Source organism: Lontra canadensis, unplaced genomic scaffold (genome assembly GCF_010015895.1).
Source record: "Lontra canadensis isolate GAN:19392208 unplaced genomic scaffold, GSC_riverotter_1.0 scaffold12, whole genome shotgun sequence".
In the NCBI taxonomy this organism is placed as follows: domain Eukaryota; kingdom Metazoa; phylum Chordata; class Mammalia; order Carnivora; family Mustelidae; genus Lontra; species Lontra canadensis.
In genome coordinates, this window is record NW_022631006.1 from 20273388 (window position 1) to 20344523 (window position 71136).

Consider the following 71136-nt stretch of genomic DNA (forward strand, 5'->3'; position numbering starts at 1 on the left):
GGCCAACGTTTTTTTTTTCATTCTTTTTTTTTTAATTGGTTTTAAAGATTTTATTTATTTATTTGTCTGAGAGAGAGAGAGAGAGCATGAGCAGGGGGAGAAGTGGCAAGTAGGGGGGAAGCAGGCTCTCTCCTGAGCAGGAGTCATTCTTTTTTTAAAATATATTTTGTAAGATTTTTTTTTATTTATTTGAGAGAGAGACAGAGAAAGAGAGTAGCAGGGAGGGGCAGAGGGAGAAGCAGGGAGCCCTGCTAGGGGCTCCATCCCAGGACCCTGGGATCGTGCATGACCTGAGCCAAAGGCTGATGCTCAACCGACTGAGCCACCCGGGTTCCCCTGTTTTTTCATTCTTTTTTTGGACTTTCTTTCCTTATCCTGTGTCTGCAGCACAGTGCTGAACACATAGTAATAGCTATAGCTTGTTGAGCATCTGTTATGTACCAAAGCACTCTACTAGGGTGACTTGTATAGTGTATCGCAATTTCTACTCCCCAGCAACCACGTGAAGAGGGTACTATAATTATTTCCACCTGACAGTTACTATAACTAAGTTCAAAGAAATTAATTTACTATTCCCAAATTACCGGTAGGTGTCAATGCTGGGATTTGAATCCCCATTTGTCTGACTCCGAAGCCCTGTTCTGATCCTGTTATTCTGGCTTCTTAACTGATTCACAGCATTATGTCTGGCCATCTAATTAAATCCCCAAGGAATCCTGGCTCCTTTTTCAATGGCCCCTGGGTGTGAATGGAGAGGTGTTTGCAGGGGTGGAGGGAGGTGTCTTGATAACTTGAGGATGCTGGCTAGAATGGAAAGGGAGGGCGCTAATCAAGACCCCTTGACCTCTGCAGCTTTTATTTCCCCAAACCAAAATACTTGGCACATAGTTGATGCACAATAAATATTTATTTAATTTAATTTATTATTTTAAAATGACTTATTTTGTTATTTAATATAGGAATATCACTGATTCCCTGTACCCTATGGTACTTGGCTTTACACTGTTTTGCATTATTGTCCTCCTCAATAATAACACAATAATAATAACACAATAATGTGTTAATTGTACCTCCTCAAAAGACTACAAAACAACAAGAGATCAGCAAAGTGATATCAGCAACACACACCAAGGATTATACATAGAGTGGAATTTGTCCCAAGATTGCAAGATTAGTTCAGCATATAAAATCAATTAGTATAATACCAATTAGCAGTAAAATAAAGGACAAATCATATATCATCTCAAAGGAGACACAAAAAAAGCATTTGGCAAAATCCAACATGTTTTCATGATAAAAACACTCAATAAACTACGAATAGAAAGGAACTTCCTCAACTGATAGAAGACATCTACAAAAACACCACAGCTAATGTCATACTTAATAGTAAAAGACTGAAAGCTTTTCCCCTGGGATCAGATAAGCCAAAGACATTCATGTTTGTCACTTCTATGCAACATTGTACTGGATTTTCAGGGCAGTTAGGCAAGAAAAAGAAATAAAAGGTATACAGATTAGAAAGGAAGAAGTAAGACTATGTTTATTTGCAAATGACAGATTTTGAATGTAGAAAAGCCTAATGAATCCTCAAAAAAGGGGGAGGGGAACCCCTATGAGATTAATAAATGAATTAAGCAGGATTGTAGAATACAAGATCAATGTACAAAAATCAGTTGTATTTCAGTATACAAGCAATGAACAATTTAAAAATAAAATTAAGGAAACAGTTTTATTTGCAGTAGAACCAAAAAGAATAAAATACTTAAGAATAAATTTTGACAGATATGCAAGATGTCTACACTGAAAACTCTATGATATTATTCAAAGAGTTTAAAGAAGGGGCACCTGGGTGGTTCAGTGGGTTAAGCCTCTGCCTTCAGCTTGGGTCATGATCTCAGGGTCCTGGGGTCGAGCCCCACATCGGGCTCTCTGCTCTGCGGGGAGCCTGCTTCCCCTTCTTTCTCTGCCTACCTCCCCTTCTTTCTCTGCCTGCCTCTCTGCCTGCTTGTGATCTCTCTGTCAAATAAATAAATAAAACCTTAAAAAAAAAGAGTTTAAAGAAAATAATACATGGAAAGACATCCCATGTTCATGAACTGGAAGGCTTACTATTATTAAGAAGGTAATACTCCCTAATTGATTTATAGATTCAGTACAATAGCAATTAAAGCTTCATATGGCTTTTTTTTTTTTTTTTTTTAGAAATTGGCAATAGATCCTTAAATTCACATGGAAATGCAAGGAACCAAGAACATCCACATGATCTTGAAAAATAAGAATAAACTCCGAGGTGTCAGACTTCCCAATTTCGAAAGTTACTGTACAGCCACAGTTATCAAGACAGTATGGTACTGGCATAAAGTATAGACATATAGAGGAAAGAAACAGAATTGAGAGTCTGGAAATAAGCCCTCACACATTTGGTAAATTGATTTTCAATAAGTCTGCCAAGACTATTCAATGGGGGAAAGAATGGTCTTTTCAACAAATGGCGGTGGGATCACTGGATATTCACACACAAAAGCATGAATTTAAACAACTAAAATCTTAAAAAAAAAAAAAAAAGCATGGGAAACATGTTTAAACAAAAACTTATACACAAATGTTCATAATAGTCCCCAAATGGAAACAACCCAAATGTCCATCAACTAATGAAAAGATAAACAAAAGGTGGTATATCCATACAATGGAATATTACCCATCCACAAAAAGGAATGCAGTACTAATACATGCTACTAAATGGATGAATCTAGAAAACATTAAATGAAAGAAGTCAGTTACAAGAGAAAATATAGTATATGATTCATAGTCCATAAATGAAATGTCCAGAATAGGAAATCTATTAGAGATGGAAAGTGGATTGGTGGTTACTTGGGCTAGGGAGGGCTTGGGGAGAAATGGAGAGTGACTGCTAAAAGATATGGGATTTCTTTTTGGGGTGATGAAAAATGCTCTAAAATTGTGATGATGGTTACAAAACTCTGGAAATATTTTTAAAACTATGAGTTTGTATACTTTATTTTATTTTTTAAAAAGACTTTATTTATTTGACAGATCACAAGTAGGCCGAGAGGCAGGCAGAGGGGGAGGGGGGAGCAGGCTCCCCGCTGAGCAGAGAGCCCAATTCAGGGCTTGATCCCAGGACCCTGGGATCATGACCTGAGCCAAAGGCAGAGGCTTTAACCCACTGAGCCACCCAGGCACCCCAAGTTTGTATACTTTAAATAGGCGCATTTTATGGTACATGGCAGGCAGTAGGAAAGGTAGACAGGAGATTATATCTCTTGGCTTCTTAATACTCCTATTATAGCTTGGGGCACATAGTATGTGCTCAATTAATAATGTAAATAGTTTCTTTTCAGAGAAGAAGTAATCATGATTTTGGTTAAACTTATTGGAGACATGTAGAAATAGCAAGAGATCCCCATTGCCAAGGAACCAAAAGAGATCAAATAAAACGATGTCCCCCAAACATAAGACTAAATTATTTCTTAGAAATCACATTTCAAAGATAATGGCACACACTCTTTTGTTTCAGTACCAAAGAAATGGAATACAGAAGGTCTCTGTCTTCAAGGAATATTTGAGCAATAAACATTTAAGCAAAAACTTCCTTTCTGCAGACAAGGAAAGTGGTAGACTGCTTTTCAGGGAACTACATTCTAAACCCAAAGCCACACTGAGATTCTTTTTTTCTCCTCCCTTCTGAGAGTTTACCTAGTCCAAGGCACAGTGAAGTTCATAGTCTATGACCCTGTCTCAGAGTGGATATAAGCTGGGGGAAATAGTTTCTCCCTGAAGTTAATAAGAATTTATGCCAGGGGCTTATACAGAGGTCAGTTTTGTAAGAGGGGTTAGGATTGAAAACTGATTCTACTCTGAAGCATCTGGGAATTTTTGATATTTTTCTCAAGCTGTGAAGTCCAGGATTGATCGTGACATTTATATTCTCCATGAAGTGTTTACATAGCCCTAGATAATGCTTGGGAGTCTATGAAACCTGTAATAGTCTCCATAACTGGTCTGATCTGCGGGGAGAGCTCAGAGTAGAGGTTCTCCTTCATTTCTCAGAGGTGAATTACATCTAGAACAGGTTTAGTGAACTACCACCCCCCCCACCAAGCCTTGGGAGAGAGAGCCTGACTGGCCCTAACATTACGGCGTTTCACGTTGCAGTTTGACTTTTTTTTTTTTTTTTAAACAAAGTAAACCAGTATTGGTCATTTCAGGCCAAGCTAGTCCCAAAAGAACAGCTTGATATTTATCTAAAGCATTGTTTCACGTGCGCTAACCCCTGCCAAGGAGTAAGTCAGGTCGGTGGTGCAAAGAGCATCTGAGAGCTGGAGAGATCCATTTGGCAGTCAATGGTTTAGCACAATGCACGCTCCCTCTCTCTCTCTCTCTCTCTCTCTCTCTCTCGCACTCTCTCTGGGTGAAGAGACAGTGATAACCCCACACATAGAGCCATTTCAAATGTCACTCAGACTCAAACAAACCATTTTCAAATGGGGATGATAACATTAAAGGAAGCAGCTTCTCTACACAGATTGAGTTCTGCTAAAACGTTGAATGTTTTATGAGTCCCTTTTCTGAGCTGACAGTGGCTGCTTCAGATGAGAGAGGCCAGACAGAAGTGCCCAGTGCAGAGGAAACCAGGGTAGGAAGAGAGATTAAGGAAATAAAGAAATAGTGCTGCAGGGGGGAGAGAGAGAAGGAAGTTGGCAGAGAGGGACAGGAAGTCCAGGACGTGCGGGAGCAGAAGTTCAGGGCTGAGGATCTATCCTCCGTTCCAGAAGATCTCACGGTGAATGTAGGAAGGGAAACCAAGCCAAGTGCAATGTGTCTGCCAATCTAATAGGTTTGAGACACCACAACAGACATCCTGGCTGTGTTGGCAGGCTCTTCGGCACCTTGGCCCAGACACGCAGGTACTTGTCTTTGAAAGGCAGGTGCAGGGTAATGGTGGCTGCGTGGGACTTGTCTCCTGCATCCAAGAGGACTTCTTGTCTGAGCCCTGGAATCCCTGATTGGTTGATCGCTTTGGCTGGCAAGGCTCCCCTCCCCCAACGGGTAGCATCTGGAAATGAGACAAGGGGCTTCCGTTGGTCCGGTACAATTCCTATCCAAGCAACAGACCATAGTCCCCTATCCAGGCATGCACGTTAGCCTTAACCCACAGGGCCAGTGTAGGGGCAAAAGATAAGGCCGTGTGCTGAGTGTAGGCAAGGATAGAAGTAGGAACTGAAAATGTGCCCCAAGGCCCATGCCAGCCCGCTGGACCACTTCCTGCAGGGTGATGCAATCGCTTCTGCGGCAGGTGGTGGTGGGAGTGGTAGCGACTGAGAGAGGCTGGAATTTACCTTGCTAGGCTGCCTCAGGCTTGGCCTTCCTGTTCTGGGGGCACAGGGGCCAGGGTGCTATTGATGGGGAAGGGGAGTGAATTCCATCTGTGGGGGAAGGACCGGATGTGCCTTTAAGGCAGTAGATATAGGGTACTGGGGCCCTGGCTTTCAAGGTATTACAGACTGGCCTCAGATTATTGTGCTGTTTCCTGCCTGTCTTTGGAGAAGGGACTTTAGTTTCCTTGAGTGTAAAATGGCACGGATTGCAACAGCTCCCTCTTGGATTCGTTCAGGATTAAATGAACTGCCTTTTGTCTAGTGTCTAGCATTCCATAGGTGCTCACCCAGTGAGAGTTGTTTGGGTTATAACTCAGGGACCTCTGGCGGAATTAGGATAAGAGGCTTGTGTTGACCCCAAAGTCCTAAGCCCCACCAAGCCAGCCTGTTTACACAAGGCATGTCCCTCTGAATCTGCAGGGATGAGGACACAAGTGTGGTGGAGGGCACCTGTTGATGGCAGAGCTGGGAATGGAGCTCAAATCTCCTTGCATCTTTCTACTCTACCTGAGGACAGGTGAGCCTTGGAAACAGGGAAGAAGTGGGGCCTCAGAAATTTCCAGGATAACTCTGTGTGAAAGAAGGCAGGACTGCTTCGGGGGAGGCTGAGGCTCCCTGGGAAATCTGTCTACCTTTAGCTTTTTCAGTTGCAGCACTCCCTGAAAGACCTTCCTCCTGTCCCCAGTTTCCCTTTGAGATGTGCATATGAGGGTTTGTGTTTGCAGGGGAGGGTGCAGATAGGCTCAAGGATTTCCCCAGGGATATTTGTACCTCCAGCCTCTGACGTGGAGCCTAGAACATGGTGGATGCTCAGTAGATGTGTGATGAACTCACACCTGGGGGATGGAGCCCCTCTATCATTGCCTGATAGTGACTTTCTCCCACTTCAGGATAGTAGGACTAAGGGCTTGGCTGGGAAAGAGATGATCCAACTCATCTTCTTGGTCCTGATCCTTTTGGGCACCAGATTCAAAACCCAGGAGGCTCTAGACCCAGAAAAGACTGCTTCCCAGCTCTTCCAGGTGGCAGGTTTCCTTGACAGCAATCAGCAGAACATTCTAGCCTCAGCTGAACATTTCTGAGGTTTCCCTGACAAGCCCAAGGAGTAGAATGTACTAATGTCCTAGTGTACCTTTGCCTAGGAAAATGGGGGTGTCCTGGGTGAAGTAGAGTAAAAAGAGAGTATTTTTTTTTAAAGATTCTATTTATTTGACAGAGAGATCACAAGTAGGCAGAGAGGCAGACAGAGAGAGAGGGAGAAGCAGGCTTCCCGCTGAGCAGAGAGCCTGATGCGGGGCTCGATCCCAGGACCCTGAGACCATGACCTGAGCCGAAGCCAGAGGCTTAACCCACTGAGCCACCCAGGTGCCCCAAAGGAGAGTATTTTGATTGGATTTCTTCATTCCTGGGCAAGATAAAGCCTACTTCTTTTCAGTGGGCTGGGGAGCAGTTTGGGGGTGGGGAGGGGAGCTGAGGACACTGCCCTGAGGGCCATGCTTGTAGCTTTCCTGTAAATGCATCTCCACAGATGTTCTGTCAGGCTCAGCCAGGAGGAGGGTGGTCTGAGGGTACCAAAGACCTGGCAGCATCACCTTTGTCTTCTAGGAGGAGGCTCAGCTGGTGAGGAGAGACTCAGGGAAGGCCAGCCATCCCTAGTGACAAACACAATGGAGAGAGGACATTTATGGAAATCCTCCACTGCAGGGTTTTTTTTTCCCACTCCCCAACATGACACTATTCATATTTTTAAAATCTGGAAGTGTATATTTATTCATTCACTGCAAACTGAAACTGAATGTGTGCTAAATGTCATAAATCATGGGATCCTGGACTTCACCTTATCTTTTAGGTTCCACTGAGCTTTCACATGGCAGCTTCACTCTGCCTCTTCCTTTCCACCCACGTCTGGGACTCTAAATGTTTTCTCTTTAGCACCTGCTTTTTCTCTTTGCATCCCACTGAACCAGAGATGGGCAAGAAGTGAGCTCATTGACTGGGAAATCAAGTCTCTCCACTTGCTTACCCAATTAGCAGAAACCAATCTGTCTATTCAAGTATATTCTCCTCTCTCTCTCTCTCTCTGTCTTTCTCTCTTTCACACACACACACACACACACACACACACACACACACATACACACACACACACACACACACACTGCAACTCAGAAGAGAGCAACTGTTCCTTTGCAGACAGATGGAATGATGCTTTGAGAGATAAATTCATTCTGTTAGAGCAATTCCAGCAAGAGAAGGACACTCAAATCTTCTGGGTCCCTGGTCCTTCTTATGGGTACGATCCCTCCTGGAGGGAGTTAAGAGGCAAGGGGGGTCAAGCACTATGGACTCCCCCACCAAGACCTCCACCATACCCATAAATCAGTTTCCAACTGAACCCCTCCCTGGGGGTTGAGTTACAAACCTCAGCAACCCCAGGGCAGTCTGCCTGGTAATTCCTATTATTCAGCTGTCAGCTGGTTTTTTAAAAACCTCCCTTCCCAGTGATCCAGTTACCAGAGTTTTAGAGCCCATTCCTTGTCTTAGAGAGAAATCCTATAGCCAGGTAAAACAATGGAGAAGGCCGCTGCCTGCTTTCTATAGGGAGCTGAGTTTTCTCTTCTGTTGAAAGCAGCCTCCCCTTAACTCTTTGCATCCCTCCCAGATAGTTGGCTGGCGCCTTGCAGAGCAACTTTGCCTTTCTCCAGGGACCCTCCTCCTACAGCCAGCATCAGTCAGCAGAGGAGAAAACAAACGGCCGCAAGGGGTGGGAAGAGAGAGAGAAAATTCTCCAAAATAGATTTCTGCGGCCTCAACTAGGGTGCCGCCATTGGTCAGTTGGTCTCAGGGTTCAGAGCCCAGATCTCCAGCCATGCAGGTCCTGATAGCCTGTACTAGAAGGGGAGGAACGGTACAGAGGGAGGGGTCTGCTTTGACAGTGATGAGAGGTGGGGAGTGAGGCTCCTGACCTCCCTGACCCCTTTATCCCAGACAGTCTTTTCTGGTCCCTGCAGCTCAGAAGGCTGGGCCCCTGCTGCTTGACCTTAGAGGCCAATAGCGCAGGAGGCCAGGCCACTAGGTGTCCTTCAGAACCAGCCTGAGAGAGAGGCTGGGAAGGCCTGGGAGAGAGGTCTTAGAAGAAATGTCACTAGAGGGTGTGACCTTCCTCCCAGCTATTCAGACCCACTAAGATGCCCCATACCCCTACATTGGTGATTTTTAACCCTTTATAGGGTCACGGGCCCCTTTGGGAAACTGTTGTAAGTAAGGTATGGAGTCACCCCTCAAAATGTTTGTGTGAGCCCATGTACAGTTCAGCCAGTTTCAGGGGTTCATAGCCCCTAAAACTGAAGCGACTCTGGTGAGTCTGGCAAGTACATGGATCCCAGGTAAAAATTCTGCTCTACCATCATCCTTGCCTTGTGGACCCATTTCTGCTGTGATGAAGGAGACAGAACAATGGCAGCTTGGAGTGGGGGTGGGGACTTGGGGGTGGAGATGTGGGGATGGAGAGGTGGGGATTGGGGTGGGTAAAGAAAATGAGTATGATAGCTGTCCTGTAGGGCCTGTGCTGCCTGAGAAGAGAGGTTCAGAGCTGCTCTTTCCTTCAGTTCCATTCTTGATCCTAGGTAATACCAATAGTCATCACCAGCTAGCTTGAGATATTGGCCAAGGAGGAAAGCCATTAGGAAGAGAAGGATGGTAAGAAGGTGGGGAAAGAGGTCTGTGCATGGTGAATGTGGTGAGGGCTCCCCAGTGCCCTGTAGGGAGACTGGGCTTGGTTTCCTCATTTCCCCACATGTGGCATGAATGTGAGGTCACCCTGACCTGGTGACACTCCCTCTTGGCCAAGTCTCCTGGTAAAATAATATACCTCCTTTCTGGACATCCGTCAACTCCTGGGGAACTGGGCTGCTGGCCAACCTTGACTCTCCCCTCTTTCCCTTTTCCCTCTTCTCTGGACTTTGGAGATAGCGTTTTCCTGCCCTACTAACCCCAGCCCTCTATATGCCTGGTTGGCTCTCTTTCAGGTGCACTTTGAGGGAGCTAAGGAAAGAATGGGTAGGGGAAAATGTGCAAGGAGACTTCAGGTTCCTCTGGGCTAAGAGCCCCAGGTCCACTTAACTTAAATCTGTCTGAGTTTACAACCAGAGAAAGCAGTTTGGTTGTCAGAGGAATGTCTGTCTCTACAATCCCTGGGGTCAGGCCCATCATTGACCACCTAGTCTGCTGCAGGGACTGGCTTGCTCTCATTGATTTCTGGCTTCTTTTATCTTTCCTAAAATGCAGCCTTGGTCAAGTCGCTCATCTTCTATAAAAATCTTTGCTGGCTCCCTTTTGCCTCCAGTACGGATTCTCCAGCCTGGCATTGCAGGGACACCTATGTATTCAGACCTGAATCCACCTGTCCATGCCCACCCTTCCCAAATCCTGGGGTGCACCCAAAGACCCCTCCTCCTGCCTGCCCTGCTCCTAAGACAGATTGTCCAGTTCAGCTCTTTATTCTGCTGCCCCTGGCCTGGGCTGCTTTATCTAGTCTTCCTTATTGAAAAATTCCCCCATCCTTCAAGGCCCAACTCAAAAGTGATCTCCCTGAAGCTCTCCCCAAAGGAATGGGTTCTCAATTTTTCTCCACCTTCCAGCGGTCATTGTTCCTAAGAATTAACACATTTCATGAGGCATTCGGCATTCCGTTATTTTCAAGTCTTCCTCCGGGAGGAAACTGTAAGCTCTCTGAGGACAGGCACCGGGTTTTGGGCTCCTAACCCAGTATCTGGCACAATGTAGGTATTCAGTAAATGTTTGTGAAATGGCCTGGAGACTCCCTTACTGATAGTACTCGATCTGCGGGACACATCTCTGGATGCTGCCATAAACAGGATGGGTGTCAGCTGCTCAAGCAGCCCCTGCATTTTTTATCTTTCCTCTCCTAAGCCAGATACTTATTCTGTAAGTGTCCACGTCCACTCAAGAAGAGGACATGAGATTCCCTTCGGATGTGTTTGATCTGAATGTCACTCAGTAACAGCGCCAGACGCACGTGTTCTTATGCTTCCTACAGATTTGCGCCTGGAGTTTATTTCTGACGCGCTAAGCAGGCGGGAGAGTGCTTTGCCACCAGGCCGGGATCCCCAAGGGCCCGCACCTTGCACTCGGTGGACGCCGCCAGCCGCGTCTAAATGCTTCCGGACTCCTCCTCCCCTCCCGTTCTGGACTCTGCGTAATTATTCAGTCCATTCCGGAGAAAGAGAAGACAAAAGTCACTTTGGCGCCCCCTCTCTCCCTTCTAATAGGACTCAGGGACTCTCGGCCGCTTCCCGAGCTTGCATTAGGAACAGAATCTGCGCGGACTATGGCGCTCCAATTGCGTTTCTGACGGGAGCCGGAATTTCGCTCGGCCCCTTGCAACGTTTCCAAGGGAAGGTTCGTACATTCGTGACCGTCCCTGGCAGCCGCCCAGCCCGGGACTTGGGGCTCCACTCGCCATTGGCCAGCCGTGGGCGTGACGCGCCGGAGGCGGGGCCTCATCAGCTGTTTGCGGGATGCCCCGAGCGGGCGTATTTTGGAAACAATACCGCGCGGGGCACAGTGGCCTCCTCCCGCGCCAGCCAGCCAGCTGCCGCCGCCGCCCCTGCCCGCGCCTCCCGCCACCCGCCTCAGTCCGGTGAGCGCGCGGGAGGCCGGGGACCGGGCGGAGTTGGATCGCAGCTCCTCGGAGAAGTGGGGAGAGGAGTCGTGCTGCGCATGGGGGCCCGGGAAGGGTTGGGCTGCGGGCGTCTGGGGTGACCATGAAGGACTGGAGCGCTGGGGTGCGGGAACGGGGTGCAGAACCCTCATATAGGTGCGCTGCTCCACCAGGGAACTTGGGGGTAGCAGCATTTCAGACAGCAAGGAGTTGGGTCCAGGTGGGCAGGGGAACCTGCGGTTCACTGCTGAGCAGACCTGGGCTCCCGAGAACGGCCGGGCCTCTGGATCTGACTTTGGGGTAGGACAGGGAGTTGTGGGGCGGCCAGCCTCCCTGCGGAGTCTGAAGGCTCCTCTCCTTAACAGCTGGGCTCTTTCCCTCCTTCCCAATTGCGTCTGGGCGCCAAGCCCCTGAGTGCTCGTCACGCTGGACCCTGGCGCGGAGCCCTGGCATCACGATTCGGAGGCTGAGACTCTCTCCTGGAGTCACCCAGGTCTGCTGTGTGTCGTGTGGGTGCGTGTGTATGCATGTATGTGTGCGTTCCCAGATTTTAACTCCTGTAGAGGTTCAGAGTGCCTGGCTCCTGTCTTCTCCTGGGAGGAGGAGTCTTAAGTTCAGCATCCTTGTTACAGCCGTCGGGGGCTGGAATGGCTCCAGCGGGCTTTGGTTCCCCTTGCTAGGAATAAAGCCTTCCCAGGCTGTGCTCTCAAGAAGTGTGCTCCTCCTACCAGTTTGGACATGACCTCCTCAGCTCAGGCAAAGAGGAGAAGAGGGTCTCCTTACCCTACCCCAGTTTACCCCTTTGACTTTGCCCAGGACCCCTTGGAAGGCTCCCACCTACAGAAGAGCCACCTGCAGTTCCTGTGGAGAATGGGTAGGGTCCCCAGGGCTTGCAGAGACACACCCTATGGCTACATTTCCCCCACAGTCCAGTCCAGTCCAGGCAAGGGCTGAACTTTGGGGCTTTGCTGGGAGGGGGAGGGGGAGGTGACAGGCTTCAAAGGAAAAACCAAGACAATGACTGCTGCTTGTGATTCGCTTTGGTGGGCCCCTTTTTAGGCTGGGATTGCCAGCTTGCAGAGAAGAGGCTGGAGGGCAGGAGGGGAGCCCCTGCCAGGTAACTGGCAAGACAGCACTTGGTCCTTTTAACCGGAAACTTCGTTTCCTGGTGCTGATGAGCTGAAGATCTCCTCCCCTCTTTTGGGAAACACTTTCCAAAGAACACCATGTGCCTGTTTTGCCATCCCAGCCAGCGTCTCCTCACTCACCAGGGAAGAGGGGAGAGATGGGATCAGAGATAGCTCACGGGCTTGTTGGGATGGAGAGAGGGTTGAAGCAAGCACCGCAGAGACAGCTCGAATTTAGGGAAGCCAAGATTCTGAATTTAAGTGAGATTCCTTTAAGTACTTTACCAACCCACAGACCATTTGGCTTGTTCTTCAAAGGCAAGGGACTGGGAGACAGAATTCCCATGGGCTCTCTAATTGAATCTGGCAATGACAAACAGTATCTCTATATCCTTAACCATTCAGGTAGCTGCTGCTTCTGTTGCCCCAGGGACCGTAACAGAGTGTGTGTGTGTGTGTGTGTGTGTGTGTGTGTGTATAGCTGTGTTGGGAGCTCAAGATGCTGGGTGGCTCCCAGTTCATGTTTCCAAAAGCCGTCAGGTGGAGCAAGAGGAACTTCTTTATCACCAAGAAACTCCTCTCGACAACCTGAGTAGTATAGAGGCAGTGAGTGAGGTCACAGAAAGAGGGCTGAATTTCACTTCCTTCTGTGAGGAAGGTTATACCAGTCTCAGGTTCAGTGCTGACAGGAATGGTAGGCTGTGGGGAAAGAAGATTGAAGTCATGGGCCCTAGTGAGTAGGCTGAGCTGGGGGAGGCTGGCCTCACTGCCTGGTGTTGGACCTCCCCTCTAGGCCAAGCTAATGCTGTGCTGGGAGGGCAGTGACTAACTTGGGTCTTTCTGCCCTCTCTCCCAGGACACACGCTTACCACACCGTGGAGCCTGTTTGTTGTGTTGAGCAAGCAGGGGGTGGAGTCCAGAGTAGATGGGCAGCTGGGCGGGGCTTAGTGGGTTTGGAGGGAACCCCAGCAGCCCTAGGATTGCTGGCTTTTGTTTTTTTGCTGCCCAGCCAGAGCTCAGCTCAGTCGGAGATGAGAGCTTGGGTGGTTACTCTTCAGGGAAGTGAGTGAGTGAGTATGTGTGTGTGTAGGGGGGGGGTGTTGTGAGCGTGGTGTGTACTGCCCGTCACAGCACCCTCTGCCCTCCCACAGCCACTCACAGGGTCTAGTCTTGTTGACATTTCCCCAGGTGTCCTGCATGCTTGGAGCAGTTGATCATACCCCTGCTATTGCTCAGAGTCAACAGCAGTTAGACTTCGTGACCTGAACCAGCCTGGGTCAGAAGAAAAGGCCCAGGCGGCAGGGGGGTGGGGGGGTGGCTCTGGGTGGGCCCAGGGCTGAGGTATGGCGCACCCTTGGACAGTGAGGCCATGGTAGTTCTTTATCACCGGTTGTCTGTCCTCAGTACCTGGCCCCGCTACCCCAGATAAGAAGGGGAAGCAGGAAAGAAGAAAGGGGAGGAGAATCCTTCAGGCTTGGCTCAGGGAGGAGCAGCATCCCAGAGGCCCGCCTTGCACCCTAACAGGGGAGATGGAGCCGCCTCAGTGTGTGGAGGAGCTGGAGGACGACGTGTTCCAGCCAGAGGATGGGGAGCCGGGGACCCAGCCTGGGAGCTTGCTCTCTGCTGACCTGTTTGCCCAGAGCCAGCTGGACTTCCCCCTTAGCCGTCTGCATCTCTTCCCTCTCACCCACTGCTGTGGCCCTGGGCTTCGACCCACCAGCCAGGAGGACAAGGCCACCCAGACCCTCAGTCCGGCCTCCCCGAGTCAGGGTGTCATGCTGCCTTGTGGGGTGACCGAAGAACCCCAGCGACTCTTTTATGGTGAGTGCTCTTAGCCTCAAGACTCCTCCCATAGAGACTGGGGGAAAAGAGGGGACTTCCCCTCCTCAGACCTGCACTTTGTTATTTCCTTCCCCAAATTGAACAACAGGGGCTATGGATTCCTCGACTCTTCTCACTCTGCTTCTCTGCTTGGTATTGCTTTTCACCTGTGCTCCTCGGGCACCAAGAAAGGCAAGTGGCGATGCCATCATTTCTGCCTTTTTGTCCCTTTCTGCAGGGATCTTTGGGGCCATGGTGTCTTTTGGGGTTGGAGAGAGGGTACCTAGCCTTGGGCTTGACATCTTTTTGTGTTCCTGGGAGTGATATGTCTTCCATACATTGGCCAATGTGGCCCCAGAGAAGGTTGGGGGATCTGTGACTCGCTGATGACACTGAAGGGAAAAACCCAGCCCTTTCTAGAAGGGAAGGTTCCTGAAGGCAGAAGGTGTCACTTGGGACTTTCTGTGCTTGGAAGGGGAACTAGAGAAAGAGGTTGGGCTTGCTGGGGCTCAATGCCAGCACGAGGACAGTTTGCAAGGCTCAATCAGACAAGACCCCTTCATTTGTGGGCTTAAGTGGTTTGTTTTATGAGTAATGTGCCCTCCTCTGGTGAAGGAACGGGGTCAGACACTCAGTCCACTTTCTTCTTTTAGCACAATAGCTTATGGAGAGAGGGGAAAGGTTTGGAGGCTGTCTTGCTAGGTCTGAGGGAGCCTATCAAGGAGACGCTGCAGTTATTCCCAAGGGAGCTGCCCAGTAATTCTTTGGGGAGGCGGGGAAGATGGATAGGTGCTGCAGGGAAGAGGGAACAGAGGGAGGAGGTGGGCGGGCACCCCTAGCGGCAGCTCACTTGCCAGCACTTGGTTAGGGCGCAGCACTGGTCTCGAGGTCTTGCGGTCTGGCCTGGGGCTCCTCCAGAGAGGAACTTGGTTATCCAGTGGGTCTGAGGAGTTTTCTCTCCCTAGTTTTAGCACCACTGCGCAGAGCTTCAGGACCTGGGACCAGCCAGGAGGAAAAAGTGAAGGCACATTTTGGTTTTCTCTTTCTCCTGCCTTGCTTTGCTCAACCCAGGACCTCTGGAAAGCTGCCTCCGGAGCTTTTCCTGAGAAGAGCTTCAACCTGCTACTGCATGAAAAATAAATTGTGGTCCAGCATAGTTTGGTAAATAAAGACAGAAGGCTGGCAGGCTCCCGCACACATAGTAGTCCTTTTGCCCTGGCCCTTCCTGGGAGTGGAGAAAGCTAGGACCTTTCCCTCCCTCTGAGCATCGGCTTTTAAATGCTTGGGCAGCAGGCAGGTCGGGCTGTCCACGTCTGGAAGTGTGTCTGATCAAGGCCTCAGGCCCCCCAGGCCTCAGCTAGGAGTGGTAGGCACGGGGTGGATGGTGCAGTTGTGGAGAACACTGAGATGTGGGCCCTCTGTCTTTGCAGGCAACGCTGGCTACCGGCTCCCTCTCCCTGCCAGCTTCCCTGCAGGCTTGCCCCTCGGGGACCAGCCTGCTGAAGGGCAGTGGCAGCATCGAGCAGAGGTACAGATTGCCCGAAAGCTTCAGTGCATTGCAGACCAGTTCCATCGGCTTCACATGCAGCAAGTAGGCATGGGGGCTTGGGGTGGGGTCAGGGGAGAGTCTGCTGGGGCTGGGGGTTAGGACCTGCTTCAGCAACTTGGTCTCTGCCAGGCCCCATGGAGATGGTGCCAGAGTTTTGGCCTTGGCCACTGTGAGTCCCATGAACCAGCTGGGCCCAATTGGCTGAGCACTCTTGCTATCTCTGAGCTCCAAGTTGGTTCTCTGCCCTCTCTGAGCTCAGGCTTCCTAAGAGCGGTTTGTCCAGTGGTTTGTCAGGAAGCGCTACCATCTCTCCTGGGGAAACGGGGTGGCTTTCTGCAGCCAGCCTTGTGTGACACGGTGTGTCTGCTTGAGGCCAGGTTGGGAGACTGTCCCTCGCAGACCCAAGGGGAAGATTTTCAGGCTGCTGCAGTGCAGACAGACAGTCGGACAGTCGGTTGGGGGGGGGGGGGGTGCCTGACTTGAGGTGCGGTGGGAACCGGGTAACCAAGGCCATGCAAGGCTGAGGGATGGGCCTGAATGGGGGAAAGTGGTGGAACCGGTTGTAACCTGACACTTTCCAGCTGGGGAGGCTGCTCCTCATTGTCTCTGTCTGGGAACGGGGACCTGGGACTCTGGAGAGCAGTACCTCGGAGAGTCTCTCCAGATTGGCGGCCAGGCGCTTGGCCGGCAGCCTGGCACTGGCCCCGCCGGGGTGGAGCATCGCGTGTCCGCCGAGCATGTGGCAGTCCATCAACAAAGGCGGCGGCTGGCAGGCTCGTGCTGGGGGAGCCCTCCGTGCCACGGCTGGAGGCTGCCCCACTCTGCAGCCAGCCGCTGTCTGGGCCAGCCTCTGGGCACTTAACCCTTCCTCTCTGGGCTGGCTTTCTGGATGGCTGCCAAGGCAGGGAGAGGGGCCCAAGGCTGAATCCGTGCTCGGACAACCACCACAGAAGCAAAGGCACGCCACCTGGAGAGGAACACAATCCCTGCCTCCGAGGCAGTCCTGGCTAGTGGGCTGTGTGTTTGTGTGTATGTGTCTAGAGTCAAGAGAATGAATAACTCATCACGATTGGGCAGACCCTGAGTTTAGATGGGTAACTTTAGGTGATCAGAGTGGGTTTGACTAAAAGGCCAAACCATTGCCAATGCCAAGGGAGAGAGAAGTTATCTTTTGGCCACCTGAGAACAGACCACTGGGGGTTACATATGGTTAGCGCCTTCTGCCAAGGAGTTCTGAGGGAAATCTGGGGCTAGACCTAGTCCTGGCTGGCTCTCCCAGTCCCTTAGTGATCTGGAAGAGAGGGGGGCCCTATGCTTAGGTGATAAGGCAGCCTAGCTTCCTCCGTTGGCCCCTCACTCCAGTCCCTAGTCCCTCCTTTGATTGTTTTCTGGAAACTTGGCTTCGAGTCTCCTCTTCATTCCATGTGTGGGCTCACTGATTCTGGATTTCCGTCTCTTGGCCTCCTCCCTCCCCCATTCACTCTAGCCTGGTTGTACAGGCCTATGGCTGAGACCAGCTCAAAGCTTCCAGTCCTCATGTTGGAGCTGCTGGAGGGCACAGTGGCTCTGGTTCTCCCAGATCCATCTAGAGGGCTGTCATTCCCAGTAGACCTGATCTCTCTCAACAGTTGTTTCCCAGAATATTCGTACATCCATTGGTGAGCCCTCTGTAGGCTTGGGAGCAGGCTGGGAAGACAGGACTAGAACATAGCCCAGCACCCTTTCTTGATGACTCAGTCCTGAATGGGAGGAGGCAGCCCTCATCTGAAGAGCTGACCTGCTCTTTCCTGCTTGGCACCATTTCCCCCAGTCCCGGGCTCCCTTTTTGAGGGTATCTATCTTTCAAGCTATCAGCTAGAGCTATCCCAGCCTGGGAGGAGGGGCAGAGCAGCAGCCAAAGGAGAAGCACAGAGAATCTCCCCTGTGGTGGTCTACACCTCACCCCTGCTGGCTCCTGAGTTCCCTGAGTCCCTGTGTCCCTTACCCTCCTGCCTGCTGTCTACTCCTGTCTCACAGTCTCAGGAGGCCTGTTGGCTAAGCCTTTCTAGCCCAGAGCCGGTTTTCCCAAATTTTCCATTACAGAGAACCAGGCTTTTTGTCTGTGGAATCCTCTTGCTTTTAACCCTGTCCTCCCCACTAACCCTGCTCACAGACCTTCTCCAGGAGCTCATGCTGCAGGAAGGGCTAGGATAATGGCCACAGGTCACTGGCACGCAGAGGAACTTTCAGCAGCTAGCTTTAAGAAGGGAGTCATTTTCTGACCCTGATTATGACATAAACCATAGTCTAATATTTCATATCTATAAAGTACTGTTGTGGCTCCTATATCCTTTTCTTTTCTTTTCCTAGTCCCTTCCTCTGCAGGCAGGGACACCGAGGTGCTAGGAAGAAAGTGGTTTAGGATTAAGTCTCTAGGCTTTGAGTCCAAAGTCCAAAAGCCCAGTTTTAAACACCAACTCTATCACCCACTAGCCGTCAGGAAGGCCCTTGACCTTGTGAACTCTACCTCCTTCTCTGTAAATTAGAGCTAACACCCCAGAACATGATTGTGAAGATTAAGTGAGAAAATACCACTGAAAGTTCCAGGTGTAACACAGTAGGGATTAATGTGGGTCTCCTATTCTCTGTTTGGAAGCCTGATCATCCCTCATATTTGTTCTTACCGGTTCACTGTGCATTTCCCACGCTTCCTGTGAGGCTGCTCCTTAGCAGCACTGCCTTGCCTGAGCTCCCCTCCACCTGCCCTGCACAGAGAAATCTGTGTCCAAGCTGTTCACTTGTGGGCCTTGGCCTTGTATATTTCTCCTTAAAGAAGGATGGTCATCCCCTGTCGTTAGAGGCCAAGTTTAGGGAGCCAGGAAACACACCCAAGAGCCAGTAAGGTGTTGAGAGGGCTTGGCTATTTCCTTTCTCCTCAGACCTGGGATGGTGTCCCAGGGCCAGACAATGGCCATTGGTCCCTGAGTGCTGTAGGGAGTGTGAGTGTCTGCTTTTGGTCCCTAGTTACGGACCTCAGTTACTCTTTTTCTCTGTCAGGGGAAAACTTCTTCCTAGGAGATATGGAGCCGAGGGGGTGGGGAGTACTGTGATGGGGTAGTGCATTGTAGGATGGCATTATGGCAAACCGAGTACACCAGCATGACCCCCAATTCAAAATGTTGCAGATACCACTGAATGTTGGACCTCAATTTTTTTGCCAACCACATACTTAGTGATCAGTTCAGGCTGGCTCCTCTGGATGGAAAGGCAAGAATTTGAAGGCAGAAGATCAATGTCAGTGAGGTGCTTTTTGTTGGCTCTGTGGGTCTCCAAAGCAGCAAGAGAGTCAGAGGCTGGATGCTTTGAGATAAAAGCCCCTCCCAACCTGGTCACACGCCCCATCTTTCCTTGACGGGGTTGGGAATGGAATGTTCCTCTCTTTTTTAAATATATACATTTTATTTGTTTATTTTAGAGAGAGAAAGAGTGGAGGGGCAGTGGTGGAGAGAGAGGGACAAGCAGACTCTGCTCTGGGTGCCAAGCCCAATGTAGGGCTCAGTCTCATGACCCGAGATCATGACCTGAGCCGAAATCAAGAGTCGGACACTCAACTGACTGAGCCACCCAGATGCCCCTGGAATGTTCTCCTCTTTGTTCCTCTGCAGCGGGTGACTTGTGGTGATCTGCTGATCACAGCCTACCTTCACTCAGGCTCTGTGAAGGCACCCTGGTATTTCTGTATCTGTCCAGCTTCTACAGTGAAGAGCAGGTGCAAGTTTGCTTCCTAACTGTGTTTCTAGGTTGCTCGGGTCAGAAGGTGTGGGTTCTAGTAGAAACTCCATTCCCCTTGCCATGGTCTCCTCCAACATGGGCCCAAGAATGGACAGTAGCTGCTATCCCCTCCTCTTAGAAATGTCCCTATCCCAATGGCACCATCTTGAAATTGATGGGGCAATGTTAAGAAGCCAAGAATCCTAAAAAAAAAAAAAAAAAAAAGCCACTGTAGACCATTGAGTGAGCAAAGCTACAAGAACATTGGAATTCTTTGAGTTGGAAATGACTTTTTCACTTGGACCAGGAGTAGCTTCATTCTGAATAGTCAGATTTGGAAATTCCCTGAGTAGTAATTAGACTTTCTGGAAAATGAAATCTGAGGAAAATGTTAGCCACTCAAGAAAAACTATTTTTTGTGGCAATATCACAGAAAGGATCCTCGACTTAAAGGCAGATCTGGGTTTAAATTTCCACCTCTGGTCACTTATGAGTTCTCTGTCTACAGGCAAATCATTTAACTTCTTTGAGCCTCGATTTCTAATAGTTACCTAGCAGAGCAGATATAAAAGCCCAGTGGAGATTATAACATATATAACTATTAAGGTGTGGGCAGCTTAACGCTTGGAGAAATGTGCCAAAAGATGATTTTAGGATTTTGCTTGGACCTGCCTTTATAGTTCTTAGGGAACTTGCTTGGAAGTTGTACCCAGAATGGTGTTTACATCTGCCAACAGCCTGGATCCTTTGTTTAGGGGGCCCTTGACTGCTTCCTGACCCTTTGGGCTCGCCTCCGTGTTGCTGAGTGGTTTTGGGGGCTCAGACTGTGGCTAATGAGGTTGTTCAGGCCCTAGAAGTGGCAGCCCTGGGCAGGAGCCCCAGAGATTCACCTCAGAGTGAGAAGGTCCCTGTGGGGCCAGCCTCTGTTCCAGCAGTGGGAGATCTACCTAGGAGGGTGCCTGGGGAAGAATGAGGCTGGGGGAGGGGCTGTGGAGGGCCGCTGTGCGTGAGAGCCAGGCCGGGGCTTGGGGGCCCTGTGTTTGCTCTGTGGCTGGCTCTGTTTATATCGCTCACTATATTTAGCTTCTGAGTCATCAGCGTGGCTGACTAGAGGCTGAGTTCCCCACACAACTTTGCACCTGACTACTCTCTCTTCCAGGAGAAGGGCCTTGTAGTTCCGGATAGTTCATTCCCTCCTCACCAAGCTAGGCCTTGGGGATGGGAGTGGGTTTTGTTTTTTTTTCCTTCTCCTTAGGGGAGAAGGGGGATGGTGATGGGAGGAGGAGTGAGAGAGGCACTAGAAAAGAAGGATGAAGAAAACCTTCTGGTTTGTCTTTTGATCGTGTTTGGTAACTGAGAGAGCATGTTCCATGACCAGAATGAGAACAGTCAGTATATGTGGTAGGGAGGACGGTCCAGCCTTCGTCCATGCTTAGCTTACCTTGTCCTGCCTAGGGAACTGGTCCCGGGCAGGACAAGAACAGCCAGCTGCCAAGGCCCCGGTTTGGGAGTCAGAGCTTTGGGGGCTCCTTTTCCACAGTCTTGGAGCCCCGCAGATCTGCCGCTCCTCAATCTCCTGTCTCCTTTACCTTCCACCAGAGCACACACACCAGGATTCCTTCTGAGTTCTGAAGAAGTTGTCCAGTAGCTCGATGGAGCAGTTGTCAGGCTGATGGAGCCAGAGCCATCCCTGTGGGAAGTTGGGGAAGGGCCCCAGGAGTTCTAGCCTCCAGAGGCTCTGGGGATATGTTTGGTGCACACAGCCCTGTCTCCCAGCCCCCAGTGGCTGGAGCCAGTGGCCTGCAGTTGCATTAGAGGAAACCCTCCTGTCTTCCACTGACACCCAGCCAGCCCTGAGCTACCCTTTCTTCCCTGAGAAAGAGATGGGTGTTACCATCATGGCAGCCAGTGGCCTCCAGGTCCTGTTAGCACTGCTGGCTGCCCTGAGGAAGCTCTTGGCCAGGGATATTTTTTTTTCCTTTTCCATTTTGCCACATCACTTGTTCCTCTAGCATCTGGGTCAGAAAGAAGCCTTCCAGGGGGCCACTGAACACAAGAGGCTGCCCTGTGAGTTTCAGAATCCATCGCTCAGCTTGGCAGCCTGGAATTCTAAGCCCAGCAGCCTCTAGCTGTCTTGGCCCATCTCAGAGTGAAAAGTCAGGGATTTCCCCAGGACTTCATAAGTCTGTTTAGAAGTTAGCACTCCTGGGGCAGGCGCTCTGAGGGAGAAGATGTTGAGGGAAGTGCTCAGCGAGGTTAAGTGGGGCACAGGTTTCCTTGTCCTCCCCACGGGAAGTGATCTGCTCTTCACCGTAACCAGACACATTGCTTTACATGGATGTCTCTCATTAGATCACCACAGTAATCTCGTGCCTCTGGATCCTGCTATCACCATTTTGTAGGACACTGAGGCACACAGAGGAGACAGCATGCCCAAGTTAGGCTCTAAGTGGCTATGCTAAGAGCCATGTGGATCTGACTGATCCTCAAACTGTGGTCTTCCCACAACCCGTCTCTGCTTCCAGGCACCCCCCGGAAGATAGGAGCATGAGGGAGCACCCACTCACTGCCCTGACCTGCCTCTATCTCCCATAAAAGTTACTTCTATGCTCTTGTTGTCTTCCGTTCAGACTGTAAGATAATTGAGGACAGTTGACATCTTGCTCCTCTTTGTATCCTTCGTGAGTCTTAGCTTGGGTCCTTGATAAAAGTGCTTATTTGGGTGCTTGATAAGAGCTTGCTGAATTGAACAAAAACATCTTCTCAACTTCTTTCAAGTGGAATTTTCCTGATGTCTCTCTTATCTCTGTGTTCCTGTTCTCCGTGGCGAGGCTTTCTCCCTCAGCCTCGGCCAGGGTGGGTTTGGACTATGATGGCTAAGGGAAAGAGGCGGGAAAACAACTCCCTGCAGAACAGGGGATAGGAAATTCTTCATTTCAAAGAAACCAAGTGTAGTTTCAGCACATGATCTGAAATTATAATTTCAGAGCAGTTTTTGCTTTATTTCTGTTTGATTTTCGGTTAGCTCTGCCTCTGGAAGGTTTATTTTTTTCTGGTCCACAGCATCCTTACTAAATAGTTAATGATCTGGAAACAATGTCTTTAAACATACTAGGGGAGTGGCACAGTGGCTATTCTCTTTGAAAAGTTAGAGCTACTTGCCATGATGTGAATGAACACACTGTAACACTTTGCTGGAAAAACCTAACTCTGGAGTCAGAAGTCAAAATAACCTCCCCCCATCTAATGTGCTGGGGGAATGTTTCCGAGCCTTTACCTCCCCATCTGTACAATGGGATCGACAGAACGTGTACTTCCTGTGTTCCCGATCTTTGTGAAGGGAAATAGGAAGATAGGAAGGTATGAAATATTATAAATTGCTGTCTTTTTTTGGTGAACTGGCAGGGTTCTTTTTAAGCCTGTCCACAGTGTAGGCTTGCTCTTTGCTCTAGTTCTTCGGGGGTGAATTAGCTTTCGCTGGAGCATCTGGAACACGGGTGACACACAAAAGCCCCCAGAGGGTGTGAATTGGATCCAAGGGGAGAGAGGCAGAGGGAGATTCTTATCCAGTGAAGGGAGGGAACACTCTTTGTGCTGAGGGTAGAGGCCACGTGGGATGAAACAGAGTTTGATTTGTGTAATCCAACCTTGTCAGACACCACAGCCAGCTCTTTAAAAAAAAAAAAAGAAAGAAAGAAAGAAAAGAAAAGAAAAAGAAGAAGAAAAAAAGCCTTTTACTAGTTGGGCCTCTCCCTAGGCAAGAGGCCAATCCTATCACATCAAGTACATCTTTGGACCTGGCCAGACATCAGTCGTTGTTGGCCTTAGACAAGTGGGTTATCTTGCAGGGCTGACTTTTCTGTAGTTGGCCCAGTGTACACTTGATGAGTACCTACTGTGTGCCCTTGCATGCTCCCCGTTACACAGGACGTGTGGCTATGTATTCAGTTGCCATGCCTTGTACACAGTAGGGGTGACTCGAGTCCTTGTTAGCTGGATCACCTTTGTGCCCTGACCATAGCAAGAAAGTGGGATGGAGATAGAAGAGCCTGAGGTCTCCAATGCCTGTCTATGCTCTCTTAACTCAAGAGGATACTCTTTTTTTTTTTAAAGATTTTATTTATTTGTTTGACAGAATCAGCGAGAGAGGGAACACAAGCAGGGGAAGTGGGAGAGGGAGAAGCAGCCCTCCCGCTGAGCAGGGAGCGCTACTCAGGGCTTGATCCCAACATCCCGAGGTCATGACCTGAGCTGAAGGCAGACGCTTAATGACTGAGGCACCCAGGCGCCCATGAAGAGGATATTCTTATCCACCATGTCGGATCCCATTCTCTTGGGGCATTCACCTCTATTTTTCCCCCTATGCCTTGGTCCTACCCTCTCAGCTCTCAGTTGGAGGCCTTCTGGTGTAACCTTCAATTCCCAGCAATTTCCTATCCCCTGTACCTCAGCCTCCTGATTCCGAAGGGATCTGTGCATTCCTAGAACCCCCACTTTTTGCATTCCTAGACTGTGCATTCCTAGAACCCCCACTTTTTGCAGGTTCCCAGACTTAGAAGGCTGCTCAAGCTGAGTCTAGGAGAGCTGGCCACTGCTCTGGGGGTTTGCACTCCCTGAGCTCAGGTTCTGTGCCCTGTGCTTTGCCAAGCACCTAAGCATCAGAGGCCAAGCCTACTCTTTCCTGCTTCTCTCCTCCTTCCCCGTTCCTCTGCACCTTCTGCTAGAAGCATCCATGTTCCGTGGCAATTGGGTGTCTTTGTGTACCTCATCCTTTTCACTGAATGTTGATTTCCTTCCTCCTTACTGTTTCTCTCATCGGCCTCCCTTCATGTCCTTTTTCTTTCCTTTCTGGTCAGGCCCTTTTGTTTAATTTTTTTTTTCAATATTGTATTTATTGTTGTTCCTCGTAATCAGGGCATTTGTTGATAGTTTTGGTATGAGGCAGCTTGGTTGAGGAAGAGGGCCTTTTGGGGGCTGCCCTGTGGCAAGAGAAGGCTGAATGGAATTTATGTGGCATCTGCTTGTGCCCAGAGCAGGGGCTCCTAAGGCTGAGGACCAGTTACCAGGCTGTGTGCTTGCTGGTCTCGTGGCTGCCGCACAGCCAGCTTGACTCCTGATGGGACAGCCTGGTCTCCCGGCACAGCCAGACCCTCCAGTAGGCTGGCTGGATTCAGCCATTGGAGCTTGGAGTTGTAATCCTGAGGGTAATTGTGGATGACAGACTTCACATCACAAACCTTAGGGTTGGGAAGCACCTCAGTGATTTCCAAATGCCTGTCTGTGGCCTGGCTGCCTCAGAACCACCTGGGCAGGGTTTACCTCGGGCTTGGCCAAGTCATCATTCTGATGGGAAGAGATTGAAAGAGACTGAGGAAAAAAAAAAAAAGACCCAGTCACGAAATGTTTTCCTCTAGGCTATAGGATCACAAGTGATTTTATTTTCTTCTCTCTCATTTCTTGTGTTTTCCAATTTTTCTACTGTTAACATGTATTACTTTGATGACTAAAATATACCATAAATGTTACTTCTGATTTTTAAAATGGCACCCTGGGGCACCTGGCTGTCTCAGTCAGTGGAGCGTGTGACGCTTGATCTCTGGATTGTGAGTTCGAGCCCCATTGTAGGTATAGAAATTACTTTAAAAAAATAAAACCTTAAAAATAAATAAACAGATAAAATTTTTAAATGTCACCCAGAGCATTTGTTCAACGTACAAATTCCTGGGCTGCTTCCCTGGAGATTCTGACACAGTTGGTCTGGGTGGAACCCTGGGACTCCATATTTATAATAGCATGTCAGCAGATTCTGTGACGTGGTCAGGTTTGGGAACAACTGATCTCATACCGTACCTGCATTTCTCCTATAAGGGAAGTGAGGACTCACAATCAGGATGGTGGGAAGCCCCTGCCTACAGCCAGGTCCTCTGATTGATGGCCCATGGAGCCTTCCTTGCTGATCCATGCACCACAAGGCCTGTCACAGACAGATGCATGGGGCTTGAGTCCTTCCCAATGGTGGGCCTGTGTGGCCTGCCTTTGTCTCCCAACAAGACCAGAAGTGGGATTGGCCCAGGCTGCAAATTATAGAATTATGATCTCCCTTCCTTGGCTATTGGGCTATTTTGATGCAATTTAGAGAAGGGGAGGAGAGAGGGTCTGCTTTGGCATAAAGAAAGGTGTATGGTGGCACTCAGAGAATAATGATAATGGATAAAGCCATTGCTCTAGGGCCAGGTTGGAATTCATCCAGTCCCTGCCACTTGGTAGCCTTGTAGCTGATTTATTGAACTCTTTCAATGTTCTCATCTGTAAAATGGGGATGATGGTATAGAACAATCTCATAGGGCTGTTGAGAATGGCCAAACGAGTTTAATATGTCTCCAAGTCACTTTGGGATCTTGTTAAAAATGCACATTCCGATTCAGTAGATCTTCATTTCTAGTAAGTTCCCAGGGGATGGCGAGGCTGCTGGTCCACGGACCCCACTTTGAGAAGCAAGGATGTAGAACACTCAGAACAGAGCCTGGCACACTCAGTGTTACTATTCTTGTATGATTGTGGTTGTTATTGTTGCTTGGTCTTTTCAAACAAGCACCTGAGAAGACATGGAATTCCAGCAGACGGGGACCAATCTTTTCCTGGATTTTCCGCCACATGACCTTTGCACCTGTCCTGGACAGCAGCTGGGGGTGGGAAGCAGGAGGAGGGGTGCCCTGCCCAGCTGCTGCAGGCAGGCCTGAGAGCCTTCAGGTTTTGCAGCTGAGTCCTTTTTCACGCTGCTTTACTCTAACCAGATTTTGTTAAGCCGACTGTGTTTCCTCTTTTTACTCATCTTTGTTTACAAAACACAAGGAAGCCATCAGTCTCCTGCCACAGTCTGCCAGGACTCCTCTGTGGCACACCCCGATTTCCCCTCCTGGCAGTGGCCTGGGCTCCAGCTTTCTGGGTGGTTTTCCAGCCTCCCTTCCTCAGGGGCCAGGGGCTCGCTGTTGCCCCAGACAGAGAGGGGCACTCTGTTCACCTGCCTCAGCAGGGCCCTGACGTCAGCCTCAGTTTGCAGGTCACCTCTCCCCGCTTAGTGGCCCAAGGCCAGCGGGGAATTGGGGGGGGGGGGGGGGGGGCAGGAACACAGAACCAGCACGGTTGCCTGGGGCAAAGTCCAGGAGGCCAACGCCAGCTGCCCCCACAAAGCTCTGAGGGTGCAGGCGACATGAGCTCATTTCATTCTGCCCCTGACTTAGCCTGTCCTCTTCATCAGAGAGGCAGGGGCCGGGGCAGTGGTTAAAGAGAGCACAAGGAGGGCCCGGCTCTGCTGTCAGTTCACCGGGAAGCTGCAGTGAGCCCGGTCCAGCCCGTGCTGGCTTCTTCCGGCACGCTGGATTTTTATTCCCCTATCCACTGAGGACCCCGTGGAGAGGGCCCCAATGCAGTCCTCCTACCCTGGCAGACAAAGAAAGAACAAAGACCGCCTCTTCCAGCACCCCAGTGCTCTCTTGTGGAGGGAGGAGGGGCTCCACTGGCCCCTGGGAAAGGGTACCTGTGTGGGCAGGGCCCCAGCCCCAGTCCTGTGAGCCCCTGACCCCTGACCTTTGCCCCCAGCTTCCCAGCCTGACAGTAGGACCTGGGATAACCTCCAGAGAGTAGTGTGCATTCTTTGTTTTTGTTTTGTTTTCAAGTATGTTCTTGCTTAACGTTTAATTGGCTCCAGTCAGTAGGAAAGTGCTCCAAGAGGGATTATTTATGGCTTACTGTCAAGAGCAGCTATAAAAAGGGCAGCAGCAAGCTGGAGATGCTGGGAAGGGAGAGAGGGCGGGCGCACAAGTGTGTGTGTGTGTGTGTGTGTGTGTCTCTGTGTATGCGCGTGTTTGCACTGGATGAAATCAGATTTTTGCTGCCTCAGCAGTGTGGTTTAAATTGAAGATTAACCCTTTGACCTTCACAGTGTCAAATCACTTGCAGATGGAGGCTCCCCCTCTTTCCCCCTTGTTCTCTGTGTTACTTTGGAGTTGGGGGAGTGAGGGGGGCACCTCTTCTCTTTCTTTCTGAAGAAAGTTTGTTGTTCATGCAGCTGAGGTTTGAGGGGCTCAGGAGCCAATCTGATTAAAAGCAGCACTTGGCTAAACTCTGGAAAATCCAGCAAGCAGGGGAAAAAGTTTAATCCTCTTGTGCACAGTGCATAAAGAGCCTGGTCTTTTCTTTTTAATGTTAAAACTGCCATTGTTTTTGGAGAACTCAACTATCTCTCCCTCATCACCACTCTTCTCATCACCCCCCTACTCCGATTCCCCCCTCCTCTCCCCAGTTTGCTGTCCTGATAGGATTAAAGTGCTCCCCCCAGACAACCTCGATCTAAACTTTTATTGGGAATGATAAGGACTTGGTAGTTGTGGAGGCTACAGGCTACTTTTAGGAATTAACTTCTTTTTTTTTTTTGCCTTTTCAGCACCAGCAAAACCAAAATCGGGTGTGGTGGCAGATCCTTCTCTTCCTACACAACCTTGCTTTGAACGCAGATGAGAACAGGAATGGGGCGGGTCCCAGGTGAGGCTGGGCCGCCCTCTTTGTCCGGGGCACCATAGGAAGGACGTTGTCGAGGACTGACACTGTGTCTTGTGAAGTTGATTGTTGCTGTTTTGTATTTGCATTTGCCAAGTTTCTCTTCCATGTACATAAGACATACCCTACACGGGACTTCTTTCCCCGTTCAGGACCTCGACCAGGAATGAGGGCCGTTGTCAAACACTGTTGAAGCGGAGGCTGATGGGTCTGTGGTGTGGGACCTCCCAAGGGCTCTGACAAGTCGAGTCTTCAGTGAGTGGTTGTTAAAGATAACCAGGTAGTGATGTTCTCCAGCCAGTGGATGTACTTTTCCCACAGCGGCTTTGTTGAGAAATAGGAGACTGGATTAGACTCCTGGTCCCGCCAACGCTATCAGCCTTCTACCATGGACGGGCCTGAGATCTGCCAGTCACACTGCTTTCATTCCCCAGGGCCTCGGCCAGGGGCTTTCCAGCTGAGCATGGCAACTTCCACAAGGCCAGTCAGCCAGCTCCATATCTGGGTTCTCCTTTGGCCCAGCCAGTGCCAGCCCCAAGGGCTCAGGGATTCTGGCCCAGCCCCTGTCATCTCCAGCAGACCTCAGGGAGGGTTGGGTTTCTCCAAGGACCCCTCAAATGTGCCGCAAAATGAACCAAACTTCTGGGTAGGCCCCAAATCTTACTTGCTCCCGCTCAGAGGCCCAGCCTTGGGCCCGAGGTGCTGGACCCCTGCTACCTCTGGCTGCCTGAGGATGGTTGGGTATCCACCACGGATGAGCCAAATAGCCAAGGAACGTGCCATAACTAGCAGCTTGTGCCTTCGTCAGCTCTTCTTTCAAAAGACCCAGCCAACAAACTGGTTTCCTCCCCTCTATCTGCGCACTCTGGGGCACGAAGGGCAGGATTACAGCGGGGCTGGGGAACGTGGGGGCCATCCCACTTGTGAAAATCAGCCCAAGAGGAACCCAGAGCCCTTGGCTTCCTTGGAAACAACATACCTCCTCCCGTTTCTCCCCATTCCTTTTCCGTACCTAGTGGGATACAGGAAGAAGCCAGCTCCATGGCTTTGTCAGCTGAAACGTGTCTTTTAGAGTGACAGACAATGGTTAGAGTGTGGAACCGTCAAAGCTGGCTACACATTTCCTGGCTTCCTTCAGCTTCCAGGGAGGCCAGAAGGGCGTGCTCCGGAGTTCAGTGGGCTCGTAGCTGCCTCTGAACTTCCCTTCTCAACCTGCTGTGGCACTAATGGAGAGAATTGAAAGCAGCCAGGCCGGCAGCTGTGATAGCAGATGCGGGGAATCTGAAAAGACACAGGGAATCTGTTAACCAGACACATAGAAATTAAATTATAATTTTTGCCTATGTAAGAAAAGGTAACATTGGTGCTAACATGAAGCAAGGCCCAAAGAAAAGGTGGCTTCTGTGGGCAGAGAAGACCTCAGAGCTACCCAAGGAAATCAGAGGAGTCCAAGTAGACTCTCAAATCTAAACAAGCCCAAGCTTCTCCAGTTCTACAGAGAGGAGGTCTTCAGGAAGCATTCATCTACTGGATGTACAGTTGGGCAGGTTGTTCACTGCATAAGGGCACCTGCAGAAGAAGGTAATGGAAGCTAAAATTCAGCTCATGCTCTACCCTCCAGGCTATATGCCCTAGTTTGGGGCTATGTCTGCTCAGAAGAAGGGGTGCCTTTCCTAATTTGCACAAAGGTGCCATATGGGCTCCCAGTGGCCCTGAGGTGCAGGACCTCAGACTGTACATTAGCCTTTGTTTTCTTCTGCTCGGATGTTCTGGAGGTATTACCTCTTCTTGGCTAGAATTCTATTCTCAGGGTGTATACCATGGTTTGTCTGCTAAGAAGAAGGGTTCCTGCTTACAAGGAGGAGCCCAGGGAACAGGTGAAGACCAGCTCCGGGACATGCTGACCGTTGTGAAATCCAGCCTTCTTTGCATGTCTCCACTCTGTTTTCGGATGTGCATTGGACATGTGCCGTTTTTTTCCCCTCTCCTAGACCAAGGCAGTGACAGGCAGGCTGCTGGTGTATTCCCAATGGCACACAAGAAAACCAGGATGGTTTCTGCTAGCCACTTTGAACCCCACTTAGCGAACTTCCCACTGGAGCTGAGTGAGAGAACAAATATATGGTCCGGGGCCTCAGTGCAGAGGCAAAGCCATCAGCTTCAGAGATCTTGGAAGGCCCAGGTAAAACGTCCCGTGGCCTGCCCTACGAAACTGAGCCCAGAGTTTGACAAGCCCACCTGAACACTGAGCCTGGGGCCAGGTGGATGGTGATCTGACTGCACTGTCTCCATCTTATGGGAAGCCAGGAACTAACTCACTGTCCTAAGCAAGCTGGGGCACAATTTAAAACCCCCCTCCTTCTCTCTTGCCCCCAAAACACACAGGAGGTCAACAGTCCCTGGAAGGAGAGAGGTTCCTCCTGGCTGGCTGGTTTTAATTGGCCTAGTGATCTAGACTGGCCCCTTCCCCCTCTGCCTGGTGACTTGATCTGAACATTCCTCAAGTCCAGCCTCAGGAGACATATCCCTCCCTCTGGGCCCCCTTCCCTCATCTCCAGCCCCCACCCCTCATCCCCCATGCCCCAGAGTTTGGCCGTCTCTAGTTAGGGGGTGGAGAATCAGATTTGGAGGGAGGGAGACTCTGACCCAGCTCCTGACCTGTAACCATCTGAAGACTTGTGGAGTTTTTGTGGTTTGCTGAGGGTGAGGGGTGGGTGAGGGGCTGGAAACCTCCCTCTCATTATAGAAAAGCCCTGGAGGGAGGAAGCCTGATATTCAGCCCTTCTAAATCAGAACCCTAGAGTTTCTGGAAGCTGGTAGACAGAACTGGGGAGAGAACCCCCCCCCCCCGCCACCAGGCCAGACATCTGACTCCCTTAGTGAGTTGGAGGACTTAGTGAGGGGTGGCCTCTCTACCTTTGCCTGCTTCAGATGTTGGCTGGTGGAGAGCTGTCCCCGTGGCCTTGCTTAGTGCAAGGGAGAGAAAGATCACCTCCCAGTGACCTCCCCAAGCCCTGAGGGGTGTGAGTCCGTTTCCAGAGCTTACATGTCAGGCGTTCTCCAAACACTCGGAGGGGCCCAACTGACTTGTCTCACTGTCCCCAGTGGCCTAGGCTCATCCAAGGGTGATTCCAGCCTGGGCATAGAAGGCAGTGGGGGGTGGGGGGTGGGCAGTATTATTTGAGATGGTCCAGCCACGGCGTCCAGTTGGGGCTGGGGAGCCACTGTGCCTGCCCTGGTCAGCAAGGAGCAAGCACACTGAGAGCTGGCAAGCTTGTGTCATTTGGTGGACTTGATGAAGAGGGGCTACGGAGAGTGGAGAGCAGCAAAAACAAAAAGACTTCTGCCTCCACTACTCTGCCGGGCTTCTGGGAATCAGCATTCAGCCCAGGCTGCAAGAAGCTGCAAGGCCCTCTAGGTACAGGCAGGTCCTTGGTGGGATGCTGGACCTTGGCTGGACTTGGTCCAGGAAGGGGTTAACTTGTCAGCCCTTCGAAGCCTCCTGGGCACACTGTGGGCAGGGGGCACCTCAGCCTGTGGGGACTTGGAGCTTCACGGGAATAACACAGAAAGCCAAGCTCTTCCACAGATAAGCCAGCCTTACAGGCCATGGGAGCTGGGAGCCAGCAGCCGGGTCTTCCCCGCCCCGTCACTGCGCCAGTAGCCAGTGCCTCTCCCTGCTCTGTGAGCATCGCCCAGCGGGCCACCCCTCCCTGGGTCCACAGGGGCTGTCAGGGGGAGACCCAGTGAGAATGTAGCATTTTGTTCACCCCAGATTAGCTGTCCTGGGTTCTAGGCACTCTGCCTCTGGGAGAGAGACAGGGAAAGAGAGGGAGGGGAATGGGGATCCATTAACCTGTACAGAATATTTGGCTTTCTGTTCTTCACATGCATGTATGTGTGTGTATATTCTTCCCCATCAACTGGTACAATTTTTAATAAAACTTTTAAAGCAAAGCTGGTCTTTCTTTTTCAAGGTGTGATAAAATGCCAAGGGGATCCCTTAGGGAATTAGAGACTCCTGACTAGTTTCTAGCTGCTGTTCTGAGTTAGCCCCAGGCTCCCTGCTTTTGTTAGGACTTCCTGTCCCCTCTGGGAGTGGAGAGGAGCTGTGCTGACCTCACAGTTAGCAGCACCGGAGAGGCCCCAGGAGGCGGAAAGACCGGGGCTTTGAATCCAGACTTAGATTTGGATCTGGTTTCAGTGTCCACCAGCTGAACGATCTTGGGCAAATGATGTCCCCTCTCCGAGCCTACTGCTTTTCCATGAGTACGTGTCAGCAACGCTCGTCTGCAGAACAGAGGGGAAGGGCAGAGGCCCTCAGTGGGGGCAGCCTTGGTGACCCCAAAAATGCCTAGGAGCTCCTCTACAGCCCATCCTCCTGTCCTGTGTCTAGCTGGTCTTTGGCTTCCTTTTATCAAGGCAGCATCTCAGGAGGTGTGCTGGTTGGAGGGGGGCTTGCATTTCTTTGTGGATTAACAAGGTGTCTGACTCAAAAGGGTCATTAAAAGCCCTTGACAGAATTCTGAAAATCCTCGGAAAAAGTCCCACTTCTGGTCCTGTGAGCAGTGAACTGCGAGCTGAAAGGCGAGGTCGCCTTATCCGTGTGGGCTCCCTGTGATTTAGGAGGCCTTCTGCTCTCCAAGGGCCAGCTTTGGACTCCAGTTCCTACCCTCACAGATAGTGGGAGCGTTCATGTCAACTGCCGTGCCTGGCCTCTTCTTTTTTTTTTTTTTTTTTTTTTAAGATTTTATTTATTTATTTGACAGACAGAGATCAAAAGTAGGCAGAGAGGCAGGCAGAGAGGGGTGGGGAGGAAGCAGGCTCCCCGCTGAGCAGAGAGCCAGGTGCGGGGCTTGATCCCAGGACCCTGAGACCATGACCTGAGCCGAAGGCAGAGGCTTAACCCTCTGAGCCATCCAGGCACCCCGGCCTCTTCATTTTTTAAAATAGTTTATTGATTTTATTGATTTGAGAGAGAGAGAGTGTGTGAGTTGCGGGGTGGCAGAGGGAGAGGGAGAAGCAGGCTCCCCCCTGAGTAGGGAATGATCCCAGGACCCCAGGATCATGACCTGAGCAGAGGGCAGATGCTTAACTGACTGAGCCACCCAGGCGCCCCTTATCGCTTCATTTTATGCATGAGTAAACTGAGGCCCAGAGAGGGGATGTAATTTTCTCTTCAGGCTTTTTAAATAGCTGAGTCAGTCAGAGGGGAGCTAACTCCATCCGCCCAGGTTTCCATCTGGAAATAGCAGTGCTCTTGCCCAGATCTGCAGGGAAGCCAAAACTCGTCTATTTTTAATGCCAAATAACTGCCTCTTGTCCTGTAAAACATGGCACTTCTGACCACTCTATATTTGGACAGAGAGATTTATTTTTACTGGAGTGCGGTAGAAGCGGGGCCTGGTGCCACATCCGGGTGTTATTGTACATTGCACGTGCTGGGTTGTAGTCGAGCCCATTAAGCAGCTCCTCTGAGGTACGCGGGGAATTAGTAGGTAATTGGTGAGAGGAATGTCTTTCAAGTCATCCGCCACTACTTAGGGCAAGGCTGCACTCAGTTGCCCAGGCTAGAAACCTCAGAGCTCACCCTTGTCCCACCTCTCCCTCCCTCTCTCCCTCTCTGATCCCTCCAGAGGAAGTCCCTTGAGATGGTAAAGGCACAACTGCCTAAGTCTGAACCCAGGCTCCGAAGCTTACCGGCTAAGTGGCACTGGGCAGGTCATAGTCTCCCTGTGCCTCAGTTTCCTCATCTGTAAAAGGAGATTAGTACCTACCTCATTGGGTTGCTGTGAGCATTAAACATGTGCATACATATAGGGGGCTTGCAGTAGTGCTTGGTACATATTGAGTTTTCCATAAATGTTCACTGTGAATATTATTAATAATATTATTGCTTTTATTATTTTTATCTGTAGGCAGCTGATCCATAAGCTCTGAGCATTCTACTTAGAAGGGTCTCTCTATTTTTAAAAAATTTGTATTTATTTGTTTGTTTGAGAGAAAGAGTGTGTGTGTGTGTGTGTGTGTGTGTGTGAGCGCAAGTGGTGGAGAGGGAGAAACAGACTCCCCACTGCGCAGGGAGCCCAATGTGGGGCTCGATCCCAGACCCCCAAGATCATGACCTGAGGCAAAGGCAGAAGCAGCTCAACGGACTGAGCCACCAAATGCCCCTCAGAAAGGTCTTTTGCACCAATCCTCTTACCATCTCTCCACATCATCTTCATATACCTCTTCACCTGGACAACTGCAGAGTCCCCTAACTGGTCTCTTTGCCAGCCCCGTCCCTCCCACAGCATGTCCTCGGCCACCAGGAGAACTTTCTACAAGACAGACCCACTCCCACCACTCCCCACTGGAAAAGCTGCCGTAAGGGATCAAGTCCACATTCCTTAGCCTGCCTCTCCCGCTACTCCCTTGTATTAATATTCCATATTTGTCTTCTTGTATTTGCATTCTGCACAACAAATTATCCCAACAGTCAGCAGCTTAACCACTAACATTTATTATTTCACAGCTTCTGTGGGTCAGGGCTTCAACACTCAAACTGACAGTTTTGTGTTGAGAGGCTAATATTAAGGTGGGGATTCCCGGATTCCAGAGCACCACTTTAATTTCCATGAAGTCAACTGTACAAGTCCAGCAGCGGGGCATGGGGAGGGAAAGGGAAATGTAGTAAGGATACAGTGCGGCAGGTGGGTCTCCTGCCCTCCAATCAGCAAGCACGTGCCTGGACTGAGTGTGACACAGGACCACGCATGACAGCCCTTTCCTGGCCTCATATCACACCAGCATCTTATCACACCCAGAAATAAGTTTTCCTGGTTCAGGATAGCCCTAAATGTCAGTGGTTTCCTCCACTGCTCCACGGAAGCAACAGAACTGTCTTCCAACCTGAAGGAGAGGCTGGCTGGCTGGTTGGAATTTCCTGAAAAGTGATGTGTCTGCTTGTGGCCCTTCACAGGTGTCAGAATGGATTTCCAAGGGCACTTTCTACTTCGTGTGAGTTTTTTGCCTTACGGGAGGTCTTATGACCGGTTCCTGTGGAAAATGAGACTATAGAAATTAAAAAAAAAAAAAAAAGAGGGGAACCTGGGTGGCTCAGTTGGTTAAGCATCTGCCTTTGGCTTGGGTCATGATCCTAGGGTCCTGGGATCACACCCTGCTCAGCAGGGGGTCTGCTTCTCCCTCTCCCTCTGCTCGTGTTCTGTCTCTTGCTTTCTCTCTCTCTCTCAAATAAATAAATAAATAAATAAAAATCTTAAAAATAGAAAATGAGACTCAATCTGACCACTCAACCCAGCTACCCTGCCCTTAATCCCCTGCTTCCCAGGAGAAGTTTTTGCCCTCTTGAATGGGCAGACTCAACATGGAGCTGGAATTGGGATTGCCCTGAAGAGTAAGAGGAGAGTGATGAAAGTGGTGTCCTGTCCAGCTGCTGCTTTTCCTGCCATTCAAAGTCCTCAGCTTCCATTCTCCTCTGCAGGTGGGTCTGTCACTAGCATTTGAACTCAGGTCAAGCCCTGCTCACTTGAGAAGACGAGATCAGCTGAGTGAGTCCGTGGTACTGCCTGAAGCCCTCACCATGAGTGACACCCCACTTCAAGCCCATGCACAGCTTTAAAACAAACAGGCCACATGATCCCTACCCTCAAAATTAGGTCTCAAAAGAAATCCAGTTGCTATGAAGCAGTGGAAACCCTACTTGATTAGGATTATGGAGACTAGGTTTTTAAGCTGACTTTGTCCCTAACTGCCTCACTGACTTTGGGCAAGGACCTGACTTCACCTCTCTTGGTCCTTGGTGTCCTTCCTCATCTATAAATTGGGATGGGACCAGACTGCATATCTATAACCCACCCAGCATTTTTATTCAGCAGTTTCTGTGTTGGGTCTTGAACTCTTGAGATTCTGCTGGAAACCATCTAGGAATCTTCTCCTCAGGAGATGACACAGAATATAGAGTTTTTAAGAATCTGGGATTCCAGGAAATTTACTGAGTCTCTTTATCTGTCACTTGGTCCCCAGGTTTAGGAACTCTAATTTCGTCGTAAAGGAAAAACAAAAGAATGAGTACGGCAAAAACTTAGAAACCAAAGCCAGTCCTTTCCTCATTCTGTCCCTGACTTTGCTCATACCAGAAGAAGTGGTATTTCTTGGGTAATACCCAAGGGTACCTCTCCCTCCTGCACAGCTAGCTCATCCTCGCCTAAACCATGAAGGAGGGTGGCACAGTTCCTGGAGGCACTTGTGTTCCTTGTGCCACATTCTTGATTCCAGAGATGCACCCTTCTCCATCGTCAACACACCCAGAGACTAAAGCTGTGACCACGGTCTGGCCTTTGGGAGACCACCACCCCAGCCCAGCCCAGACAGGGTATCTGTGGCCACAGCCATCTTTGCACACTGTCTAGCTTATCTACCTTGAAGTGGGAGCGATGAGCCTGGTGCCTTTCTATAAACTCAGGGAAGAAAGGGGCTTCTGGCTCGGATGTCCGTGCTGAATGAGCTGGTAGGAAGCAATCAGATGTTGAAGGTGAAGGAGAACATGGCCTGTGGCTGTGGGAGACCCAGAAGCTGTTAAGGGCAAAGGCCTGGGAGCTCTGTGCACCCCAGATAAAAGGTTCTTGTTTTTCACCTGAGTGAGCCCAGGGTTCTGCTCAGTGATTCTATCTTTGAAGTGGAGAGGGTTCAGTGGCTGGTAGCAACCTCATTTCTAACACATCATTACATTTGCCAAGTGCCCTTGAGCACGGGGTGCAAACTTCATAGACAATGTACACACACACACACACACACACACACACACACACACACACAGGCTCAGGTGGCCTGGGCGCTGCTTTAAACAGTGACCACAGAAAAACCCGTGAGCCCCCAAGTCTGATAGATCAAGCCTTGGGTCCAGGGTCCCCTTGCCTGAGCCATAGGGCTTGGTACCATCTCAATGTGTTGCTGTTTATTACCAGTCCAGATACATAACTTCAGATCCCTCCTTGAAATGCAGAGAAGAGCCAGTGACATTTCATTGACTAGAGAAACTGAAATCCACCTAGAAGATTGGATCTCACACCCTCAGGACCACCTTTCACCACTGGCAATCACCACATACTCATTGCCCTGACCACCAATGGGCAATGGTATGTGAATGGCTCTGTGCACATCTAGATAGACCACATGCTTCCTCCCAGTGGCAGGAACTGGTCTGTCCCATTCCCCACGAGATCCTCACTACCCAGCAAATAACCCGACATTTGCGAGATGCCCAGAAAGCTTTATAGAAGGAAGGAGCGGAGAATAACAGAGGAATGAGGTGAGTATCGATGGGATGTTCAGCCAGATAGGCTCTCTGCCACCATATTCATCTCTGAACTTCCCCTGAGGAGTCCCAGTGGGCCCAGGCTTTGAGTGGTAAAATCAACCTTGTTTCCTTTTTCTCCCCCAGCCAAAGTCTGGAAGTCAGATTCTGCATACTTTCGAGAAACTTGCTCACTTCAGTGAGATTCAAAGCAGCAGTTTGGGGGCGGGATCGGGGAAAGGACAACTCCCCCACCCCCACCCCATGCCCGCATTGTGACAGGTGGGTGGGGATCAGTTTAGCATGGTGGACCGGTGGACCGGGCTGAGGACCACCCGCCTTACTGAGTGTTGGCCATGAGCGGAGCTCAAGCTCCCCAAACATCTGTGGGTCCCCAGCACTGTGGTGAAGGTGCTGCCAACGGCTGTGGGTGCCTGAGGGTGCAACCGGGGTGGGCTGAGTCAGCAGCCTGCCAGCTTCCCTCTGGCACTGCTCTGCCAGCCACAACCCTCCCTTTCCTGAACAGAGGCCATGAGGGGTAGATGTGGTCTAGGCTGCTCTGGTCTTTTCTCCCGCTTACCGCCCACCCCCACAATCTGGGATGAGAAGGGGAGGGGCTTCAGGGAGCACTGACACAGAAACAGCCTGCAGTGTTTAGATGTTGGGAGTCCAAGGAAGTTCTGTCCAATAAACTCCCCCTTGGACACTGCTCTTGCTTCCAGTCTCTCCCGCCTGCCTCTTCCCAGCACTGGCCCAGGAGCACATGTGTCCCTTTGCAAACCACGGCAGCTCTATTTTTTAAAAATTTTTATTTATTTATTTATTTTGAAGTTCTTTGCTCCACCATGAGCCCCAGCCAGAAGCTCCCCTCACTGGGAGCCTCCTGGGAGCCTGACACAAAGAGGTAGCCTCTCTCCAGTGGTCTCCTCTCAGACCCTTGAAACCTGTGTCAGCTCTCCTTCCCGCTCCCCCTGCGTGTCGCCCCGGGACTGCCAGTCGCTGGCTCCCTGCACACAAAGGCTTCTCTGTTTCGGGCCAGGCTAGAGTCACATGCTTTCACTCTTAACCCCAGAGCTTTAAAACTAAACACCCACCCTCTTTGGCCCCAGATGACCCTGTTTACGTCTGCTGAGCCAATGGCAAACAGCAACAGTAGGGAAAACTTCTGTCAGGAGAAACTTCTCGGCTATTGGTGTGAGAAAGCAAATCTTCACTTTGTATAACATGAGGTCTTTAAGAAGTTTTGGGAAATGACTTACAGGGAAAAAAAAAAAAGAGAGAGAGAGAGAAAGCCAGCAGCCCGCCCCAACTCCTCTGTTTTCTAGAGTGTCTCTTACCAGAGACCTGGGGGGTGGGGGAGGGAGAAGCGGGTGCAGGATAAAGCTCGAAATAAACAGAAAATGGTGAGCAGGGTTTTCACGGCTGAGGGGAAAAACCATCCAGATTTTCTCATTGAGATCCTACTTTGTTTAACCCTTAAGGAAGATATTTTTATGAAGGATATTCTCTTTGTTCCGTGTCAGTGGAGATATGAAAGAAAGATTTCCTTCCTTGATTTTGAGGAGTAACCTGTGAAGCTCTGGAGGCTCTGGAGAGGAGGTCTGGACTGATCCACTTCAAAGTTTTGGGTCAGAAGAACTTGCTTTTCTGTTTTCCCCTGAAGATTCCTTTTCTTTCAGTCTATGTGGTAGCCCGCGTGAGTTGTGAAGGAAGTCAAGTTTCCTTTGATTGTTCTTATCCCCGATCAAAGTGGTAGAAGTTGAAGGGAAAACACCAGAGCCCAAAAATGCTGGTAACATTGGAGACTCCAGATTAGGGAGCGGGGGTGGGGCCGAGCAAGCCAGTTCCACGGCCTCGACCTCATCCTCCTCGTCCTCATCCTCAGGGTCAATGAAATTCTCTAGGCAGGGAATGGCAAATGAGTATCATCTGGAGTGAGAAACTGGCAGCCAGCAGTGTTAAGAAGGATTCTGATGCTCTATCTAGGCTTAGCAGAAAAGAGCACCACGACTAATGAACAATGTCTGCTGGGCATGGGAAGAGGAACTAACAGTACACATTTGCTACCTCTGTCCTTCCTAGTGCCCTCTTGGAAAGTTAGATTATGGTATATACATAAAGATAAGTAGCAAACTGGGCAGGAGGAGATGGTGAGATGAGAGAAGACATAGCTATGGCAGAAACAGTGGTGCTTGTGAAACATATGTGGTCCTGCATAGTAGATGGGCCATGTGACAATAAAATACGAAAGAGCAATGAAATAAAAGCAGAAATGATGTGTGTTGCCTCCAGGCAGGGGCAGAAAATGCCCTTGTGCCATTCTTTACTCTCTCTTTCCGTGTTCTGTGATTGGGGAGGCACCTTGCTCCAGATAGGACAGCTACAACATGGTGTCAACTGTCACCTCGGGTCTCTGAGGACTATGTGGAGTAGAGCCCTTGGCCAACCTGGAATGAACACCCGACATAAGAGAGAAATATAACTTTTTTGTGTCCACTGGAACTTTAGAGTTACTGTATTACTGCAGGATATGCTGCCCTATCCCCGCTAACATAGCCACCAGAGAGGACAGTTTTTTCTTTTCTTTCTCTCTCTTTTTTTTTTTTTTAAGATTTTATTTATTTATTTGACAGACAGAAATCACAAGTAGGCAGAGAGGCCGGCAGAGAGAGGAGGAAGCAGGCTCCCTGCTGAGCAAAGATCCTGATGTGGGGGCGCAATCCCAGGACCCCAGGATCATGACCTGAGCCAAAGGCAGAGGCTTTAACCCACAGAGCCACCCAGGCACCCTTCTTTCTCTCTCTCTTTTTTTTTTTTTCTCCCCATACTGGAGATCACTATTTAAAACAAAACAAAATCAAAAACACCTTGAAAATCAACTCTGTCCTATGTGAGAGTCACCAGTCCAAAAGACACTAATTGTGAAATAGGGATTCAAATTCTGCAAAATAGTGAAAGTAATTTGAACACATAAACAAAATATAAATATAGTATATTTTATTTATTTTTGTTTATTTTATTTATTTATTTGACAGACAGAAATCACAAGTAGGCAAAGAGGCAGGCAGGGAGAGAGAGGAGGAAGCAGGCTCTCTGCTCCGAGAGAGCCTGATGTGGGGCTCGATTCCAGGACCCTGATCATGGGTCATGACCTGAGCCAAAGGCAGAGGCTTTAACCCACTGAGCCACCTAGGCATCCCCAAATATAGTATATTTTATTTATTTATTTATTTATTTATTTATTTTTAAAGATATTTTTTATTTATTTGACAGAGAGAGAGGTCACAAGTAGTCAGAGAGGCAGGCAGAGAGAGAGGAGGAAGCAGGCTCCCTGCTGAGTGGAGAGCCCGATGCGGGGCTCGATCCCAGCACCCTGGGATCATGACCTGAACCGAAGGCAGAGGCTTTAACCCACTGAGCCACCCAGGTGCCCCAAATATAGTATATTTTAAACATAACTTCCAGTACTAGTACTTACTACACCAGTATGACCACCTGGGGCCAGATGGGATGGCCAGAAGGATCAATTGCGGAAAGAAGGAAAAAAGGCTTCAGATGTTAGTCCCAGTACCCTAACGCTCATGTTAGGGTACTAGGCCTGGAGAAATCTAGATAGAAAAGGTAAAAGAGACCATGGCAGTTTAATTATATGTTGAAGGATTTCTTAGGGAAAAGTGCCGATTACCCTCAATCTCAATTAACAAAGTATTTCCATGCCAGGATCTATTTACCAAACTCTGCCAGAATGTTTGTACAGATGGTTCGGTTTATACACTTTTTAAACACAGGACTTACCGATCCGTTTTTTGCTTTTCTTCTCGACTGCTGTTCTTCCTTCTTCCTACCACAACAATGAATATTTGCACTACTGTGCAATTGCCCAATCTATTCTTCCTCTGCCTGGGCCACTGCCCATCCCCATACTTCTGAGGCCTGTGCAACATTCACAGTGATCATAGCCATTTAAGGTTTTGCTCCTTGTTCTTAGGTTCGATAAATCTTTGCATCTCTGATTTTTTTTTTTTTTTTTTTTTGTAAGGAAACCTTCCTAGAAGTTCAATTTCTGGGTTGGAGTTGGAAGGAATGATAACTAGTATATTAGAACCGGCCCACCCCATCCAAATCTCAAAGGTTTAATACAAAAAAGTTTTCTCACTCACACATCTATCTAATGTGAATGTTTGGTGGAGTGGCCTTCAACATGGTGATTCAGGGACCCAGGTTCCTTCTAATTTGTCACTTGGCCAACTTTAGCACGTACCTTCAAAGTCATTACAAATGGGGGGTAAAGAGGGTGGAGAAATCACGTCTGCTTGGAAATGATACACACCACCCGCATTCATTTTCCATGAGTGAGTCCTTGTCACACGGGACTGTGCTTACTGTAAGGGGACCTGGGGAATAGAGTCCCTGGCTGGGTGGACACTCCCCAGCGTCATCCACACGCTATGGAAGGGCACAGCGTTGTTGCTCAGCTAACCATCTCTGGCCACAAAGGGCCTTCCAAGTCCGTGTGTATTAATTCTGCAAGGAAAGTCCCACACACTTTTAGGTCACGCGATTGACTAATGTGGTCACAGTTTCACCACTTACTTGATTCCCTTCCTTCTCCCATCACTAGGCTCAAAGTGAATCACTTTGATTCCGATGGTGTGAATTCCTGCCCTGTGAACATCTTTCCCCTTCCACTTTTACCCAGTGTCTTGACAGTCTTGCTTAGTGGAAATTTCCATCCTGACTCCTCTTCCCTTTTGTGGGACAAGAAGTAATTTTTGCTGACTGCTCTCATTTGCAGCTCTGTCCTTCTCCTGCTCCAGGGTGCCTTCCCCCTTTCTCCAGAAGCTGAGCAGATATCCCTCTGCCATTTGAGCCTTCTCTACAGGGCTTATGTTTGGGACCTCCCTGGAAACCATCCCCCTCCCAATCCTTTGGGATTTCGATTTTCAGAGCGTGTTCCTGCTGGCTCTGGGCCTACAGTTCACCTTGTCTCCTGTATGGTTTCACTTATTTAGTCCTATCCCCAGATCCAGGGATGGTGCACATTCTGTCTTTGGCTGCTTCAGTGCTGATCTTGAAAGGAAGACTTGGAGCTCAGAGTTCCATCCTTGGGCCTGCCAGGCGCTGCTGAAGTAGGTGGTTGTGTCTGGCCTGGTACTTCTAGCCACGTACCCCAACCCCAGGTCTTGTTGACTCATTTTAATAGAGAGGAAAGAGGGAGAGCAGGGACAAAGGGATCATGTTACCTGTGACTGTGCACTGTCCTGGGCCCTGCACTAGGTTTTCTGGGGTAGTTAGAGTTGACTGAGGACAGTGTGGAGCAACGCTAATGCCTTGGGAGAACTGGAAAACTCCTGATGTGGGCCACGAGGGACTGCCCCACATTCTCAGCTTGAAGACTTCTTCCAAGACCCCTGGGATCCAAGGTTCTTCCCGGGGAAGAGCCTCAGCTTCTAAGCTTCACCCACAGGAAGGCCGAAGGTGAGCAAGTTCCACTTGGTCACTGGCCACCAGGAAGTGTACCCGGAAGCAAGTTGTGAAAAATCTGTCACTTTCTCTCAGAATTGGCCACTTGCAGATGCTCTAACGAGAGATGCTAACATTCTTCCAGTCCCTCCCTTTCTGAGCTTCTCCCTTGGAAAAGCCTCTGAGAGTCTAACTTCACGCAGGGCATTGGCAAATAGATGCCACAGCTAGGGCTTGTCTGATTTCTGACCTGTTTCATACTTCAGATACTCCCCCCACCTGTTTTCAGGACAACCCTCAGGAACTTTTTTTGGCTGGGGGTGGGGGAGGGAAAAGGAAAGACACCAATTTCCTCGAGAGAGGTGGGGTAGGGGAGCAGACGAGAGAAAGCTGCTCTGTCTGGAAAGGAAGCCAGAAAGGAAGACAGAGTCTCTTTGAACTTCTCCCACCGAGCTGACGGGAAAATGGCAAAAACACCATCAGACTGGATCAGGATGCAAGGGAGCAACCCGGAAGGCATGGCTCCTTTGAAGGTTTCCCGCTCTGCATGAGGTACAGCTTCTGGAAGGGAACACCAGCTGCAGTGAGGCCCAAACCTGGCTGCTCCTACCGACCCCACACTGGAAACAGGCTCAGTGGTGTTTTTGGAGACTCCCCCACAGTCCCCAGAGCCAGAGCAAAGATGCATGCAAAGCAGAGTAGAGGCTGATGAGTTAACCCCCCACCCCCGCCCCCAGGGAACCAGGGAAGATCAGGCAAGGACCAGGTGAGGAACATAGGCGTCTGCAGAGAGAAAGGGGAGTTAAGCAAGGACAAGGGCCATCCTGGGTCCTGGAGAGACTGTGCCAGTGAGTCCCAGTAATGACCCAGAGGGACTGGGACTGGGAAGGTCATCATTGGCCTAGGCAAGGGGGATTGGAGAGGTGAGGGGTGTGAGCCGAACGCTCTAAGTCATTTGTGGGACACAGCACAAAATGCAAATGCAGCACCAATTCTTCAATTCTTCAAGATTTCATTTATTTATTTGACAGAACAAGCAGGGGGAGTGGGAGAGGGAGAAGTAGGCTCTCCTCTGAGCAGGGAGCCAGATGCGGGGCTCAATCTCTGGACCCCAAGACCATGATATGAGCTGAAGGCAGACACCCAACCAATTGAGCCACCCAGGTGCCCCCAAATTATGAAGAATTTAAAGGTGTCAACAGCAGATATGAAACCAAGTGCAGGGTCCTTGTGAGTTCAGGTCCCTATGCACCTGGTTCCAGTGGGGTCCCCATGAAGCCAGCCCCTAGTGTGAGGTGTCCAGAGTGGAAATCCTGCAAGCTCCTGTGTAAACGGGCTCCAAAAAGATGAGTCCAGGCTGTAGAAGTGAAGGCCAGGAGTGAGGGGAAAGTCACACTCCCTCAGGAGTCTTTCGGTTTTAAAAAATATGGGGAAAAATAAAGACTCTCCATTAACAACACGTTTTTAACTTTTTAACAGGCCTTCACATCTCTAAGTCCATATAACAAAGGTGACAATTTTATGAGCCAAGTTATGCATAGCACATTTTATGTTCCTAAACGACCTAAGTGATTTTTGTAGGTCCTTAAAGGACACTTAAAAAGTAAGCACAGTGGAGGAAAAAGAGAATGGTGCGTATTTTTATTTCTCCATCAAATGACCATATTTCTTATATAGAAAAAGTTCATCCTTCTCCTTCCCCCCATTCCTCCTTTTGTCCAAAATGTCAGGACATTTCTCATCCCGGGTCCAGACCAGTTTTGTTTATGACTTGTCACTGTGTCTTCTCTCGTGGTTTGGAGACCCTGACTCTCCAGTGTGGTTAGAGCTGGTGTCACTTGGTGGACCCCATAGTCTCCCCACCCTCAGATGGGCAGTTATTCCATATAGCAAACTCCTTCTGAGAACAGAGTGCATGGAAAAGTGAAAAATCTAGTCCTAGAAAAACACATGTTTTTGCTCCTCAGCGGGACCTCTCCGAGGAGAGATGCACTGACCATCCCCTAAGATTTGGAGACTCTGTTCTGTGGAGGGATCTGTCTCCCCTAATGTCAGGCCAAACCAGCGAAACCTTGGCTCAGCAACACTGTGAGACCATGGACCTTCTCAGCATAGGATGAGGGGTCAACTTGAGGAGACACGTGCGCTGCTACTCTACTTCATTGCCCCGGGGGAGAGTGTCTGAGGAGAGTCTGGGAGCTAGAAGTAAACTTTTAAAAAGCCAAGAATTTCCTTTCTACCCAGCCAAGCCCTGTTTCTATCACCAACAGGAGCAGCTTCCTAGCAAAGAGACTTAGGAGAGCCCTCAGGTTGGCTCCCCTGACAATCCTTTCCACTCTCTCTTCAGGGTGGCGCTGCTGAGGTGGTCTAGACCCAGTGGCCCTGAAGAGTTTTGGAGGGACAAGAAGAGAAAGGCCCACTGGGGCCTCAATCTGAAGGCCAGAAATGAGGCCTGCCTCACCTGCTCTTCCTGCTGACAGACACCAGCCAAGCTTAGCAGCCTCCCTCATTCCTTGCCACTGCCCCACCCCCTCTACTCTCTACCCCTAGCCTGTGGGGCCACATAACAGCCTAGAACAGGAAGAGGCCCTATCAGGGACAGTCCCCCAGGGAGGACCAAATGTCAGGGCCAGGGGTCTGGGGACCCAACAGGAGGTCCTTCTCCACTGGCAGTGACAGTAGCCAGCAGTGGGAGTGAGGCCAGAGGGTGGCAGCGGGCCCCAGGGGCAGGCCTCATGCCCTCATGGCCAGGGTGACTGAATCTGCCAGCTGTGGGGCCGGCCCGTGCCAAGTCTGCCCTGGCTCCGTCTAGTCGTAATGGATGCTGGCGCCAGGCCAGGCCCCCTGCCAGCTCCGGTCACACTCGGCTAGCTCGAGAGGCCCAGCCCATTAACTCCTCGCCAAGGCCCATTGTCTGGGTCCCTGCCCGGTGGTTTATTTACGTGGTTTATTTACTCCGGGCTGGCTGGACAGCCGGCCAGGCTGGGAGGAGGTGGCGGCGGGGAGGGGGGAGTGAGGCTCCAGGCTGCTTGTGGGGAGGGGCCAGCCGGGGAGCCCTGTGGGCTGGGTGGACAGGACGGCGGCATCCAGAGCCCCAGGGCAGGGCACGCTGGGAGGGTGGTTTTTTTTTTTTTTTTTTTTAAAGCCACATCAAAGATTCCCAGTAAAGGCAGAGCGGGACACATGCCGTAGACACGGGATCCTTAACTCCCCAAAAGTGGCTTTCGAATCCTGTACAAGAATTTTTAACATTACATACGCTCTTCCACTTTTCTAAGTTGGCATTTAAACTTTTCATCCCAAGTTTAAATAGTTCTAAAGGATATGCTTTCTAGCATTTTATAAACACTGTTTTTTTTTCACCTTCCACATCCTTCTGTTTGCCTATGTAATCTATATGACAGCCATTAGGAAAATTCAAAGAAAAATCAATATTGATATTATAAAATATTTTTAATCTCTTTGAAATGTCCAGTGGAATCTAAATATCATGGCCATTTGATAGCCTCCATTATCCATTTAAAGAAATGGAGAAACGTTCTAATTCTTTAACAGCTGGAAATTTACATTGTTCCCTTCCTTCCATGAGCTTGTATTTCTATTCCACTCTGTTACACGGATTTTCTCCACAGGTAATGTATTTTTTATGATTGACAATCTTTTACTGAGTAACACAGCAATAAAAATGTTTAAGTTAAAACTTCCTTTGTTCGTAAAGCTGTATTAACAATTTTTGTTTTGATTTTAGTTGTTACAAGGACTAATAGTCTATCGATGAGAACAATGTAAATAATTGTCAAATTTGACACCTATTAAACATAAAAAGTAAACTTTTATCATAAGTGCAACTCTTAATGAGATGGGAAGGGAAGGTTCTCATCCACATTAATGTGCATATATGTGGATGACAACTTCTTATTGCTAGACTGAAGTTTCAATGTCTATTTCATCCCCATGATTAAAACACTGAAATTTAAACACTGAGAAACCTGTTCACACAAGCAAACAAACAAATACATAATAGATGGAAACCAGTGAGCTTTGTTATAGAATGCCATTCGATTCTCTGAACTTCCAAATTACATACTTCATATTATTATCATATCTTTTTTTAATGATCTGCTGACAAGGCGATTAGCATCTCCTTTCATTTTGTTGGAAGCAAATAACTAGAAACCACCTGACTTGCAAAAAGACTTGTTACGCCATCCTTAGAGTCCCTCAAGGTCTCATACCTGTTCCACAATGCAGTGCTCCCAATGGGGTTACAATGAGTGAGAGATGCAGCTCTCTCTTAGAAAGCCCTGTTCCTCCCACTCGCATGGAAGGGGGAGGCATGCCTTCTCTTATGTGCCTTTGCAGGAAGATCACTTTTAGGAAAAAGCATAGGAAATGGAGAATCAGAAAATGGATTCTCTTCCAACCATCTCGAGTCACAACTCCTGGGGTATGATACCCCAATTTTATGAATAAGACTGAAAGTTTACTTGAGGACCAGAACTTACATTTTGACTTCTCTGCTAGGAGTGAGCTCAAAAACCAATATGATTTAAATACGCAGGTGCCTGTGGTCACTACTACAGTTCTTCCTGCCCTCAGACTGCCCTTAGCAGAGCTAACTTCCCTTCCTCAGGCTCCTATCTTGAACTTGCTACTCATAATTACCATTAACTGAGGGTTCCCTGAACTAAGGGAGGAGAAAGCAGCTGGAGCCTGGGAGAGACCCTGTTCATCCAAGTTAGAAACATTTGTCTCTCTCAGGGTCCTAGCAAGGTAGTTTCTAATGAACTGGCAAAATTTTAAGAGGTGTCCCTCGCGGGGTGCCTGGGTGGCTTAGTCGTTAAGTATCTGCCTTCGGCTCAGGTCATGATCCCAGGGTCTTGGGATCAAGCTCCACATCAGGCTCCCTGCTTGGTGGGAAGCCTGTTTCTCCCTCTCCCTCTGCTTGTGTTCCCTCTCTTGCTGTGTCTCTCTCTGTCAAATAAATAAATAAAATCTTAAAAAAAAAAAAAAAGAGGTGTCCCTCCCATATATTTGTATATTTATAAGTCATGTACATGTACCACTGTCAACCCATTTATTGTGTGGTTTGAACGTTGAGATTTTGCAAATAAAAATATATCAATAAAATAAAATACAGTTTATTTTATTCCCTAGCCCCATGGATTGCCTCCCGAAACTTCTTTGGAACTGGATGCCTTAAGAGCTTTCCCTCAGGGTTCCTCTCAAAACCCCAGGAAACGTGTGGGGGAAGGGCAGGAGGTGGTACTGGAACGTTCCTTCTGGCCCTCTCCAAAGCATGACATTCCATCATCCTCCAGCCTGTATTTACGAAGATTCTGTGCCAGGCACTGTGCGGGTTCTGAGAATACAATCTCTTGTTACACAATAGTTCGAATATAGTTAATGCAACTGAACTATACAGTTAAAAATGGTAAAAATGGAAAATTCTATGTTATGTCGTTTTTTCCACACACAGAAAAGAGTCTCTGTTCTTAAAGAGATTATGGCATAGTGAGGGAAACGGAATTCACTCACTGGTTTATCTGGCAACTTTTAATTAATAGAGTGCCAATCATGTCCGAGGCCCTGTGCAGGTGCTGGGGAGAAGCCTATAAGCAAAACCCAGGCACCGTCAGTCTCTTAGGGAGCTGACCATCCATGACCCGGCAGGAATGGGCACCCACACTGCCCCAAACAGTAACTACTCACTACATGTGGTTGTTAAAATGAATTGAAATCAAATAAAATGTCAAATTCAAACACCAGCATCACTAGTCGAATGTCAAGTTCTTTTTTTTTTTTTTTTTTTTTTTTGAATGTCAAGTTCTTGATAGCCACAGCCAGCTGGTGCTACTCTGCTGGCCAGAGTAGCTAGAGAACGTTCCAGAATTGCAGACAGCCCTGAAACCCTGAGTGTGGTCACTGCCATGGCTAGGATGAGTCAGCTCAGCAGGTCAGGACCTTGTCAGCCTCTCCGCTGCCTTGGTAGCGATTTGTGAAAGGTGTTCCCTCTGGGCTGGTGCAGCCCATGCCAGGGATAAGACTTGTGGAGCAGAGTGCAGTCCTGGGCCTAAGAGAAGTCTAGTTCCTCTAGAAGGAAGTGTAGATTACCGCATGTCACCAGGTGCCCAGAGAGAGGTAAAAGACTTGGGAACTCGGAGTTATGTTCTAATCTCCTCACCTGCCAATGTATCAGGCAGCTTCTCATGCTGTTTTCTCAATCTCTCTCCCATGTCCGCACCAACTAAATACCCTTCATGGCCTGGGTAGATCACCATCTCCATGCTCCCCAGTCTTCCTTGAGCCCTTTGTGGGGCCTAATTAGCATTTATGGAGCACATACTCCTCCCCTAACCTGTGACTTCTCCTACCTGTGCCTGACCTGCCTTGACCCACTTTCCCGCCTTGTGTCACACATCAAAGACACCAAGAAAAAGATTTATTAAAGGAATCTATCTTTCCGTGCCTCAATTATCCAACCTGAGAAAGGGTGAGGCTAAGCCTCCCATGAAGTCTGCAGGGATTCTCTAAAGAAGCTGGAATGTAAACAGCCACCCACCCAGCCTAGCTCTTCCAGAAGACAGAGACATGGGCTGGTCTCACTCTTCCATGCATCAGAAAATCCCCTCTTCTGGGTGAGTTCCAGGAGGGGTAGAAACCTGCTGCCAGAGTTCCGGAGTGATAGAGCTGTATCTCAGCAAAATACTTCCTGCAAACCTCTGCCCAGCAGCACCCCGCCCTCCCACCAACCTGCAGAACCTGCCCAGAGTTAGACAGTCATTTCTTCTGTTTTCACAGCGGGGCCCTCATGCGGGGTAGCTCGAAGACTCATCCTGGCGTGGGCGCTGGGGATGCGATGGCCCAATGAGAAGAGAATCAGTTTTGGAGTTGGGCCTGGGTTCAGATCCTGATTCTGCCATCAGTCAGCCCAGTGATCCATGGGCAAATAACCCCTCTGAGCCCTTTTTTCTTTATTTGTAAAATGGACACTAGTACCTACTTCACATGTTGTTGAGGGACCTAAATGACAGGAAGTCTCTAAGGTGTGGTTTAGAAGTTGAGATTCTGGCTCTGTCACTTACTGGACATGGGACTTTAGGCAAGTTACCTAGATGTTTTGCATCTCTGTAGTAGGGGCACCATAGGAGAGCTGAATTTAGAGGGTTGTTGTGAGGATTACTTAGTGTCTGACATGTGCTGAGAGTCCAGTGAGTGTTGGCATTTATGATCTCATGTTTCCAACAGGTGAGATAAGCAAGGTTGTTATTACTATCCCTGCCCAGTGGATCAGGTAGGATCACCTACTGGCTGTTGGGAGACCTGAATGAGAATCCAACTTCCCCACAACCTAGTCTGGCTTCAAATCAAGCCCCTGGCCAAGACCCTGTGCTGGCTGGTTCCCTGGGCCCGGCCCCAGGCTCTCAGAGCTGCTAGATTGTGAACTGCTCATCCCTGAGCCATGGTTGCTGGTTTTGTTCCCTCTTAGAGGTCCTGAGGAGGCTCTTCATGTTGGTCTGTGGCTTTGTCACTTGTCCCTGCTAGAGTCTTCCTCACTGCCTGTGGGAAGTTTCTCCTTACTCATGCTTGAGGTTCACTTCAATGCCCAAGAGAGGGCATGCCTAACCCCCTTGGTTGCTTGGGATTAGAGCAGCATAGGACAGTGCAAGGAGCACTTGGGGTCGGGGTTGGGGGTGTGGTGATAGACCTTGACTCTGGGTCCCAGCTATCCTGACAGCAGGAGTGTGATGAATATAAAGTGAGGGCCTGAGAAGAATTAAGCCTTGACTGAGTGGTGGGGAGGCTGAGACTGGACGTCAGGAAGAGAAGAAAAGACCAAGATTTTTCACAGGTAGTAAGGACCCCCTCTCCTTTCCATTTCATAGATAAGGAAAATGACATCCATTTTGCCCATGTTATATAACAGCTTGGAAGAAAGGTTGGGACAATTACTGTCTGTCGAGTGCCCACTTAGCTTTCCTTGCAGTACTCAGTGCCCACTCACCACCCATTCAGAACAGATGGTGTCTGGCAAGGCTTCCCCCCTTCCCAACATGGCTGCCTTTATTGCCACCACAGGGCCTGGCCTAGAGGAGGAGGCTAAGCTGAGACCTGTTTACCCACCTTCCCTTGAAGGATCATCAGGATAATCGCATCATCACTTGTACTTCTTGTGTCCCCCTTCACCACCAGAAGCTTGAAAATCTTGGTGATTCTCATCCTCCCGACTCTCATGCCCATATGACTCGTTAATTCCCTAAGCTGACTCTATGCCCCAAATCCTTTCACTTTGCTTCCTGGAACTCATAGTTGATTATCAGCAAAATCTCCCCCTATATTCACCTTTGCTCTGAAAATTCTTACACCTTCTTGCTCTAACAGAAACCTCCCTGGTCCCCAAAAGACAATTTCCTTGCAGCCATCCCCCTGTGGTGTCTACATCTTCCCCTACCTTCCTCACACCAGTGTGCCCAGAGGTGGGGAGTTGTTCTCCTTGTTCCTGATGGCAATTTCTAGGATTTTTCTCCTTCTTCCTCCTACTTTAAAAAATTCCAACCCCTTTGAAGGCCATACCGTTAGACCAAACCAGCCACCAACCCTTCTAGTTATAGACATTTACCATAATCTAGACCATTCCCACTCATTCACAGAATATTCTAGTGCCAGGCTCATGATCTTCCTCTCCACTTCCGCTCCTTCCTTCCCTTCAAGATGTTAAACTTTATTCTTTCATTCAAAAAATGTTGTTGAGTACCTGTTCATTGCAGCAGATACAGTTCTTAGAGTTGAGGGTATAGGAGTAAACCAGAGCGACAATGTCCCAACCCTCAAGGTTCCTACATTCCCACAGGAGCAAGGACAATTCACAAATAAATAAGCAGTGCTTAATACATGAGAGGCAGAGAAGCTACAAAAGGGAAAGAGGCAGATGAGGGCACAGTGGCAGGGGACGAAGGAGCTGTCTTAGAGATGGCAGAAAAGAAGGTCCTTGACATGGATGACCCACCCAAGCACGTACACCTCCTGTGCACAGTCTTTTTTTTTTTTTTTAAGATTTTATTTATTTGACAGACAGATCACAAGTAGGCAGGCAGAGAGAGAGAGAAAGGGAAGAAGGCTTCCCATTGAGCAGAGAGCCCAATGCGGGACTTGATCCCAGGACACTGACATCATGACCTAGCTGAAGGCAGAGGCTTAACCCACTGAGCCACCCAGGCACACCTGTGCATGGTCTTTGACCACCTCTCCCCACCAGACTCTTTCCCTCCTCTGCCACCCAGTCCTGTGGCTATAGCCTAGAACTGGGCACTGCTGAATTCCCACTCTCTGACCACCACCTCTTGGGTTTTAGTTCATTTACTCTATTCTTGGTCCCCTTTGGGACCTCCATTCCATTGAACTCACCCTCTTTCACAGTCCGTCCTTTACCTCCTTTATCTCCTCATGAACCTTCCTCTCCAGCTTGGATTCTGTGGCCTGTGACAGCACCGACACTTTCCACCAGCCCTCCCCTCTCTTTCCCTTCCATTGGACTCTCCTGACACACCTCGACCTTGCTTAACCCCAAAGCCCTACCTACACTGCACCTGCACCAAGTACCCGAACATTGCCAGGGAAAATTCTCAGCCATGCTGACTAGCCACACTTTACATTTCTGACCACAAACCTCAAGTGGGCACTCAGCTTGCCCAGAGATCCTATTGTGTTTCTCTACTAAATTCACTGCCCCACTTTCCAGATGAGTGTTTCACATCTTCTTCTCTCTTCTCCAACCCTCAACACCTCCTCCCTGTTCCCCACTGTTGGCTAACCACCTCGCCTTTTTTTTTTTTTTTAAGATTATTTATTTATTTATTTGACAGACAGAGATCACAAGTAGACAGAGAGGCAGGCAGAGAGAGAGGAGGTAGCAGGCTCCCTGCTGAGGACCCTGGACCCTGGGATCATGACCTGAGCCAAAGGCAGAGGCTTTAACCCACTGAGCCACCCAGGCACCCACCACCTCGCTTTTTATTTTGCTGAGGAAATAGATTCAACCTTAGGAAAAGTGCCTGTCTTCTCACCGTCACTGTTTCTGGACCCTCGTCCCCGCCTTCCTTTCTTACCATGGATGGCCTCCCCTCCGAGTCTGGGCCAACCACTCCACTCATGCACTAGATTCCGATGCCTTCATTAGCCAACGACTTCGCCCCCAAATCATCCTTCTCCCACCTCTGCTACAGGGCTGCTCCTCTCTATCAGATCTTTCTCACCAGCATAGACACATGCTGTCATCTCTCACACTTTAAGAAACTCTCTTTTGACTCGCTTTAGCTCCTGCCCTGTTTCCTTCCTCCCCACGTCCTCACCCCCATTCCTGCTTAGCCCACCCCAGCTAAACTTCTGTCTCTGCCATGCCATTGAAACTGCACTTGTCCAAGTCCTCAGTGGCCTCCTGGTCAGCACATCCAAAGGTCAGTGTCCTGTTGTCTTATTCAGCCGGTTAGCCCCATTGGAACCCCAGAGAAATGGCTCCTCCTTGAAACACTGATGTCCAGGATGCCACATGGGTCTGCCTTCCTCCTGCCTTGATGGCCCCTCTTTCTCGGGCTCCCTCACGGGTTCCTCCTCTCCTTGATATCTCTGTTAGCACGGAACGGGGACTTCTTCCCTATTTACAGTCTCTCCCTCGTTAGATGCCATCTAGGTCTGTGCTTTTAAATGCCATCGAGATGTTGGAATCTTTCAGAGGCAATGGGGAGCAGAGTAGCGAATGGAACAGCAGCTCTACGTCTGGAGCTGCTGCCTGTGTGTGAATCCCTGTGCCACCCCGATTTGCCATGTGACGTAGTCGGTAAGTAATCCTCTGTGCCTTGGTAAGATGGTACCTCACATAGGCTGTCCCCAGAGCAGAGTCTGAGACAAAGGCTTACGTGTGAGTAGTTTTCTGGGGGGAACTGACCCAGGGAGGAGGAGTGAGGGAAAGGAAGAGTGAAATAGCAATGGAAGGCTGCTGATCAAAGGTGTTGGAACAAGTTGTCTGTCTCTAGGTGACTGTTGCTCAATCCTACAGGACCTTCGAGAAGCTTTATGAAATGGTTCAGATCCTATGGGAAGAAGGAGGGGCACTTATCCATTGGCTCCTGCCAAGTTACCCCGTGAACGCTAACTACCCTGTACTTCTTGGTGGTTCATGTGTCAATGCCAAGTGGGTTTCATGGACATCCCTCATGCCATGGTTTCAGGAGGTAAGAGGCATGTAGAGGGACATGGTAAGGCTGCATTTGCACGACACTGGTCAAGGCCTATGCAAAACTGGTAACCGCAGCAGTGGCTGGAACCAGAAGTGAGATGGGGAGCATCCGAAGTTGTACCTGAGACGTGCCCAGTACAGACAAGAATAATGATGGAACCCTCTTCACAGGGCTGCTGGCCCTTAACATCTGGTGATCTCCATACTGGTGACTCTGACCCTGACGTTACCCCTGCCTAGTAGACATCTCAGAGGCCTAGCTTGTCCAAAAGAGAGATCTGATTCCCGGTCTGTCCCCCAACCCACCTTTTCTTCCAGTCTCCCCCACTTCAGTTCAATGGCCTGGATTCTCTCCCCGACCACACACATCCAATTTATCACAAATCATAGCTCCAAAATATACCCAGTCTGACCTGCTCATTAACTTCTGTCACAAAGCAACCAGCCCAGGCCAAGTCACCCCCTCTGTCTGGCCCACTGCAGTGGCCTCCCAACTCTCTCCTATCTCTGCCTTGCTCCCTTACGGTTTATTCTCCCACAGGAGACTGAATGATAGTGTTACTCTCCTGATTAAAGCAGCCCTCCACTAGCTTCCCATTATCATTTTTATTATTATTATTTTTTTTGCTTATGTTTGTTTTTAAGTAGACTCCACACCAAGCATGGAGCCCAGTGCCGGGCTTGCACTCAAGACCCTGAGTTCAAGACCTGAGCTGAGATCAGGAGCTTGATGCTCAAATGACTGAGAGTTTTATGTCGTATTGGAACCATGTGACTGTATTACATATTTTAAAACAAAGTAAATACATAAGAATATATCAAAAGAATCACAGTCCTATTCAAGGGGTTCTCATTTTCTAAGGACTTTAAGATCTTTTTTTCAGGAAACTACAAGTGCTTGGGATCCTGGGTGGCTCAGTAGGTTAAGTATCTGCCTTCAGCTCAGGTCATGATCTCAGGGTCCCGGGATCAAGTCCCGCATCGGGTTACTTGCTCAGTGGGGAGTCTGCTTCTCCCTCTGCCTGCCACTCCCCCTGCTTGTGCTCTCTCTTGCTCTCTCTCTCCGACAAATAAATAAAATCTTAAAAAGAAAAAGAAAGAAAGGAAAAGAAAGAAAGAAATTGGAAGTGCTTAGTAGTCATGTTTTGGTACCAATAGTAACCTCCTAGGATGCTGGGTGTGAGACAAGCTCACCAGGAACCAGCCTCGTGGGTTCATCAATGCGTTCCAAGCAGCAGCCCAACAGTTGGCACACAGTAGGCACTCACTAAATACTTGTTGAAGGAAATAAAAAGTAAAGGGATGAATAGAAAGATCCCTAAGTCAATCAATAGTGGAGCATTTTGTTCTTGGCGAAGGGTCCCTACTGATATAAAATGGTCAAAATGAATGAATCTGAACAAGGTGAAAAACCATGCTGTTTATACATTTAATTTTAGGTTTTATTTCTTTATTTGAGAGAGAGAGAGCGTAAGTGGTGGGGTGGGGAAGGGCAGAGGGAGAAGCAAACTTCCCGCTGAGCAGGGAGCCTGATGCGGGGCTCAATCCCAGGGCCCTGGGACCATGACCTGGTGGGAAGGCAGCTACTCAACCGACTGAGTTACCCAAGTGCCCCAAAGCCATGCTGTTTAAATCAGAAGCCAGAAGGTAGCACTCCAGATGTGTGCCATAGCTCTCCCACCCCAAGATTTTCTGGAATGTTCTTGACACCTGTGCTCTGGACAACTATAATGAGTAAATGCCAAATATCATGTAATAACAGCCCTGAAAACATTAATTAATTAATTAATTAATTAATTAAAAATCCTGTGTAGTCAGGATCACCTCATCCTGGGCCTTCTCATTCCAGCTCCCTCTTTTCAGCTCAGAGTTGTCTCACAGGGCTTTGCCTCCATATGCCTGAGGGCAAACCGTAGTGGGCATCTGACTCGCAGCCAGAACTCCCACGTGGCGGGGTAGCAAATCGGCCAAGCACAAGTCTGGAACACACAGTGGCCTCCTGGCACTGGCATAGGTGGTTGGCACCAGTTATACTCCTCAGGAGTGTCAGGTTACGAGGGAGCCAAGAGCAAAGCTTGCCTGGTATCTGCCCAGCACGCACCCTCCCCTCCTCCGGGCCCGGCTGCCACCTTGCAGCAGGTATCTTCCTGAGGCAGGGGACTGAGGACCAGATCCGTGCTTCTGCTGAGCCCTCTCTCCCCCTCCTCCCCACATCTGACTCAGGGGGTTCTGCGGATGGGTAGCTCTGTTTCCTTTCAAGCTTCCTTTGCCAAATCGCCCTCCCTCTTTCCATCCTGGGTGGGGGAGTTGTCTCTGAGGGAGAGCTGGGCTTTTTCTGCAGGCTGGAGGCCACTGAAGGCCTGAACCAGAGGCCACAGGGCGTCACAGGGCAAGTGTTGACTTGAAGCAATTTGCCCGGAGCTGGATGTGAGATAAGCCAGAACCCTGGACCCTGTCACCGCTGGGGCCTATCAGATTCTTACCTTCCCATTCTTCCAGCTCCTAAGCCTTGGCTCTGGATCCAAGTGAACAACTCTCAGCTGTTACCTGGGGTGGAGCGCTCCATATGGCATCAGCCAGATGTCCCCCTTGGGTTTGGATGCATGCCCAGAGGCCGTGGGTGGGGCACTGACAGTTGGGGAGGCTATTAGCTATGGGCTGAGCCTCAGGATCCTCCTTACCAGTCCTGGGGAAATGTCCTAGCACGAAAGATCCTATGCTTTTGGCTTTCTTGACTCTTGAGTAGTGTTCAGAGGTATCCCTTGAGCACATCTGTCCGGCCCAGAGGCCAACCAGGTATCAGCCCAGGCTCTACGGCAGCCTGCTCTTTTCTAGGCTAGACAGAGAACAGAGATGGCCAGAGTCCTTGCCCGGTGGGTTCAAGGCTGTCTTGACCAGCAGAGGCCTGGCTCTGCCAAATCTCACTTCCTCCTCTTCCTTCCTGTCCTTCCCTCTCACCTCTCATACTCAACTCACCCTCTCCTTCAAGAGCTCGGCTCCTCCCCTCCCTCAGGGAGAATGTCAGGCCCACGCTCAAGAGGCCATCAGCTTCTCCCAGAAGTCAGTGGAACTGGAGCAAGGGAGAGGCTGAAAGTCCCCGTGGAGAGGGTCTTGGCCACCTCCCAAACCGGGTCCCTGCTTTCGGCTTTAGCAGAAAGCCCAGCAGACCCCTCTGCGCTTTGGTCACTCAACCGGAGCACTCCCTGTGGCCTGTCCAGGTCACAGGGCTGCAAGACCCTCCCACGCCAGCCCAGAAGCCTGACCCAGGGTGAGGAGCCCCTCCCAGGCGCCTCAGGCCAGGGGCCTCTCAGGTTCCCTGCAAGGGAGGGGGCTGCTGCAGAGCCAGCTGCAGCTGTGGGAAACCACACACCGCAGCCTGCAGGTGCAAGGGGCCTGGGGGAAGGGGAGAGGATTAACTATTTCTTGGGAGCAGGCCTTCTCCATTCCTTCCATTCTCTAACTGTGGCTTCCTGAAGACGCTGGCTACCGTGCTCGGGAGCGTGGGCTGGGTCCACGACCACACAAAAGTCAAAGAACTTGTGATCCAGAGATGTGAGAGGAAAAACCCCTGCCTGAGAGTTCCTGAAGCTGGCAGATGGAGGCCAAGGCCACATCACTGATTCTGGCCCAGCTTTGGAGGCCACCAAGAAACCTTGGGTATCATGTCCCTTTTCGTGTCTGCCTTCCCAAGTTGTGGGACTCCCTTGCCTGGGGAGAGGTGAAGGGGAGCCTCATCCTCAGAGCGCAGAACACACCACACCCCTCTGTTGCTGTTCCCGGTCCCTTGGTCTGCCCACTGTGGACGCCTCCTAGGGCTGCCTCAGGGAACTTCAGGCCTGGCCTCAGAGGAGGGGCTGGTGACTGAGTGGGGCTATTACTGCACAGCCCAGGACTCTCAGTGGTAACCATTAGAGTAGAGTAAACCATGGTTTGGACACTGCTCTGGGGTTGTTGCAGGGGTTGGAAGCCATTCAAGGGGAAAGCTTTCACATGGTTCCCAGAATGGCTCCTTATAGCTCTGCCTGTCCCCAGAGGTTCGTGTGGGGCTTAATGCTGTCCATCTGCCTGCCTGCTTGCCCAGGTTGGCCTGACTTCTCATCTTGCTGGTGCCCAGCAAGAGCTGTCTTCTGGCAAGAGGCCCAGGGGGTGCAGGATCCTGTGCAAAAGGCCAGCCTTACCTATTTTGGAAGCCCCGCTCCTTCTTCCTGGTATAACTCATCCAACTACTCTCATAATCTTCCCTAAATGTGAGAGAGGTGACATTTTCCAGGAGGAAGTGAATTAGTTCGGCACACAAGTCTGAGCAGCCACTACTTGAAGGTTATGCTAAGGCTTGGAATGAAGTTTGTGCTGAGGCTTGGAATGTAGGCCTGTCCTTGCCCTGGAGGAGCTTACGGTCTGGTGGAGTAGACACTCACTCTATTCAGAGAGACTCTCAAGGGAAGGCACCAAGTCTTCAGGGACAAAAGAGGGGTCAGTGACCAAAGTCTGTAGAGAGCTCATAAATGTTATACAGAACTCACAGGGTGGGTTGAAGCAGAAAGGGGTAAAGCAAGCACAAAGGGCTTAGGATCAAACTGGGGAGATAAGAATTGAGTCACAATACAGGGCAATAGGGGACTGACTGAGCCAAAGGGAGTTTGGAATTCGAAGCAGGCTAACTTCCTACTGGGGTAATCAGGGGAGGCTTCTAGAAGGAGGTGGCATTTGAGTTGGGTAGAACGACAATAGGCTAAATTGAGGGAAGGCAGACCTCAGGCATAGAAGCGTTAGTGCAGATTCAGAAGCTAGGGGATGCCTCTTCCTTCTTGATGAAACACCTCAGGTTAAGTTAACCATATTAATTAAACAAGATGAAAGATTCTATCAAGATACTAAAATCAGGGAGTTGTCTCTCCGGCTTTTCTTCTGCCTCTACTTCCTTAGGAGGGAGGAGGCGATTCCTAATTCTCTTACCCATCAATTTCTGACATAAATTTGCCCCTTCCTACCTTTCCATCCTCAGCTTCACTTTATTTGCCCTATAGGAACAGTCCTTTATAACTGTGGTATAATTAAAAAAAAAGAAGTGGTCTTTTCCCCTTTTCCTGGCACAGAGCTTCAAAAACCCTTGTTACAGGGGCACCTGGGTGGCTCAGTGGGTTAAAGCCTCTGCCTTCGGCTCAGGTCATGATCCCAGGGTCCTGGAATTGAGCCCCACATCGGGCTCTCTGCTCAGCAGGGAGCCTGCTTCCTTCCTCTCTCTCTGCCTGCCTCTCTGCCTACTTGTGATCTCTGTCTGTCAAATAAATAAATAAAATCTTTAAAAAAAAAAAAACAAACCTTGTTATATCCTGAGTAATAGGAATGTCTTTTGTTATTCATAATGAGCCCTTTTCACCTTACCTGTTTGTGCTAATAAGATGACTCATGTGGGCTCTCAGATAGTTTGAAGGGAGGGGTTGGCCCTGCCAGGAAATATAGCGGGAAGGACGAAGGAGGAAGGTGTGATTGAAGGGCGGGAGATTTCACGCCTACCCCACTCCCGACCTCCCTCAGGGGAGAGGATGGGACTGGACTTGGAGTTCCCTCCTGTGGTCAATGATTTAATTAAGTGTGTCTATGAAACGAAACCCCATCCAAAAACTCTGGACGCTGAAACCCAGAGAGCTTCCTGGTTGGTGAGCACATTGAGGTGCTAGGAGGGGCCCATACCTGATTACACAGGGAGAGGACAGGGCGCCCTGCCCTCCCCACCCCCACCCTTTCCCTAAAGGTCTCGTTCCCTTGGCTGTTCCCAAACTGTATTTTGTAATAAAGCTCTAATTATAAGTATAGCACTTCCAGTGAGTTCTGTGAGTCATTCTAGCAAATTACCAAACATGAAGTGGGGTAGTGGGAATCCTGAATTTGTAGCCAAGTCCTACAAAAAGGTGGGGAGCCTGGAGACCCATTTGTGTCTGGCGTCTGAGGTAAAATCAGTCTTGGGGACTCTGCTCTTTAACTTATGGGATCTGACACCAACCCCCCTAAGTGTCACAACGAACCCTGAATGGAATTGCGGGACATTCAGCTGGTGTCAGAGCTGTGTCAGTACAACCAAAGGGGCCTCCTTATAACCTTCCCCTAAATCACATGCACTCCTAACCCCTCCTCCGGCCTGACAAGTTGCTCTCACTTCCCTCATGGGCTACTCAGGGAGCCTTTGTTTTTCCAAACCCTTTCTTTCCTTCAGAGCCCAGTTCCTTCACAACTTGGTACCAGCAGTGCTTGCCCTGAAGCCCACCCTTGCAGGCAGAGATCTTCCCTTCCCCTTAGACAGCCAATATTTTGCTGTGGTGCTTGGTGAGTGCCTCAGGCCAAGGAGTGGCCCAGTAAATGCTCCTTGGCCGGATGGGAGTGGGCTGGCCTGGAGTGAGGATGGTGGCTAGCCTGGCCAAGCAGTTCTGGAAGATGAAGGCCTCTGCTGCAGGCTTCTCCACCTCTCTCCTTCCTCTGTTTCTGTGAGCAGCAGTGTCTCGGGATGGGCCAGGGCCAGTGGGCCAGGGCTAGGCGGTAGAAGGTTCTGGCTCTGGCGCTCTCGGCATCGTTGGCCTTGATGGTAAATATAGAGTTTTGGCATCTTGTCTTTTGTGATTGCCAGTGCACACCCAGGTCAACAAACACACCCCCTCTTGGGGTGTGTGTGTGTGCGCCTATGTGCATGTATATGGATGCACACACGTACGTGCACACACACACACAGGTGGGAGCATGCCAAGCCCACGTCTACATTGCTCTGGGCTGCGGCTAAGAAGCACCACACACACATCATCTGGGTTTGGCTTTCCTCCTCTCTCCCTTTGCTTTTTGCCAGCATTGGTCTTGGCCGCATGCGGCCTTGTAGATTAAGGCCAATAGAGCCTGGCCTTGGCCGCATGCGGCCTTGTAGATTAAGGCCAATAGAGCCTGGCGTGTTCCCCTCTCACACACCCTTGCCTTCTACTCCACACACTCCACCCTGGGCTGAAGCTGCCTCCAAGAGCTTGTGGTTCCTTTTTCAACAGCCTCAGACACAGTCTCTGTCACCTAAGCCACACAGGTAATCTGGTGGGAGGCCAGAGAGCAGTGTTACCCGCCTTTCCCCACCACCCCTGGAAGAGGAACAGGTAGCAGGTCTGTGAGACCTAAATTGGGCTCCCTCAGGGGCTGCTGGGGCCTGGGAGGTCAGTGTGGAAGGTCAGAAAGTCAGTCAGATGCATTTAGGAAGTCCAAGGCCTCTGCCACACGGCTGCCACAGGGAACTGGTCTGAGCCAGCAGGCCTAGAGGCTTCAGAAAAAGCATGACTTTTGTGATATTTGGATTTCCACTTTCTCTCCCTCTTCCAGTCCCCACAGCCTCGTAAAACCTCTCCCAGCCTACCCAGGTTCTGAGAAAGGGAGGCTTTTACCTGTTATACCATCATGAGGATTTAAATGTTTATGGCAAGATTTAGCTATCACTGTGTCCTGAAAGGATTGATCCCCAGTTGAATGAATTTTAAGGAGTAGCTTATGTGGGGAAGAGCACTGGGAAGGCTGGGATCTTTCCTTCCTGATATCCCCACATCCCACCCTCTATTTTCAAGTGTGCCCCTTCTCCCAGCTCACTCCGACTTCAGGGTGAGGGGCTATGACTGAGGAATGACCTCAGACTATCCCCGAAGGAGTCGAGCCCTTCACCAAGCAGGGGGGAATCCTCTATAAAATGAGTTCTTCTTGAGGTATTCTTAGTCCAGCGACCCACATCTCTTTATCATGGGGATCTGGGGAACCCAAAAGCAGCCCATCTCAAGTCCTAAATTGAATCCCATTCCATTTTCTGTAGGCCTCAATCAGCCGCACATCCTGGCGTCCCCACCCCCACCCCCCACAAGCCCCACACGGTCACTACAGCAAGCACACAGCTGCCTCAGAGCCCCGATTCTCACTCTCTAAACCTGGATGGACCCCAGAGCTCACCAATGGCAACTCCCCATGTTACAAGGAGGAAACTGAAGTCCAGCCAGGGGCAGCGACATGTCCATGGTCACAGAGCCCTAAAGCGGCAGGATTAAGATTAGAACTTTTAGCCAGTGTTCTTTCTGCAGACATTCCATTCAGAGTTGGGAACCTAATGGTTTTGGGGTTTCTTAGGTCCTAATTTTAGAGACGTCCCTCGCAGTCCCAGGATTAGGTTCTTATTAAGAATCAGTCCCGTTTCCCCCCAGAGCCCTTGTTTTGGGTTTTGTTGCCTCAGTGAACTGCAGCGGGGCTCCAGAAAAAGAGGAGGAGGCAGGGGTGAGGGTGGAGGGGGGCTGCTGAGCCGTGTCATGGCTCCGCTGGGCGCCCAGCCTGGGCTGATGGGGGTTTGTCCAAACCGACCTGGGGAGCAGGTGTGGGCCCTCTGTCCCCAGAGCTTCTCAAAGAACAGTTTGTTCTGCAGCCGGGGTGGAAGGAGAGTGACAGACACCAGCACAGCCCTGGGGCCTGCTGCAGCTGCTTCCTGTTGTCAGAGGGCTCCCTGACTCAGGGGCTGAGCTCCTGGGCACCCCCACACCCTGGCCTAGCGCTCCATGTGGTCACCTGCCTCGGTGGGCCAGCTGCGTCCCACTGACACAGAGAAAGACCGTGTTCAAGAAGTGAGAACACAGAGGAAGGAAGGAGCTCATGGCCAGACATCTCCAGTCCCATTCCTGTGCAGACAGGGTCCCATCTCTTGAACGAACGTACACGTGCATTCCTGCCTCGTGTCCTCTTCCCTGTCGTGGAGACCTTTCCCGCCTTCTCTGCAGAACCATCCTCCCCATCCTTGGGCCCCCTCTGCCTTGTCCATGATGACTGCCCCTGCCTTCCCAACAGCCACATTGGACCGTCCAGCATGAGAATGTGGGCCCCAACCTCACACTACCTTGTTCTGTGGTTTGACATTTTACCTGGGTTTGTTTTGTCTCTTCTTTAAGACTTAGAGACAGAATTTGGGTCCCTAGCCGCTGCCTCCTTCTTCAAACAGGATCCCTTAGAGAGCTGAGCTCAGAGCCGACCCTACCCTAAGGGCATAATAAATCCCCACTGAAGGTCTCAATGTCTCTGACTTGATTCTCACCTGAATCACAGTCACCCCAGACTAGGGTATGTTGGGAGAAGAAGGACGGCTTGGGCTCCCCTCCCCAGAATTTTCTACCTGTTAGTCATGATGCTTCATTACAGGAAGCTGACCAAGGCCTTTTCCCTCTCCCAGCTTGTTTCCAGGTTCCCCTGTGACTAATAAGGAATGTGTTATGGGGCTGGCCTAAACAGAGCACCTCCTGCCCTATGAAGAATTTCCCTACTCTGACTGCTTGTGGGTGTGTGGAAGAAGAAAAAGGGGTGGGCACCTGCCAGGTGGCCTCCGTTGTCCGACTCCAGGGCCCCACTCCCAGAACACTACCAGTGGGGGTTCTCCAGCCTTGGTCTTCCTTCACCCCAAATCTCACAAGGGCCTAGATTATTCTCCCCAGGGGGTCTAAGAGGGGCTGAGGTAGGGGTGGAATGAGCAGTCACCCGGGACTCTCAGCCCAGCGCTCTTCCCCCCATTGTGAAATGGCCTTGGATGAGGGCCAAACAGGAAGCTGCCTCCTATGGCCTCTAATCCGAGGCCTGGCGCCGGGGGTGTGAGGATGGGCCCCAGACTCTTCCCTTCCCAAGGGAGGGCCAAGGCTAACACTGAGCCCACCTTCCAGGAGACAACCTGAGCTGCCCTTGGCTGATCAGAGGGACCCATGCGTTCCCTTCTGCCCTCTGTTCCAGCCCCGGGGGTATCAGAGGGGTATAAAAGGCAGTGCAAAGTGGGCTCTACTGGGGTTCTACTCTGCCATTACCAAGCTTTGTGATCATGGGCAAGCCACTTTCCTTCTCTGGGCCTCAGTCAGTTTTCTTACTTGTGAATAAATGGACAGCAGTGGGTTGGACTAGAAAGATCTTGGAACCTCTTGCAGTTTGATACTGTGACTCACTGAAGTCAGTGATTCATTGATGTTATTAGCAGGACTTGGCTCGGATCGGACAGGGAGTCTGTTCATTGTGTATGTCTAGGTTTCCTTATATAAATCTGCATCTGTTGGTCTCTCAGAGCAGTGGAGGGGGCTTCCCTGGACAATCAAGGATGAATGATGGCAGAGGCCAAGAGATGAACAGCATTTGTTACTTTTGGGAGTTAGGACACCTGGGTAATTTGTGCAGAAACTCTTGCTATGTAATTATCTGTCCTTAACTTCCAAGGCAGGAGATTTAAAATGTTGGGACCCCTAATCATTGTGAATACAGGGGCTCCTCCTCCCACACACTAAACCCACGAAGGTAGGGGGAGGAGGGAGCCCAGCTGGGATTGATTGAGCAATAACCATGCCTGCTTTTCTTGGTCTTGGTTTCCCCTTATGGGGTGTATATACTATGGGATGTGGTGGCCCTCTCCTTCCTGAGGTTTAGCAAGGAAGGAAATTATCAAAGAGAAGGGGAGAACCTGTTAAAGGTCACTGTTTCATGAGTCCCACCACTTGTTTCTGTACACAGCAGACCTTCCAGGCACATGGACCAGGGGTGTAGTCTGTGGGGGTATTGGGAGTTCCTTTGTATGTCTCCAAAATCCCAGCACCTGAAATCCCACCATTAGAATCTTTTCTTTGTTTAATGTTGCCTAAGTTTCTTCCAAAAATGGAGTGTGACGTATGTGACCATTTGTCATGAACCTGTTAGCATGATTAAGCCTCCAGATGGGTTGCCTCTGCTTGGCTAGCTGAGGTCAGTGAGAGACTGGGGTTTTGGTGGGGGTAGAGCAAAGGGTGTTTTAGAGGACTATTTGTACTTAGGGAGCTGCTTGAGTAGGAGGGGGGAAATAATGATGAAACCCAGCCTTCCTACCATGCTTTCTCATTTTTATATACATAAGTGCTTTTATATACATTATCACTTTTAACCCCACCATAGCAGTGTGAGGACGGTATTCCCATCTTACAGTTGAGGAAATGGAGGCCCATAAGGTTCAAAGACGGGGCTTTCCTTCAGGAGAAAGGAAATATTGTGTTGGACCTAGAAAATGTTGTGTTGGGCCTAGAATCTAAGGATGGAGGACCAGATGGTAGGATTTGGCCAAAGCATAAGGTGGTGGGGTGGGGTGAGGTTGGGACAGGGTTTGTCCTATGTTACCTATGTCCAACAAGAAAGGAGGGGATGGTGAGATAGAGCATGGAGACTCAGGTTTGTGTTTTTGTTTTTGGTTTTGGTTTTGTTTTTTTTTAATTCTGCCAGGATTGGCTCCTTTCCCAACTTCCTTCCCTCTCACCATCTCCTGTCCTCTTCTAGCACCTCTTTGGACATCTGAAAAGCCTTATCTTCACTGAGATGCCTTCAGGCTATGCTCCTTTGCCTACTCTTCTCCTGCACAGAGACAGAGCCCCAAAGAAGGAGGCTCTGAAGGCAGCTGGCCCAGGTTCAAATCTCCATTCCGCCTCTTACTAGTGTGTGACCAAGGCATGTCATTTCACCTCAGACAGAAAAATGAGCATGAAACAACACTCATGTCACAGGATTATTATGACGGCTCAAGAGAGAATATATTTAAAGCACCTGGAAATGAACCTGGCACTTAGTAATTCTCAATAAATAGAAGTAAGCTATTATCTGAGAAAAATAATACCTCCCCTAATACAGAACTCAGTCTGCTTCCAGTGACCCCAGTACCTAGAACAGTACCTGGCACGAGTGGGTGCTGATTTAGTCCTTGTTCAATGGTTGATGGAAGTTTCTATCCATTACACAGAAACCTCTAGCCTCAGCAGAAGTGATTTTGAAAAATAATGACAGTCTTGGATGTTCTTATGGTCTGAGGTGATGGGACAAGGACTGGTAAAGCCAGGATGGTCTGTGGCTGCGCTTGTCTGACAAGGTCAGGGCGTCCCCTGCTGGCCCCAGATTGCTGCTGCATGCAGGGCCCAGTGGGCCTCTTGCGCCCCTGAGATGCCCACCTGGAGAGAGGGCATGGTGGCATTGCCTACTTCTCCTATCTCACAGGGAGTAAGAGGAAGTCCTGCGCTAACGGCTGACACACGTGAACTCTGGAAACTTCCCTCGGGCCCTCAGGTGAGAAGCAGTAGCTCTCACAATTTTGAAAGTGGAAGTGACCATCACAATCTAGTCTAAGTCCTTAACTAATGGTAAAAAAAAATTTAAATGCATATTTTGGGTGCTTCCTGAGTCAGTCCTTTACCTGGATTATCCCACTGAAACCAGAAACAACACTTTGGGGTAGGTACTATGCAGAGGAAACTGAAGATAAGTAACTTGCTCAAGGTCCCACACAAGGTAACAGGCCAGTGGCTGACCCAGGTGTCCTGGCTTCCAGTCCAGTGCTCTCATGCTTTCTCTCCAGGACACTAGACCTAGTGTGGCACACTGGTGTGGCACTGGAGTGGCACAGGCAGAGGTAGAAGTCCCTGGAGCCCAGTCTCTCAAGAAGGTACCCAGTGATTGGCTGACTGGTAGAAGGAATAAAGGAATGGTAGCTCCAGGTGTCTGGTTGGATTCAGTCTAGGGAGTGTGATTGCCAAGGCTACTGGGAGGATATTTGCTGACACTAGGCACACAGACTCCCAGGGCACACCCTCATCTCCCCCCAGCTACCCCTATGGCCATCTCTAGGGAGTTTCTTCCAGAGCTAAACACGTCCAACAGATTCAGGGGGTCTCTAGGCCTTAGGACCCCATTCCTGTCACCCCGAACCCAAATCCACCCAACACCATTCCCTGCTGCATTGTTGTGACTCCCTCTCTCCTTCCCTTAACCTGAACTGACCTTCAGGCCAGCACAGTGGGTTTACAGTGAGGCAGTGCAGAACATGGGGGCTTCCTCAGAGTATAACAGGAAACAGGCAAATTAACACAACGTCTGGCAAGGTGGGCACTGACCCATGAGTGCTATGTTATGATCTGCGTTGGTGGAATGAATCCACCTTGACAAACAGAAAGGGGTAAGAGTCAGTTCCCATCTAAGTGACTGAGGTATAATAATGCATGCCTTAGCTCATTTACTCTTCCTCGTGACCCAATGATGTGGGCACTTGAATTACATCCCTATTTACTGGTGAGGAAATTGAGGCACAGAAGAATTTAAGTAAATGTCGAATAAGCAAAATAAATAAATAAATAGAAATATAAATTCTTGCCTATAGATATGCAAATTAATTCTGCTCAACTCTCCTCTTTTGTGGAAAATCAATTTTTTTCCATTACAAATTTATTTCAGTATTTCTGTTCTAGAAGTATTCCTGCTCTTCAGATTCTCCTTTGAATGCCTTGTAATATCTACCCGGTTCCCTCATTAAAAATAGGGTAAATAAGGGTGCCTGGGTAGCTCAGTCAACTGGACATCCAACTCTTTTTTTTTTTTTAAGATTTTATCCATTTATTTATTTGACGAGAGAGAGAGAGAGAGAGAGAGAGAGAGCGAGCAAGCACAAGCATAGGAAGGGGGAGGGGCAAAGGGAGATGGAGAAGCCAGCTCCCTGCTGAGCAAGGGAGCCCGATGTGGGACTCCATCCCAGGACCCCGAAATCACAACCCAAGCGGAAGGCAGATGCCGAACCAGCTGAGCCACCCAGGTGCCCCCATCCAATTCTTGATTTCCACTCAGGTGCTGATCTCAGGGTTGTGAGATGGAGCCCTGAGTCAGTTTCTGCACTCAGCAGGGAGTCTGCTTGAGATTCTCTCCCTCTCCGCCCACCCTCAATCCCTGGCTGCTTGCACACACAAGCTCTCTCTCTAAAAATAATAATAAGGTAGGGGCACCTGGGTGGCTCAATTGGTTAAGCGTCTGCCTTTGGGTTGGGTCAGGATCCTAGGGTCCCGGGATAAAGCTTCACATCAGGTTCCCAGCTCTGCAGGGACTCTGCTTCTCCTTTTCTCTGCCCTTCCTCCAACTCCTGCTCTCTCTCTCTCTCTCTCAAAATTTTAAATAAAAATAATAAGGTAAAGAGATCTTGAATATGTGTATGAGAGTCATGACTCCACTTCTTTTTTTTTTTTTTTAAGATTTTATTTATTTATTTGACACACAGAGAAATCACAAGCAGGCAGAGAGGCAGGCAGAGAGAGAGGGGAGAAGCAGGCTCCCTGCAGAGCAGAGAGCCCGATGTGGGACTCAATCCCAGGACCCTGAGATCATGACCTGAGCTGAAGGCAGAGGCTTAACCCACTGAGCCACCCAGGCACCCCACTTCTTTTTTTAAAATTACCTTTTAACAGGGGTCATGTAATTTGCCTCTAGTCACTTAGACGAAAGAGATAGAGCTGGGATTCAAACCCAGGCAGCCAGAACATGGCATCTGTGTTTATTGCCCTCAATCTATACTCCAAGTGCCACAAAGCTTAATTACATTAAGTAGCTGCACCTGTAAATTAACCAACCTTAACCTAAATAAGACCCTTGACCCTACCTACTTCAAACCCTAGCCCTAAATAAAGCCCAATAAATAAAGTTATAGTCTGTCTGAAGAAAGGACATGTGTGACCAGAGCATATGGGAGAGATGATCTCTGGTAGCACAAGCAGGACAGATATTCCTTCAGGCCCTTGGGCCCCCTATGCTGCCAAGGAACTCGGGATTTTTCTCCCCCAGGTTTTCCATAGCAGCTAAGGCTGGTCAAGTAGATGCCGATGTTCTATGCTAAGAGGCTCCATGTTGCTCTCGGTGCTGCTTGGGCCTTTGCTGAAGGCCCCAGGATGTGGGAGGGGATTCAGGAGCCATATTTATTTCCCAGTTCTCCTGGGGGTGAGGGAGAAGGGGTAGGAAGGTATCTGGCCACATGGCACGGAGACAGTGACCCAGCTCCCTGCCTCACATATTCCTCTGTTTCGAGGGCCAAAAGCCAATAACTTAACAGCAAGGTAAGATTTTGAGCATTTGAAAACATTGAAATTTAACCATGTCTTATTGACATAGTCTCTTAATTTCATTGTTCACGGGGCTAACTTCATTCCTGATTGACCATAAACAGTTCCATTTTTTTCTCATCAAGGAATTTCTTTTCAGATATATATTTTTATAAAGCAATTCACTTTTATTGCAGTATAAAAGCAATTATTACTTTCATTCATTGTTTTAACTTTTTTAATCTAAAAATTTTTAATTTACTGTTTTTTATAGTACTTATATTTGTGATTCTTTTTATTATTTAATGATATTGGTTTTCCATTTATGAAGATGATATTATATAAATCTGTTTAAGTATAAAATGAGTCAACATAAAGAAAAAATTCAGCTAATAATACAAGAGATATTAGGATAATGGCAGAAATCAAGGTGGTGTCCAAATGACGGAAGGTGGCTGGTCTATATAATAACATTGTTGTTTGTTACTGTTATTAAGCATTCATTCTTTTTTTTAAAAAATATTTATTTATTTATTTATTTATAATTAGGGGGAGTGCACAAGCAGGGAAGCTGTACAGAGGGAGAGGGATAAGCAAACTCCCCACTGAGCAGGGAGCCAGACATGGGGATGAATCCCAGGACCCTGGGACCATGATCTGAGCAGAAGGCAGATGCCTAATCAACTGAGCCTCCCAAGCACCCCTTGAGCATTCAAGCATTCACTGATGCCAGCATCAGTGCTATTGACATATTCTGTAGTGCTCTCCAATAGAATCTATGATAATAGAAATGTTCTGTATCTTCACTATCGAAGCCACATGTGGCTATCGAATCCTTAAAATGTGGCTAGAGAGACTAAAGAATTGCATTTTTTCATCCATATTTACCATATGAAACAGAACAAGCCTAAGGGTCTTAAATTTAGTATTTTATAAAATCTTTTCAACATTTGTGAGTAAGTATTATTATTGTCCTTTTGCTGATGAAGAGATTTGGAACCTTGAGAGGTTACCTGAAGTCACACAATAGGTAGCAGAGGCAGGATCTGAACCCAGACCCACTAGACTTCAGAAGAGGTGCTCTTTGTCACTTCCCATAGAAAAATAGAGCCCAAAGAACACTCTGTTGGTTGTTGAATTGTACTGGGCCAATTGTGATACTAAAACTGGCAGACTTGGGTATTTCTATTATTGGAGTGGTTTGTTCTGTCATGGGACAGGCTTGAGATGTCTTGCGGGTTGGCTGGCAGGACTACTGACTCTCAAGTGGAACTGAGGTGTGACTGAGCCCATGGGAAGCAGTGAGATATGTCCACATTGAAGGCTAATCCTGATGAGGCCCCAGATGAATAGCGGTCTCCAGTGTTCCTTAAGTGCAGGACCATTTCCTTTACCCTGGTGCCCCCAGCACCAACCTCATGGCTCTACAGAACATTGCTCAATGTTCTATGAATGATAGAAGTTCAGAGTACAGTGGTCATCATTTAGGCCAACACAACACTGTAACTAGTTCTACCTAAATTCGTGACACAAATGATCAAGGGGGCCCTCATATTCTCAAATATATTCACTCTGATGATTTCACACTTTCTTTCAAATGTCCAGTGCACCCTTTGCCCACTTCTCGCTCTAGGTCGTTGATTTTGTGAAGGAGACCTATACGGCTTTTGGCTCTGTGGTATCTGAACCTTTTTGTAATGCCCCCATTGCGTAGGTTTTGGTGAAAAGCAACTAAAATAAAAGCATCAGAGAGTCATTCTCTCATCTCCCCCCAGGACCTGGGTTCAAGCATAGACCTAGGGTTGGCCAAATTGGAGATTCCAGCTAGGACTCTGATTTCTGAGCCAGGGATACCAGAAATACCAGAAACCAGGGCTTTCTAGAGGCTATTAATAGTGGTTGTCATCACAGAGTGTTTTGTGCTGACAGGCCTATGGCGCCGGAGGGGGGTGGAGATTCACCAGACTCTTCCCATCTGTTCTAGTCTCATGACATATGAAGATGACTCCCCAGTTTTTTTTTTTAATTTTTATTTTTTAAAAATATTTTATTTATTATTTGACATAGCGAGAAAGGAAACACAAGCAGAGGGAGTGGGAGAAGGAGAAGCAGGTTTCCTGTCAAGCAGGAAGCCTGGTGTGGGGCTTGATCCCAGGACACTGGGATCATGACCTGAGCAGAAGGTAGACGCGTAATGACTGAGCCACCCAGGCACCCCATACTGCCCAGTTTTTATGTATAACTTTGACCTCTTTGCTGAATTACAAACTTGTATATTCAGCCACTCATTTGATAATCCAACTTGGACATGTGCAATGTAATGATTTAAAAGAAATATATATTTTGGTCATTCTAATGACCAAAATATACACATATAT

The 71136-nt window shown here is 49.3% G+C and overlaps 1 protein-coding gene across 1 annotated transcript; it reads left to right on the forward strand.

Moving 5' to 3' along the window:
- The first annotated feature begins 10924 nt into the window (after nt 1-10924).
- Nucleotides 10925-30733, forward strand: BMF (Bcl2 modifying factor). The gene is given in 7 exon segments (XM_032856862.1): nt 10925-11004; nt 11006-11061; nt 11448-11492; nt 11495-11575; nt 13734-14030; nt 15461-15621; nt 27773-30733. Coding segments are annotated over 7 exon segments (807 nt in total). The 5' UTR covers nt 10925-10939; the 3' UTR covers nt 27875-30733.
- The last annotated feature ends 40403 nt before the right edge of the window (nt 30734-71136 follow it).